This window comes from Cibotium barometz, chromosome 17, assembly GCF_041138505.1.
Source record: "Cibotium barometz isolate CiBa-2024 chromosome 17, ASM4113850v1, whole genome shotgun sequence".
NCBI classification, from domain to species: Eukaryota; Viridiplantae; Streptophyta; class Polypodiopsida; order Cyatheales; family Cibotiaceae; genus Cibotium; species Cibotium barometz.
The window spans coordinates 34,703,222-34,753,819 of NC_141062.1; the positions used below are offsets into that span (position 1 = coordinate 34,703,222).

Below are 50,598 nucleotides of genomic sequence, written 5' to 3' on the forward strand. Positions count from 1 at the left end.
TACACTAATGCAAAAACACAAAAAACCTATAAAAACTTTGAAATCTCTGTGTGTTGCAAATCCTTCTCTAATTTCAATTTATATCCCAATTTCATCATGTGAGGAGTTGAAATTAGGGTAAAAACTATGCTACGAAGCCAATTCTAAGGTCAATTTAACCAAATCCTTTCCATTATCTACTCATTTGACTTTTTTTCATTTTAGAATTGTAAAAATGCAGAAAACCAAAAAAAAAATACGTAAAACCAGAAATTGAAGAAACAATAGAACGTATAGAAATTGTAGAAATTATAAAAATTGTAATGAAAACAAACACCTTTCACATATTTTAATTCTTTCATTTTTGTCATTCTTGAAAAAAAAAACCTAATAGAAATTAATCACACACATACACATTCAAAATGCAGAGTGCCTATGCAGAGTGCCTATGCGATGGGGCTATTCCCGGGCAAGAGGGCCCTTACACCACACAGGAAAGGTGCAGGGAATGACCAAATGTCATGGGACTTTGCCCAATCGCACTCGAGAGCACATACAACTCAACCAAGAAGCCAATCTACCATGGCCTACACACAGATTACAAATGAGGGTGTTGAATGCTAGTTGTTGGGATTCTCGTGCTGCCGTTGTTGCAAGAGCACTTGAGAGCTCCACTCCACCACCGCCGCCACACTCCAATGGAAGCTCGACCCTCCTCTCACTCAATCTCTCTCTCTGGCGCATGCATAATGAACATATAGCAACTCTAATTGGATTAGGCAACAAGAAGCGAGAGAATGGAGAAGAAAAGCACTCTATTAGTTACATAATAGTTGGGAACCCGTGCAAAGCATGTCTTAATATAGCAACTCTAATTGGATTAGGCAACAAGAAGCGAGAGAATGGAGAAGAAAAGCACTCTATTAGTTACATACTAGTTGGGAACCCGTGCAAAGCATGTCTTTTGAGGCTTCCAAAATCAAATTCTACCCAAACCTCCTCATCTCCTTCCCGAACCTCCAAATTCTTGCCACATGGTAGCTTTGTGAAACTCTTCCTTAAAATAATATAGAGAAGATATGAATGGTGAGAATACAAATTGACCCTTAGCTTTGCCCCAAGCATTCACACCTTGGTTGGCCATACTTACAATGTAGGTCCATGGCTATCCAAGGCTTCCTAGGCTTGTGCAAACACTTAATCTAAGGATGCAATCTCAATAATTAATCTCGTGGTATGCCTTTCATAGACAAGTGGCGATAGCACACGTAAAATATATAATATTGGCATTTCTAATGCCAATGGCCAAATAAAGTGATGGTTGTCAATGGAAGGCATCGATGCTGGAGAGGTGTGGTTAATAGAATGCATAGATGGAGAGATAACTTTTTGTAAATATTACTTTAGACTACTTGATTCTGATCTACCAATCTCAAGATATAGTCCCCGACAAGTTAGAAGGTTTTTTAAGTCAAACTATATACTCTAGGTAGAGGAGGACACAATTTCCACACCTAGTAAAAAAAGGGGTCTTTTGGTGCCAAGTTAGCTTTTTACCATTCTACGTCAAAAGCTTTTTAGTTTTCCATACATGGTAGGAAAGAAGCACTTTGGATATTAGTTTACTCCATGCATGTACACAACTATTCATGAAGCTGCATTATGCCCTCCCATCAAGATTTCAGCCAGGATAGGTAGGTCAAACATGCCTCGAGAACTCCTCTAGACACTAAAGGCTAGTCAAAGGCCAACTCAGTGGTCTCTCCAGATCTTGGATGCTGCCTTTGGCAAGTAAATGAAATGTAAACCATGAGTCCATCAGATTATAGCACAAGCTAGTCAACTAAAAATTAAAAAGCAGCTAGTTTGGATGCTTTATACCTAGCATTTTTTTGTAACTAAATGATTGCAAACCTTCTACTAATCAGTTTATCAAGCCCATTTACACAAGCCTCAGTTTAGATCTGGTCCACTGTAGTATCAATTTTCAACCCATTCTGAACACTAGAGGTGGACCAAAGCCGAAATTCCTAGTTTTTTGGCAGGTTGTAGACCTAGTATGGCCTTCTAGTTTTTCTCGCCTGATGTAAGGGGGGCCAACAAAGCTTGAAATCAAGTATGTTTGTGCTTACATGTTAATTTTCCACCAGAATCAACTATGGTTGTGCTTACATGTTGATTTTCCAGCGGATTACATGCCTTTCAAAACCCATCCCAATTGAAAACCATTTGCATGGGTTGCTAGCTACCCAAAGTACCCCTCTACCATAGTTTTTCAACCATACACTAAGAAGATTCCCAATTTGTTATTTACAATACACTCAAAGGGTCCCAATTTTCTCCGCCTGGCCAATTTCTCCACTTGCTTTCGAAAAAGCTAATTTGACATATGCTCATATGCGCGCCTAATAGCCTAAACATATGTCATATAAAATTTGAAGATGTTCTAGAGGTTGACTAGCTGAGGTCTAAGCAGATTTCTAACACCTAATTTGTGTAAATGGCCCACCAAAGGCCACACGAGCATACAGTTTTCGACGCCTACTTCAAAATAGTCCATGCCCAGCTAAAAATCATGTTGTTTGGTTACACTCACACGTTCAAAAGTGTCTATACTATTAGAAAATCAAACCCCATCTTATTATGGCATTGTTTGACATTTTTTCAAGAGTCTCGAAGTGGCTTCTCGAGCAAATATTTTACAACCCTGACTGGGAAAATGATAATTTTCTTCACCCGACCTCATGAAAATCTGTTTGACACAAGCTCATACACAAGTCTTCATCTACTATGGGTCACAATTATACCATCTTTTGGCTAAATCAAACTACCCTAGGTTGATCAAACCCAAGCATAATGGAGTTTTGACACTTAATCTTAGATTTTGGCTCACACTGGTCCAAAGTGCTTTCTAGTTTTCCATCCTTGGTTCAAGGAAGCCCTACAACCAATGCACTCCAAGAGACATCCCGAGAAAGAAGCTCCTAAAGCATGCCCTCTTTAGGCTTAGCTATTTGATCAAGCGGCCTTGATAGCCACTTTGTAGGAGAAGCTTTGCTTGCATCTTAATTTTGCTCCTGATTTGAAAGTTTGTTTGCAGATTGTAGCTTTGGTTATTTTACGAGGTCGAAGATAACTTGTGTGCACTGACAGTGGTTATAGCTCTACATTAATCCGTGATCGTGAAACAATATCACATGAGACTCGTCACATCATCGACTTCAATATCATAGGCTAACAAAGTTATTCCTATTTTTCTCTCTTTAGGGTCATTCCGAGGCGGCTCTATCTGTTAGCACAGGGCATAGAGAAGGATTGGGCATTTGAGATAATCAAGGATCATAAGGCTTATTACAATCCCTTTCTTACACATAAGGTCCTTTGTCATGGGAGCTCATGTACTTCTTGAAGAAATTAATCAAAATCACATATACATCAAGGAATAAAGCATAGACTTGAATCAAATTGACAAGACTATTAGGTGTAATCTCCCCCCTCATGCGTGCAGCTCCCACTTCCATGACATGAGTATTTTGAGATTTGTATTTAATATATAGCCCAAGGAGCTAATAATAGTTGTGCGTACAAATTTGGGCTTGCTTTTCCACTTTTACAATAATAACTCAAGCACTAGAGCTTGTTCACACACTAAGTGCAAAAGAACTAAAACTCTTCTAACATATGTGCTAATAATATAGCAACGCCACACATAAATGAGAATAAATAATATGTATAGTCATTTGGCACTTGGCCAACAAAATAATGTGAAATAATAATAATAATCGAAGATTATATAGACAAGATCGTCCATGTGTGATACACGCAATGGAAATCACCTATCTCACAAACGTAAACACATTAGCTATTCCAATTAATTATTATATCCACAATTACTCCCAATATGAAATGTTGATAGGCATAAACACAACATACACTCACCACTTGTTATACTACAATGAGAGTATTATTATACACATCATCTAGCATGGCGTGTATTACCACTTGTTGCACTTCAATTAGCATGGCACATCTAGCATAGTCCACTTGTTTCACTTCGACCACACATAGTCGTCAAGCATGGTTCTACTTGTTACACTTCAACACCATATACCCGTTAAGCATGGTCTCAAGCTATGCCAATAACACTAGGAAACTAGTATTTAATCGGGGTTACCCACGATGCCAATTCACTAGCATGACACACTAGCATCCAGGCACCCCCGTTTAGCTAAAGGGTGGACATTATGTAACATCCTCACATCTAGAGTAAGGAATGTTATTATAGGGACAAGGATACCTATCACACCTTATTCTAAGCATGGAACCCAAACACAAAGTGCAATGGCTAGTGGTAATAAGAGATTAGCCCCTGCACATAACCTCATCTTCTCAAGATAGCACCCCACTAGGCAAGGAGAGGCAAAATCAGGAAAGATAGGTGAAGCGTTAAGCCCTTCATCAAAGGACACTAGGTAGGGAACCCAAGAGTTTTGATTGTTGAAGAAATGGATACAGAGATCTCAATGACTTTATAAGGGAGGATCGATGTCACCCCACCTACATCATCCGAAAGGTTGGCAAAAGACCAAAGTTCATAGATGAGGCTGATGACCCCGAGTTGGATAAAGCACATGGGTAGATTTCTCTCGTGTTTGGCCTTGAAGAGGAAGGTGACTTGGAGACTCAAGAAGGTAAGTTAATGTGACTTTCAAGATCTCTAGTTAAAATGATAGAAACTCTTTACAAGCAGAGATCTACATATTATTATAAAACAACTCATCAAGTAACATGAAGAGAAAGTCAAAAGGTTGGAAACCGAGGTAAAGGTCATAGAGTATTAGGTGGCATCCATAGCTAAACTTATTATTAGCTTGAGAACGAGGAGAAGATGGAGGCAACAAAATGGACGATAGAAGCTCACAAGCTGTAGATATACTCACGGACCCACTTATTCTTTTTGTATGAAGGATAACTCAACTAATGAGAATAGGACTTCCCCTTGTATGAGATACAGAGCTCTTGTCCACAAACTCTTGTCCACAAACTCTTCTCTTCTTCTTATTCTTTTCTCTAGAGTGTGGATGGGAGAGAATGGTAGTGTGTGGCTCGTAGGTTATCTTCTCCACCACCATAGCTACATGCTATGAGTGAGTGAGCCCTTGAAGAGAATCAAAAAACCACAATGATAGTGGCGGGAGCTACATAACAGAGGCTAGCTGCAAAGTTGAAGGAGCTCAGGGTGGGAGTTACAAACAGAGGCTAGTTGCAAAGTTGATGAATCTCAAGGTGAAGCTTTCATTTGTTCTGTACATCAAATCTCTAATGATAAGAGTAAGTCTTTCTCACCATTTTTTTTCCAGTTCTAAACTGACGGTTTGTGTGGGTACAACACTCTCATGTGTCTCCCTTGAGACATTGGTTTGAGCTTAACAAAGACTCAACAATGGAAGAGAGTAGAAGACTTTATATATTGGGGCTTAATAAGTTATCAAGTTCAACTAAGCTTCTGATAACATGTGGGCATCATCTTCAAGCTTAATGGTAGGGTCAAGGTTGGCATTATGATTATAACCTTTACTTGATTTGCATAAATGCCTTATGAGACCAACTCATGAGCATGCAACAATTGATGCCATTAAGAGCCCACCTTATGAGTATGCAACAATTAATGCCATTAGACCATCCCTATACTAATCTCAAGAAACAATATCATATGTGATATAAAGTCTCTCTCTATTATGTAGTTGGTAGCTATGGGGAGAGCTTTACCTCCAAGACCATCCACCGTATAGCGAGGGTGGCAAGCGACCTGGGGTTCAGGGGAGAGGGTGCCCGGGCATAGTCTCACGGGCGGTCGGATATGTGTGGGTAGGAAGGCCACTATATATGTTCGATGGTGAGGATCCCTATTCTCATTCCCTCTATAGCTTGGTGGTGAACAAGAGCTCCTATCCTCTGTGCTTGACATGTCATACGAAGGCTATTCAACCAATTAAATTGTAAACTTTTTTTTATCACCTTATCCATACTGCAATGAGGATCTATAGGCTTTAGCGCACAACAGCTCAAGCCTCCAAACAAAAATAGTCGCACGTATGCGTAACAGAGCTGGCAGTCTCTCTCTCTCTCTCTCTCTCTCTCTCTCTCTCTCTCTCTCTCTCTCTCTCTCTCTCTCTCTCTCTCTCTCTCTCTCTCTCTCTCCAACATAGACATCATTGCATCACTCCCTTTCTCTTGCATGTGCAACAGTAAGAAACCATTGCATCTAACGCTTGGAGGGGCTGGCAAGCGTGTGATGTGTAGGAAGCAAGCAAGCGTATAATGTGCAAATAGTAAGGGCAAGGGCACCTTAGCAAAAGCGAATCAACAGGCCAAGCTCACAGTCACCTCATGCATAAATGTGGGGTTGGATCAAAACAACAAAGCACACTTTAGCTCTCTCTTGCTCTCATTTCGTGAGCCAATAAGTAGCCAACTGAAGCTCCCTCTCTCTCCCTCTCTCTCTCTCTCTCTCTAGTCAAAAGATAATTTTATTGGCCTAGTTTGTTTAAGGACATCCAAGACTTTGTGCTAAAATGCAAGAAGTGTCAAGTTAATAAACACAAGCGCCTCGAGGTAGGAGGTTTGATGCATCCATTGGATATTCCCAAAGGAAAATGAGAAAGTATTTCCATGGATTTCATCACTGGTTTACGTAGAACAAATTGAGGGAATGATTCAGTTTGGGTAGTGGTTAACCGATTGACCAAGATGGTAAGGTTTATACCTACTAAAAAGACAATGAAGACACTTGAGTTAGCTAGGTTATTCATCAAACATCTCTACAAACTATATGGCTTGCTCGCCCGTAGATATAGTCTCTGATAGAGATAAGACGTTTAATATAGCCACTTTTGGAGGGAAGTCTTCAAAAAGTTGGACACTACTCTGAGTATGAGTACGGCTGATCGTCCCGCAGTTTGATGGTCAGACATAAAGAGTCAAACAAGTGTTAGAAGATATGCTTTGTGCATATGTCAACAAAAAGCAATTCAATTTGGAGGAGTATCTGCTGCATTTGGAATTTGCTTATAATAGTTAAAAACATTCTGTGATTGGATTTAGTCCATTTGTGTGTTAATGTATGGCTTCGAGCTAAGATCTCCTATAGCCGTAGGGTTAGAGGAGAAGTTGGAGTTTGTCCATGAGTTCCTTGAAGACATGCAAGATATGCTACAGGTAGCAAAAGATAGCATACGTAGTGCACAAGATCATGCGAAGACGTATGTAAACAAGGGTTGCAAAGAAGTAGCCTTTGAAGAAGGTACTTCGTGTACTTGAAAGTCCCTCTACGAAGTCCAAGACTTTAAAGATGGGAAAGTGTGAAAAGCTTTCACTAAATACTTTGTGAGGGCAAAAGGATGAAAGGACTAGATGTACGAGAGATCAGAGCAAAACAACACAGCATGAAATGGGTGAGTGAGTGTATATATGATGGTGGAGTGAAAATATGTACAAGAGGTCCTCTAATGTGAGGAGACTCTCAGTAGAAGACCAATGTAGAAGCAAAGATGATGTTGGAGCTGAAGCACGATCGATGAGACGAAGGCTCCGTGAGGTGGTCGGTGTCAAAGGCTCACATCAATGGATGCAAAGGGACTCCAAGGTGGTAGTGGGTAGTGGAAGGTGAAGCGTTGTTGCAGACTCTGGTGACAAGGGTGGTGCGATACTTGAAGGGTGATAAGAGCAGAGAGGGTTGCCATAGTGGTGTCGGCTCTAGTGGCGAGGGTGTTGTAATATCTGAGTGGTGATGCCGGCTCTAGTGGCGAGGGTGTTGTAATACCTGAGTGGTGATAAGGAGCAGAGAGGGCTACCGTCCAAGTGTGTAGTGGTGCGCAAGCTCTAATGACAAGGGTGCTGCAATACCTGAGTGTGGTGGTGAGGAGCAGAGAGGGCTGCCGTTGAGAGTGGTGTCAATGAAGATAAGCAAAGAGGAGGGTTGTTGTCCCAATGATCTGAGATGGTAAGCAAAGAGACATGTTGTGCCGAGGGTGAACTGTAGAAGAAGAACGCAGATGTGTTGTAGAAGAGAGTGGGCTGTTGTCCCAAGATACGAACTGATGACAAAACGCTCGTGTTGTACTAGCAGAGAGTGGGTTGCTGTCCCAAGGTGTGAGCTGATGTAAAGCAATGATGTGCTCTATTGTAGCATAGTGGGATGCTGTCCCCCATGAACTGATGTAAAACGCTGATGTGCTCTACTGTAGCAGAGAGGGCTATTGTTCCATGAGCTAATGTAGTAGAGAGTGAGCTGCTGTCCCAAAGGTATGCTGCAGAAGAAAACGCTGGAGTGTAGAGAGTGGGATGTTATCCCAAGGTAAGATCTGTGTAACAGAAGAAAACGTTGGAGCTAACCTGACAACGATGATGATATGTTGATGTAGAGTAGAGTAGACGCTGCAAACAGCAGGCAGCATATGATGAAGTGGTACACTTGATATGGTCAATGATGTGGTATAGATGCTGAATGATAAGGCTATGCTATATATAATGGTGTGTGTTACTGGTCAAACCAGTAAAGGGGCTATCGGGCGGCGAGCAACAAGACCCAATGAAAAACAAATAAATCGAATAAAACTCGAAAAAATCCCCTTTTAGGGCTGGAAAAAAATGCCATTTTTCACACACCCCCTCTCAAGGCCAAAAAGGGGACCATGAGAGAAGATGAGAAAAAATGGAGGATACCAAGGTCCAATATTGACACTCTGGCAAAAGGAATGTATCCCCCTCTGGAAGCAAAGTCTAATAAGATTAGAGAGGGAGATTGTGATGGCAAAGGTGGTGAAGATGAGTAGATGTACATGGGTTGATCGTCTCCCAAAGTAAGATCTTGAATGGGGCTCTCCTCTGAGTAAGAATTCCCATTCCTTGTGGTCCAGATCAAAGTTTGCATAATTAACTTCTCGTGAGAAAAATTGGTCCTCCGGGAGTGCAGGTATAGAGGATCCATGATGTGTGCTCTCGAGGTATTCAATCCCTTTGCTCACGATAGCTCTAATACCATGTGAGGGCAAAATGATGAAAGGACCAAATGTATGAGAGATCAGAGCAAAACAACACAGCATGAAATGGGTGAGTGAGTGTATATATGATGGTGAGTGAACATATGTACAAGAGGTCCTCTAATGTGAGGAGACTCTGAGTGAAAGACCATTGTGCAGAAGCAAAGATAATGTCAAAGCTGAAGCACGGTCGACGACGAAGGCTCGCGTCGATGCGAGGCAAAGGCACTCCGTGAGGTGGTCGGTGTCGAAGGCTCGCCTTAGTGGGGGATGCAGAGGACTCTAAGGTGGTAGTGAGCAGTGGAAGGTGAATTGCAGACTCTGCTGTGACAAGGGTGCTGCGGTACCTGAAGGGTGATAAAGGGCAAAGAGGGCTGCCGTTCTCGAGTGGTGCAGGCTTTGGTGAGAAGGGTGCTGCAATACCTGAGTGGTGATGAGGAGTAGAGAGGGTTGCTGTCCCAAGTGGTGCAATGGTGCAAGCTCTGGTGACAAGGGTGCTGCAATACATGAGTGGTGGTGAGGAGCAGAGAGTCTTGCCCTCCCGAGTGGTGTCGATAAAGATAAGCAAAGAGGGATGCCATCCCGAGTAGTATCGATAAAGATAAGCAGAGAGGGTTGCCATCTCGATGATGTGAGATGGTGAACTATAGAAGAAAAACACAGATGTGTTGTAGAAGAGAGTGGGCGGCTATCCCAAGATATGAACTGATGACAAAACGTTGATGTGATGTACTGTAGCGGAGAGTGGTCCCTTTGCTCACGATAGCTTTGATACCATGTGAGGGCAAAAGGGTGAAAGGACTAGATGTACGAGAAGTCAGAGCAAAACAACATAGCATGAAATGGGTGAGTGAGTGTGTTGAGAGATATAATCGTTGTGTTATGTGTATGTGGGAAAGCACCCTAGAGGTGCAAGATATTGTGGTGAGGTGGAATGCCACATGTAATATTGTATGGTGTGTGAGTGTTGACTAAAAGAGTGGAAAAGGAGTTGCCACATGGATGATGACATGTAAAGTGGGATAAGGCTAGAAAGCCTATATCATTGTATGGTTCATTGTGATATGCAATACAAGAGAATAGTATTGAGTGTGCAATCTCCCTCTCTCTCTCATGGAGTTTTTAGTGTGGTTTAATCCACCTTAATCTTATGCTTAATCTATGTCCTTCACCATGACCAATCCCATTTCTAGAATCTTAACATGGTATCAGAGCCAAATGGGCTCTTGGTTATGGTGATTATTATGTATATTAGTTTGTGTGTTTCTTTGATTAAGCATTATTTTCAGTTATTATAAGAAAAAATTATGCACACTCATATTATCATTTGGATTTGCATTTGTGAGGATTTAAGAGGAGATTTGCAACAAGGAGGTTGCATAGAAGCTGCCCAAGAGAGTTGCAAATGGAGTTTTGCAACATAGAGAGCTTGATCATCATCAAAGAAGCTGAAAATGAAGATTTCAGCATTATGAAGGCTATGGAGTCTTCATCATCATCAAGGAAAAGCTGCCAAGAGAAGATATGCTGCTGATTATGCCTCAAGAAGGTTGGTTTTGTGAAGTTTTGCCTCAAAGTTTTGTGTTTGAGCATGGAAGAATGTTCATATTTGAGAAGGGTTGCTATGTGTGGGATTTGTGGATCCCATGGTTCTTTGCACTTGGCCAAAGAGTGTAAGAGGTGCAATGCTTGTCTAAGAAGGGACAAGCGGTTATGGGCTTGGAAGAAGTCCATGGTTGAGCACATTGGAAAGAGTGATGCTCATGTTTTTGCTCATAGAAGATGGGCAATGTTTGGTGGAAGCTTTTGGAGTTTTCACATTGGTTTGCACCTATGGTTTCATTTGAGAGACCATGTGAAGAAGCACCCTTGAAGTTTGTATGCAAGAAAAAGTATAGAGAGTGCAAGTTCATTTGGGAACTTGCTTGGCCATGTTGATGGCTATGGGAGAAACCTCAATGAGAGAGGTTTAGAAGAGGCAAAGAGATTGAAACAAGAAGGAGATGCATGTTAGAGCTCAAATTGGGGAGCTCTTGAAGGCCATTTGGATGGCTGTGTGTAAGCCTCAAATGGGAGGTTTGTTGAGGCAAATTAAAGATATGATTGTAGCATGGAGAGCTGCATCTTTCAAAAGTGGAGATTATTGAGCAACAGTACACCTAGAAGGAAGAAGTAGATGCTAGGAGCAATGGAAGAGCGAATGAAGGGAGAGTACAGATGGAAAAAGAAAGGGCACAGCATGAGTCTGAAGTGAACTCTCTAAAAGAGGAAGCTTCTCTCGCATCTCTGCAAAGGCATTAGCCGTATAAGAGCATTTGCAAAGCAGCAACTCTAGCGCTGATTCTGTCAGAGTGCAGATAGAAGAAGAGATAAGCAAGCATGAACTCGAAATGAACTCTATGATAGAGACGACTTCCTGCATGGCTTCTGAGCGAGAGACAAGCGAGCAGCTTGCAAGGGTGCGAGCAACGACAACCCAACTCATGAAGGCGCCCAAAGGAGTTGGATTATGCACGAGCTGACAAAGGAGCTGGCTCCACAAAGAGAAAGCAGAGACGAAGGCATAACAGTGTTCTGCATAAGAGTACTAAGCAAGCGCATCTTACAGTAGCTATGTCGGTGGCAAAGAACAGAGTGGGGCTGGTACTCTTGATCGTCAGATTGGGAGAAAGGGGGTTGCCTCGATCACCCCCCCAAATTTCCAGAGCTCAGCATGTGCAGAACAAAAGGAGCTTACTGTTGAATTTGATGGCGTAACCGCAGGCAGCAAGCAAGCTATTGCGATGGAAAAAGAAGCCAGCTGGCGCGCAAGCAGTCTCGAGATAGGAAAGAGAAGAAGACAGCCCACTAATGTCAGGGGTCAGGGAATCCGAGAATGGCGCTGAAAATTTAAAAAAAAAATGAACGTGACGCGTGGGAGTAGCCTGCAACGCAAGCGACAAACATCCCGGTTTTTTAAATTTTTGAGAGAAAATAATTCAACTTTCAAAAAAAATAAAGGTCCATTCACACAAGGATTCTAACTTTCTTCAAAGATATGTTCACACATCGAGAACACCTACCCGGTTGCAACTAAAATAGATTGTATAATTTTCATTTTTTCACCCAAACATGATGATGGATAAATCGTCCACGAGCATGCGTGTTCAAAAACAACAAAATTTTGTAAATCATCCATGGTATGAGGGTCGTCATGCCCGAGCTCACCTAGAAGCTCAAAATGGTTGTTGTGTGATGTGTGCAAGAGCGATGCACGTGTGAGGTGCATGCGCATGGGTTGGATCCCTCCCGAACTTCCATGTTCAAATCGGACTCAGTGGTTCCGCTGTGAGCGATGAGTCGACTCAAAATGGACTAGGTGTCTAAGATAAGTGACACGCGCACACATATTTGGATGATAGACACTCCAATGTATCATTGAGGGGGAGTGTTGAGAGGTAGCGATTGCGGTTGTGCAATGCTACATTGATATGGGTGATGGATGATGGGTGAATTGTGGAACACCTCGATTAAGAGGGGGTGTTGAGAGATATAATCGTTGTGTTATGTGTATGTGGGAAAGCACCCTAGAGGTGCAAGATATTGTGGTGAGGTGGAATGCCACATGTAATATTGTATGGTGTGTGAGTGTTGACTAAAAGAGTGGAAAAGGAGTTGCCACATGGATGATGACATGTAAAGTGGGATAAGGCTAGAAAGCCTATATCATTGTATGGTTCATTGTGATATGCAATACAAGAGAATAGTATTGAGTGTGCAATCTCCCTCTCTCTCTCATGGAGTTTTTAGTGTGGTTTAATCCACCTTAATCTTATGCTTAATCTATGTCCTTCACCATGACCAATCCCATTTCTAGAATCTTAACAGAGTGTATATATGATGGTGGGTGAAAATATGTATAAGAGGTCCTCTGATGTTGGGAGACTATGAGTAGAAGATTGGTGTAGACGCAAAGATGATGTTAGAGCTGAAGAACGGTTGATGAGATGAAGGCTCACGTCGATGTGAGGCAAAGGAACTCCGTGAGGTGGTCAGTGTCAAAGGCTCGCCTCAGTGGATGCAGATGCAATCCAAGGTGGTAGTGGGCAGCGGAAGGCAAAGTGATGTAAACTTTGGTGACAAGGGTGCTATGGTACTTGAAGGGTGATGAAGAGCAAAGAGGGTTGCCGTTTTGAGTGGTGTAGGCTCTGGTGACAAGGGTGTTGCAAAACCTGAGTGGTGATGAGGAGTAGAGAGGGCTGCCGTCCCAAGTGGTGTAGTGGTGCAAGCTCTGGTGACAAGGGTGTTGTAATATCTGTGTGGTGGTGAGGAGTAAAGAGGGCTGCCATCCCGAGTGGTGTCGATAAAGATAAGCAGAGAGGGCTACTGTCTCGAGTGGTATCGATAAAGATAAGCAGAGAGGGCTGCCATCCAGATAATGTGAGATGGTGAGCAGGCATGACTGCTATCCCGATGTGAACTGTAGAAGAAAAATGCAGATGTGCGGTAGCAGAGAGTGGGCTGATGTCCCAAGATATGAACTGAACAATGTTGATGTGTTGTACTGTAGGAGAGAGTGGTCCCTTTGCTCACAATAGCTCTGATCCCATGTGAGGGAAAAAGGATGAAAGGACCAGATGTCCCAAGATATGAACTGAACAATGTTGATGTGTTGTACTGTAGGAGAGAGTGGTCCCTTTGCTCACAATAGCTCTGATCCCATGTGAGGGAAAAAGGATGAAAGGACCAGATGTACGAGAGATCAGAGCAAAACAACACAGCATGAAACGGGTGAGTGTATATATGATGGTGACTAAAACATGTACAAGAGGTCCTATGATGCACGGAGACGCTGAGTAGAAGACGAGTGCAGAAGCAAAGATGATGTCAGAGCTGAAGCACGGTCGATGACGAAGGCTCGCGTTGATGTGAGACAAAGGTACTTTGTGAGGTGGTTGGTGTCGAAGGCTCGCATTACTGGATACAAAGGCACTCCGAGGTGGTAGTGGGCAGCAGAAGGTGAAGTGATGCAGACTCTTGTGACAAGGTGCTGCAGTACCTGAAGGGTGATAAAGAGGAGAGAGGGCTGTCGTCCCGAGGGGTGCAGGCTTTGGTGACAAGGTGCTGCAATATCTGAGTGGTGATGACGAGTAGAGAGGGCTACCATCCTAAGTGGTGTAGTGGTGCAAGCTTTGGTGACAAGGGTGCTACAATACCTGAATGGTGGTGAGGAGCAGAGAGGACTGTCGTCCAGAGTGGTGCCGATAAAGATAAGTAGAGAGGGCTGCCATCCCGAGTGGTATCGATAAAAATAAGCAGAGAGGGGTGCCGTCCCCATGATGTGAGATGGTGAGCAGGCAGGGCTACTATCCCAATGTGAAATGTAGAAGAAAAACGCAAATGTACTATAGAGAGTGGTCCCTTTGCTCACAATAACTCTGATACCATGTGAGGGCAAAAGGATGAGAGGACCAGATGTATGAGAGATCAGAGCAGAACAGCACAGCATGAAATGGGTGAGTGAAAATATATATAAGAGGTCCTCTGATGTGAGGAGACTCTGAGTAGAATACCGGTGCAGAAGCAAAGATGATGTTAGAGTTGAAGCATGATCGATGACGAGAAGGCTTGCGTCAATGTGAGGCAAAGGCACTTCTTGAGGTGGTCGGTGTTGAAGGCTCACGTCAGTGGATGCAGAGGCACTTCGAGGTGGTAGTGCGCAACGGAAGGTGAAGTGATGCAGACTCTAGTGAGACAAGAGTGCTGCGGTACACCTGAAGGGTGACGAATAGCAGAGAGGGTTGCCCTCCCGAGTGGTGCAGGCTCTGGTGACAAGGGTGCTACAATGCCTGAGTGGTGGTGATGAGGAGTAGAGAGGGTTGCTGTCCCAAGTGGTGTAGTGGTGCAAGCTTTAGTGCAAGGGTGCCGTCCCAAGTGGTGTAGTGGTGCAAGCTCTAGTGCAAGGGTACTGCAATACTTGAGTGGTGGTGAGGAGTAGAGAGGGCTGCCGTCTCAAGTGATGTCGATGAAGATAAGCAGAGAGGGCTTTCATCCCCGATGATGTGAGATCGTGTGAGTAGAGAGGGCTGCTATCCCGAGGTGAATTGTAGAAGAAAAACGCAAATGTGCTGTAGTTGAGAGTGGGCTGTTGTCTCAAGATATGAATTGATGACAAAACATTGGTGTGCTATACTGTAGTAGAGAGTGGGCTGCTGTCCCAAGGTGTGAGTTGATGTAAAATGCTAATGTGCTCTACTGTAGCAGAGACGGTTGCTGTCCCATGAGCTGATGTAAAACACTAATGTGCTCTACTATACAGAGGGGGCTGCTGCCCCATGAGCTGATGTAGCAGAGAGTGGACTACTGTCCCAAGGGTATGCTGTATAAGAAAATGCTGAAGTGCAAAGAGTGGGCTGCTGTCCCAAGGTAAGATCTACAAACAGAAGAAAATGCTAGAGCTGAATTGACAACGATGATGATATGCAGTAGCAAGTAGTAGATGATGAAGGGGTGCCTGATGTGGTCAATGATGTGGTCGAGATGGTGAATGATGAGGCTATGCTATATATAGTGGTGGTGTGCTATTGGTCGGCCCAGTAAAGGGGCTGTTGGACAGCAACAAAACCCAATAAAAACCAAATAAATCCAATTAAACCCAAAAAATCCCCTTTTTAGGGATGGGAAAAATGCCCTTTTCACACACTTTGGTCCTTTTAAAATCCTTAAGAAGGTTTGTGTATTTGTTACAGGTATATATTTTATCATATTTGTGATGAATTAATAATTATACAAAATATGTTTGATTTAATTTGTGCAAGATTTAGCTTAATGGAATGTGCAAGTGGGCACGAGATAAATGTATAGGTGTAAATGTGCACATAGTCATTTTATGTAACAAGGCCCACTAGCAATTTTATTTGGGCAAACGTTTTTATATGTATAAACCTTAGGAGACTTCATATGGTTAAACATGTATAAAGCAATACCCCAAAAGTAGGAAAAGGAAGCCCAATTTGTACGCTCACCTATGCTTAGCTCCTTGGGCTTTTTTTATAAAATAAAATTATCTAAATACTCATGTTGTGGAAGTGGAGCTACACGGCACGGGGAGGGAGATTGCACCTAATCGTCTTGATGGTGATGTTATTTTCTTTCCTTTGCTTTTGTGTTATGCTATGTTAATTAATTTCAAGTGTTTGTTTTAATCTAAAAAAAAGCTTGTTAACCTAAAGCTTCCAAAAAAATTTATTGTGGTTAGCTACTGCAGACTTCTAGTAGCCCATAGGGCATTTTTTTTAAATTATATAAGGAAAATAAAGGCTCATATATACACACACACACACACACACATGCACACACACACACACACACACAAAGCTTTAATTAGCCTTTTATTAAAGGCTCCAGTCCAAGTTAGAGAAAGTACCACCAGCGCTGCGCTCACGAATTTTGAGACGTCCACGAATTGGCGCCCGTGTGATAAAAGAGATTGAGAAAAATTCAACTGTGCGCTGCGCTGTCCGTGAAGGAGGGTGGGTAGAGCGAAAAAAAATATATTTATATTTATATTTTCTAGCTTACCCACACAAGCTTGGGTAGAGAGATTTTCACCCAGCGCGCTGAATTAAGGAGGATAAAAATAAATCCCAAAAGTAATTTTAAAAAATAAATTCTCTAAATAATTCTCTAAATCCCAGCTTACTCACACAAGCTTGGGTAGAGAGATTTTCGCCCAGCACGCTGAATTAAGGAGGATAAAAATAAATCCCAAAAGCAATTTTGAAAAATAAATTCTCTAAATAATTCTCATCCCTCCACGATGGAATTCTTGATGTTGCAGCAGTTTAGCAATCTGGCTATGGCTCTCCATGCTCCTCTTTGCTAATTCAATCCGTACGGACGGATTATGAAGAGGATTAGTGTTGAAGAAGGTGGTTTTGTGGTTTTAGGAAACCCACTAATGGTTTTAGGAAACCCACTAATGGTTTTTTACCTAGTTTTACCCTTTGGACAATAGATTGATGGAGATTGGTTACCCAATGGTCAAAAACAAGCTTTCTTTCAACCATTCATAAACATAAATCCATAAACTTGTTCTTCTTCAATTTAAATTCAAAAAATTTTCAAAATCACCTATGTTTTTGTCTCTTTCACCTCTTTGTCCACAAGTTTTTAACTACCTTCAAGAAGATTAAATTAAACCAAAGCTCTAATACCACTGTCACGGGACCCTTTAATATTCTAGAAGAAATACTTAAATACTCACAAAATACATAAAAAAAAGAGAGCAAACACTTGAATTAAATTGAAATTAATTAACATAGCATAACACAAAAGCAAAGGAAAGAAAATAACATCACCATCAAGACAAGATTGGGTGCAATCTCCCCCCCTGCATGTCGTGTAGCTCCACTTTGACGACATGAGTATTTATAGAATTTTATTTCATAAAAATAGCCCAAGGAGCTAAGAATAGATGAGTGTACAAATTGGGCTTTCTTTTCCCACTTTTGGGGTATTTCTTTACACATTTTTAACCATATGAAGTCTCCTAAGGTTTATACATATAAAAACCTTTGCCCAAATAAAATTGCTAGTGGGCCTTGTTACATAAAATGACTATGTGCACATTTACACCTATACATTTATCTCGTGCCCACTTGCGCATTCCACTAAGCTAAATCCCGCACAAGTTAAATTAAACATATTTTGTATAATTATTAATTCATCACAAATATGATTTTCAATTACGCAATTGAGGACAATTGCGTAAAAGAAAATTCAGTCCTCTCGTTTAAGGAAGCAATTGTCCTCAATTGCGTAAAAGAAAATTACACAGTCCTCTCGTTTAAGGAAGCAATTGTCCTCAATTGCGTAAAAGAAAATCATATTTGTGATGAAAAAATAATTGTACAAAATATGTTTAATTTAATGTGCAGGATTTAGCTTAATGGAATGTGAAAGCGGGCAGGAGAAAAATGTGTAGGTGTAAATGTGCACATTCCTCCGTGTGCATGGGGGTGTTATTGTTGTTCTTTCAAATTTCCAATTTTTTGTGTGGTGATTTTCAAGAGAATATCTTTAAATTTCATAAAATATTAAAAAATTACGTGGGAAAGTTTGGTATATATATATATTTTCTATCGCTGACATTGGGGGGTAGATTAAGAGAGAAAAGTCACAAATCAGGATCAGTCTGGCGCGCGCTTAGAAACAGGCTGGTTTTGAATAGGCATCGAAGTACTCTCCTGGAGCGGTCTCGAGTGGCCATGTCTTTGCTCTGATCCCTCAGCCGCCCCCTGCAGTTACACTTTTTCTCCCGTGACTCGTATCCCCAAACCTCTCGCTGCGCCATAGCCGAAACCCTACCTGTGCAGAAGTGCCATAGCCATCCGAAACCCTACCTGCCAGCTTGAGCTGTGCTAACCAAGGGCACACCATCCAGAGAAAGCAAAACCCTACGCAGTCGGCTCAGTAGCGCTGGCTAATAAGTCTCGTTCTGTGGCAGCAAAGCGTTCTTGCTGCAAGGTAAGCCATGGCGAAAGTTTCTGCTACATGCTTGTACAGCCTTTTTAGTTCAGAGCGAGGTGAAAGAAGCGGCACCAGGGCCAGCAGAAGCTAGCATGGCAAAAGGCTATGCTGAGGAGAAAGCCCTCGGATCTGTTGCAGAGATCAGAGCCGGGGTTTTTACACTAGCAGACTTCTCCCCTCCATAATGGCCTCGGTAATGCCTCCAATTGCTCAGTTCAAAGCCCTGGCTCCATAGCTATTCCTTCCCGTACAATACATACTGATATCTTATTAGTATCTGATCTTACGAGCAGCGACTGCTTCATCTGCAAAAGTGTGTGGCAGTTATGATTGAATTCCGAGGTAGCCTGGTTGCTGCATGTATCTAGCTGGACATTCTCCAGGGGGTGGGGGGCTACACCTTCCTCTCCATCGATCTCCGGGGTGCTGCATTTTCCCCTTTATCAAGTCTGTCTTGACTTGTGAAGCCCAAGGAAATTTGACAGCCTGAGGCCTTTGGAGACAGAGGGAAACGCATACAAAATGCATCGACACACTTCTGTCCAGCTCTGTAGGAAGAGAGTCAGAGCAGGAGGCTTTTGGTTTCGGTTGTTATGGATTATTGGCTTTCTTGGTGTGACAATGGCAGCATTGTTCTCCATGTTGCTTTTCCCTGCTCTCCTGTCCATATTCAGATCTCATACCATCCACTCTGATCCATATAAACTTCAAAAGGTAATACACACATTGTGAATGATGCATTGAATGCTAAGAATACTTGACCAACTCGTTATTTGCAGAATGGCATTTAGCTAAGTAGCTTTTTCTTCTTGCACAGCAAGGGGAAATTACTAGAGTCGATGGCCTCACCTGGACTCAAGAGACGTCACCACATCTGTCCAGGACTGTGCAGTCTAGAGATAGAAAAGAGTCGTCAAACTTCAAGAAGGTGAGTGCTCTGATTTGTAATGAATCATGCAGTCTATCTTCCACTTGGTTTTCATATTTGTTTGTTTGTGTGTGTGTGTTTTCTACTTGCTGTCTGCGGTTTACTCCAGACTCCAGAGAAGTGATAGGAATCTAGCATGGTGGTTTATGTAGGAATTTGAATCCATGGGCTCATGAGTGCCATAGAAATATTCCATGCTTTGCATGAATGATGTGTAAAGGTGACACCTCTTAGGGACACTTGGCATTATGCTTTGACATGTGGCATGTGTGGTGGCAACATATGCACACACCTTGTAAAGGGGGTGTCTCCTATGAAAAGGACCAAATATGCTTTCCACGAGCCTTGTGTTGTTACCCTTAATCATGTGTTTAATGTGCTGATTATCTTGATGGTCAACATTACTGTCTCTCTCCCCTCGTAATACAAATATGTGTTCTACGATTGTCGGTTCTTACCCTTTATCCCGAGTTAATCCCATGTTTAATGTGCGGATTATCTTGTTGGTCAACATTAGTGTCTCTCTTTCCTCTCAATTGTGCTCTTGCTCTCTTTGCATTGGACCAACTCTTGCCCTCTGGAGAGCAAGGTGCACACCATGGGTGCAATCACATCCCATATGCAACCACTATCATCTCCAACACTGCCTCGCTTATCACCTCACTCCCAATCTTCCTCTTATTTGGGAGTGTCTCATGTGGTGCAAAGGATGCTTGGCCTCCGGTAAGGTGGCATGAAGATGGGGAATGTGTTGGAATTATCAGTCTCTTAGTTGTGTGAAAGGTTGTTTCTAGTTTATTTAGTGTGAACACCCTTTTAGGTGTGAACGCTCCTTATAAAGGTCTAGGTCAAAAGATAAGGCCCTTGTGCCTATAAAAGCATTTATTTGGGTGGATTCATTATCACAGTTAATATCATTTGAGTTTTACAAACTTTCTCTCTTGGCTATCACATCTCTCTCTCTCTCTCTCTCTCTTCTCTCTCACAACACCATCTCCATGGCTTGAACCTCCACCTCTCCTTGCACTTGCTTCTCTCCCACAAGCAAACCATGGATACCTTCAAATCTCCATAGCTAGCATGAGGTTTGATCTTGTGATATCCAATATGGTATCAGAGCCATATTGGGCACGTTCTTGGATTCATCTAGGTATATATATATTAGAGCCATGTAGGACTTCTATGTGTTTTGTTTCTTTTCATTACTGCCTTGGAGCTTGCCTTTTTCTTTTCTTCCCTTCATAAACTATGAACTTGTCCGTTGATGACCACCACTTCTCTCGAGATGCCCGCCTGTGCCACCTTGTTCTCGCCGCCCTGCTTAGCCACTCGCACCGCTCGTTCCACCACAAGTTGGCGGCACTAGTGAATAGGGTCCGTCGATGTCCATCTAGATTGAGGACGTTGCCTCTTGTGCCCCTTGACTGGTGCCGTGAGTGCGTAGACCCTTGCCAAATACGAGAGTTTTGGGTTAGTGGAACCTTGGCTAAATCATCCCAGACTAGGCTTGCATGGGACTAGGTCTTACACCTTCTTGTTTAGATATGTCGACGTGGCATCCAAGTGCAGGATGCACATGGCATTCCCTTCTGCTAAACTTGACGGAAGCTGCGTAGTCTCCAAATAGTCCGTCAATAAAGCGAGATAGTCTTTGAAGAATTCTTTGTTAGGCCATATCACTTCGTGAGTCCCTCGATCTTGAAACTTCATGAGAAATTGTCTTTGTTTGCGGCTTGAGCCATGCTTGAAGCAGTGCAAAAGGATCTGTTTTGGAACCATCACTTTAGCTCCATCAACTATATTTGGTTCCACTTCGTCTTTTACTTTTGAAGGGATTGGACTTGCATATGGTTTTAGCCAATTGACATGGAACACATCGTGCATAGTTGAACTCGGAGATAGCTTCAACTTCATTGAAACCTTGTTGATCTTTCTTTGGATAGAAAACGGTCTGAAGCTCCTGAACGATAACTTTGGGCATTGCTTGCCCACTTGTTTTAGTCTTTGCTTCATAATCCGAAGATAAATCCAATCTCCTTTTGAGAGCTTCACAACTCTTCGGTCTTTGTTGGTTTGTCGAGTGTAGGGCTTTGCGCTTTAGCCACCCTGTCTTTAACTGATTCCAAAATCTCCTGGGAAGACTCCGTCATTCTGTTTGCTTCAGGTACTAAAGATGAGGTTTTGGTCAATAACAACTGGAATGGTCTTCCAAACACTGCTTCATATAGAGTCCTTCCAATAGCTGAAGAAAATGAATCATTCAAAAGTGCTTGAATTAAAGGCAAATATGATTCCCACTTATCTTGTTGATCGTGGATATAATCGAATATGCAGAAGCTTCGGGGGAGATCGGTAACTTCAATTCTCAGAAATCAGTATACTTATCGCTACGAAAATAATGCACAAAATTGAATGTAGATGTGCAAAAAAATAGAGAGAGAGAGAGAGAGAGAGAGAGAGAGAGAGAGAGAGAGAGAGAGGACAAAGTATTGGGTCCCGAATACCCTCTGTAGGGCCTCCACCATGAATGGTATATTTGCTTTTATTAGAATGATGCAAATTTAAAAATAAAAGACTGACTGAACCTGTTTTGGCTGAGATAGATCTTTGTCCTTGACCTTCAAACCTTCGGGGACTAGTGGGGCAACACAGGCAATAGGCAGCCGACAGTTAAAAGAGGACTTGGCCGATATTTGCAAGTAAGTCCTATCCCAAATACTGGAGCAGCAGAGAAGACCAGGCTCGGCTACTACCACCACTCTGAACTTGCAGCTAGAATGTGCACAATCAGATATCTCTACAACTAGATCTGCAAACTTTCTAGATTCCATCGACACACGGAGTGGGTACAGGGATCCCTTAACTACCTCCAATGCTGCATGATTGATGGTATGAAGGAGATGACTAAGCTGCAGTTAGTCTCATCCACGAGAAGGATGCTGCCATCCAGTTGGTGAGAGGCCAATATAGGAACCCCTACAAGAGGAGCTGCGTAGGAGAAGGATGGAAGATGGACAACTGGATGAGATGAAGAAGCAAATCTAGGAGATCCAGAAGACCAACAAAGAAACGATAAAGTATATTGATCTTGGGAGAATCAAGTACATAGTGTCATGGGCATTTCTGACCAAATTTCCATACCAATGCATATAATACAATATCGCAAACAAGTGGTTGTCAATGAAGACTTGCAATCCACATTATCCTCTCAAGTGTCCATGTTCCCTACCATCTGCTCTCTATTGTTCCACCAACACATTGTAGCAACAATCTGCAAGAGAGCACGTAGGACAAGAGAACACTACATAGGGTATGTGATCTTGTAATCCGGTTCCTCTCTCCTACTACTTGCTCCCATATGTAAGCATAAAAGCTTACCGATAGCAAGCAGAGTCGATGACAGCAGAAGTCTTCACGATGGAAGTCCTTGGAGTGTTGAGATCTTCGATTTGTCGTATTTCTTCGCGACAAAAGTCTTCAAGAGGATGAAGGGAACCTTGGGAAAGCTTCCCCTATGGTTCAACTTGAGAAAGGAGGACTGAAATTAGGGTTTTCAGTAAAAGGACTAGAAATTACAGCAATAAAGAGAGTTGTTTTGCTGAATTTCAATAATTGGGAGTGTGTAGGAGAGTGATTAGCATCCGGAATCACTCTTGGAAGCTTGAGAAACACCTTAGCAAGCTTGGAAATGGAGTTAGGAAGGAGAATGTGCAGAAAACGCAGCCCAACAGCCTTCATAAAGGAGGCGCCAATCTCTAGAGAGAGGAGTAGTAGTGAGGTGCTGAGTTGTCCAGTGTAGGTGGCAGACAGGTGCTTTGTGGAGCAAGCTAGAGTGGACACATGGCTGGTTACTCCCTTTGTACAAAGGGGATAAGGTCTAGGCAGTGGACATTGGGTTATATCCACCTCGAGACATTAGTGTGTGTGAACACCGGGCTGGTCATAATTTATAAGTGAGTTTTGGTCGCCCAAAACTTAATGAAGTGTGTACACACTCACATATAAATTATTGCTAACTCCTTAGGCTAGGTTCATGACCAATACTTACTACCCGTCACATGCCACATAACCATGTCAGCAGACAGTTTCACACATGGTTCGCGGGTGGGCGTCCCCTTACCCGGAACTACACATTGGTCAAGCAAGCATGAAAACAGCATTGCAATTTCAATTGCAAGCAAGCACGTAAAGATGCTGTGCAATGCAGCATTGGTATGGACAATCCCCGTTCATGAGACTATACCAAAATAGACGTGCTCCAGGCAAGTACACGAGGTACCAGACCCAATGGAACACCAATCCACCAAGCATTTTCGGGCATGTACACAGAGGCACAAGTCCTAACGGAAAGCCAAGTCCACAATATCACATGAGTGGCATCAATCCCCGGCATATACAACTGCCATGGACACCAGTCCAATGTACATACATGATGAGAAAGCACGGGTGGACCAATTGGGTGGCCAAATGGTGACAGAATTGGTGGATCTTGGTATGAACAGGCAGTGGTTTTGAGGAGTACTCTATGGTTTTGATTCTGTCATGTCAAAGAGTGCATTGAATCTGGTATCCAAGGGCTTGTGATCCATATGAGCAGATGTGCTAGTTTTTTTGTAATTTGGAAATTTGTCCGAGAGAACTGGGACCCACTTGCATTTGGAGCACCAAATACATGCACCTATGCATATAGAGAATGCAAGGAAGGTAGTTGACCCACCAACCCAATTGCTTGGATGACCCATGAGCATAGCACAATTAGACAGTTAGATACTATTGTGGCCACTTTGCAATCACAAGTTGTAATGCCTTTGGGCGGGAAGACCAAGCCACATTCGGGTGTGTACCTCTTTGTGGCTACAGAAGGATCTACTCAAGGCGAAAAAAAACTTGTAAAGTTACATATTAAATGTAGCGTACATAATGTCCTTAAACCACTATGGCTCCAGCTGTTCTACTCGGTTTTCTCTAAGAACAACCTGAAACAATGACTACATGTATCTATACTGCCGCTCAACATTTGATTGGATTTTCTCCTTTATGCTGGCTTTTATCATGCCTAAGTCTGTTCTTCACTGCTGGAGGCTTTGATGGTGGTTAACGCATAGAGGTTTAAATGCTAAGGGTGGATATATGACCTAGCTGCAGTGGAATGGGTACATACTACAACATGCAGTTACGACACTTAAGAATATCGAAGCTGATGGTTTGACAACTTTTGAGTGGGCTCTCGTGAAGCAAATAGCTGGCATGCTAAGTTTGGGAATTTGCCTCAACTTTCAAGTTTTTAATTAATTTTAATGCTGAGGCTTTAGTAATACAGAAATACGAAGCTCTCATGTGAAGCCAAGTAGGTGTGTGTGTGTGGTAGCTGCATATATGTTTTGCTAAGTTCTGTACTGTTCTATAGAGTTCAAGCACCGCATTCTGCAAATTTTTCTTAGGCCATCTAGTGGATGTTCTTCTCAGTGCGTCTCCTCAAGTCCTTGTGAAAACACACAAGACATTTGACACTTGGGATTTTCATGAAAGTTGTGATGTTTTGGAATAGACTGCATCTCAGAGATTCTGCATTCGGATGTCTGCATTGCACTAGACTTGACAGTTTGGATTATTTGGTGAATGGCGGGAATTTAAGAAGCTTTGGAAGCCTCCACCGAATCGAGGATTTGAACCATGTGTTTCTCCAGGCAAATCTTATCGGGGTACCTCTCTCTCTCTCTCTCTCTCTCTCTCTCTACACACACACACACACACACACACACACACATACATAAATATAAATTTATCTATCTATCTCTACCTCTCCCTCGTTTATGCCATTTTTATTCAAGTAACATCCTTGTTATTGATTCATCTTCTTTTCTACTGTGGGATGTCTCATACATATATGTGTATATATATATATATGTATATATATATATATATGTATATATATATATATGTATATATATATATATATCTCTATCTCTCCCTTGTTTATTCCGTTTTTACTCAAGTAACATCCTTGTTATTGATTCCTCTTCTTTTCTACTGTGAGATGTCTCAACTTTTGCAATCATTCTACTCCTTTTTGTCCATCTGTGTGTGTGTGTGTGCCCTTCGCCCCCCCCCTCTTTTCTCTCTAAAATTCTTGTAACTTCTATCCTGAGTGTGCAGGACTCAAAATTTCAAGGGGTTATTTGGTTGTGCATGCCAATGGAGGCTTGAATCAGATGAGAGCAGGAGTAAGATTGTGCACTTTTGGTTCAACGCTCGAGTTAGTTAATTTTCCTGCATCCTGCAGCTCTGTTAGAAGTTGAATCTCAGGAATACTGTTGAAGACCTTTCAGTGATTGGTGCTCTGTGTGCATTTGGTCTCATGCATGTGTGGTCATTTTTGTTGGTCTAAGCATGCTTCAATAGGTGTTAATGAGGTGAAGATTTTGCAGATTTGTGACATGGTGGCTGTGGCACGAATCATTAATGCGACACTTGTCATTCCGGAGCTAGATAAACGATCGTTCTGGCAAGATTCCAGGTAAGACAGATTGCATGTGCATTTGAAGTGTTTGAGAGTACTCCAGGCTTGCCTGGATCAATGCAGTTATTTGCTGCAGCATCAATGTATACCCGTGGCTACAAATGGAATAGTTTCTCCTGCTTCCTCCTTATTTTGTGTTTCCACTAGGGCTCATGCAATTAGCCACCTAATGTTGCTTATGATTGCAGCAAATTTTCGGACGTGTTTGATGAAGAGTATTTTATTAAGGCATTAAAAAATGATGTGCCTATTGTAAAAAAGCTTCCAAAAGAACTTCTATCGGCCCCAAAGGCCCACAAGCAATTCAGAAGCTGGTCAGGTGCGAAGTATTATCAAGAAGAGATAGTCCCGCTCTGGGAGGATTACAAGGTGATTATTTCTTGTAGCTTGGTAACGTGTTGTGTTAGGATGTGAATTGTATGTTTAAGTATTATATGGGAAAGAAAGAGCAAACACAGGTTGTAGGCAAAAGCACAAACTGTAGAAGGCTGTGAACAATTGATTATTGCTGAAAATGAGCACGAGGGAAGCCCGTAGGTGCTTACAAGCATACGAGACTGTTGCAACAGCCAATGACCTCCAGCAAATATGCAAGAATGAGATGAAATATGAGGAGAAGGGTGTGCTCCCTTATATATCCCTCGTATGAATTGGTTCTGACCCTGGCTCGAAAAACAAAAAACAAAAAACAAATGAATTGGTCGGCCAGCTGTAGCAGGCCGACAGTAGTCGTGTAGCATAAATATGCTATAAAAAGCCCAAAAAAGACTCATGAATTGTAGAAAAATCCTACATGATGTCTACAATGCAGGGCCTCATAGAAATGACCAGTACAAGCATGCTAAGGTACATGTAGACCCTCTGGAGATGATATATATTCCAACAATATGTCACTGATTTTGGGTCCTCTTTTGCAGATTATTCGTGCAGCAAAGTCAGATTCACGGCTTGCAAACAATGATTTACCCCCCAACATACAAAAGTTACGGTGTCGTGTGCATTATGATGCTCTCCGCTTTGCTCCTGCAATTGAGGCCTTAGGCAAGGCAAGTAGTGTCAGCATGTTTTTTGGGAGGTCAAAATTTGAACCAGTGAAGTGAAACCCTTGAGATAGTCTTAACATAGATGTCAGACCATACAGAAACTTTTGGAAAGGATGAGATCAAATGGGCCTTTCATTGCCCTCCATCTGCGTTACGAGAAGGACATGTTGGCTTTTAGTGGGTGCACGTATGGCCTTTCAGATTCAGAAATTGAAGAGCTGACTACGATCAGGTATCTCTATTGTGATGTTAATGTTTTGTATCTACAATCAGGGGGCTTGAATTTGCATCTTTTTTTCCAGGGAAAACACCCCTCACTGGAAGGTGAAACTGATAAACTCCACTGAGCAGAGAATGAAAGGGCTCTGCCCGCTTACACCCAAGGAGGTTGGGATTTTGTTGAAAGCTCTTGGCTATCCATCGACTACAAGAATATATATTGCAGCAGGAGAGATTTATGGTGGTAATGGCAGCATGGCAGAACTTCGAGCTCGTTTTCCAAACTTGATGCGCAAGGTGTGTTGCTCATTTAATTGTATCCTGGTTAACTTGTTTTTGGGTGTGGGTACATTGTTAATATTCTGGTTACTGACTTGGCTCATTTTCTTTTGAAATCAGGAAATAATAGCAACTCGACCGGAGCTTGCACCCTTCAGTTACCATGCCTCACAACTGGCAGCGCTTGATTATATTGTTTCGGTGGAGAGTGATGTGTTTGTTCCATCTTACTCAGGAAACATGGCCCGTGCCGTGGAGGGACATCGTCGGTTCCTAGGTCATCGGAAGACAGTCAGTCCAGACAGGTACCCTAGTCTGAACATATATATGCCAGAGTTCAAGCTGTATCTCCAAGGTTAGCTCTAACCCAGGCAGGGGTATTGACAGGAGACAGCTGGTTGGCTTATTTGACCAACTGGACGAAGGTGTTCTACAGGAAGGTGGCGAGTTCTCATCGATTGTCATTGAGATGCACAGTAAACGGTATTTCTCTTGCTCGATGAGATCTGAAAACAAAAGCAGAGATTTCCAAAGCTGAATAGCTCATTTCGGCATAAGTAGGAAGAACGCTTCTCCTTCTGTGTCACGCTTGTCGATCTGTTTAAGCTCTGGTTATTTATCTGAATCTGTACAGGCAAGGAGCACCCAGGAAGAGAAAAGGTCCGCTTCCAGGTAGCAAGGGCCGGGAGCGATTCAGAACTGAGGAAGCTTTCTATACAAATCCGCTGCCAGATTGCTTGTGTCAGAAACGGAGTTCAACTCTGGATGCAAAAAAGCTTGCACGTCAACGAGCAAGTGAAAATGCCTCCATCTTTAGCAGCGGCAGTCATATGGGAAAGCCTTATATCTTGGAAGGAATTCAGTAGGAATCCAGATGTGATTGCATATGTCAAGTGGCGGTAGAGACTGGTTTTGTAGGGTTAACACGACCTGGCACTATTCAAAGCAAGAGATTAGGAAGAGGTTCAACATATCTCTGGGTAGTGATAATTATTCACCCTAGGCCATATCTCATTCATTCATTCTTTATAGCACGGATGTAAAAGTAACGTTTTAGTATGTATAAATTATAATTATACGCAAAGCTTCACAGATTGGGCTTGGAGCTTTCTGACTTCTTCTTGGTTGTGCTTTCAGTAGCTGCGATGGAATGTTGTGTGCAAGAAATGCTGCCCTTGTTTGAAATTAGTTGGGCAGAATAACGGCTGCCCTATTGATGTGATGCACAGGCTACAGCGAACTGCCTAGACTGAAGTCCAGCTTGCGTGACATTGAGGTGTTTCCTTATAAGGGTAGGAACATTTTTTCATTTTTGTTAATGAGTTAATTGGGTTTCAGTTTACCTTTCGTGTCAGGGCCACTGTCACTTTTGTATGTAGCTGATAGGTTGGTCACACACGGCACCCTTTAAGGACTAAGTTGGTTATACACAAGAGAGACATTATATCATAGCCAAGTATGTGTGTGTGTGTGTGTGAGAGAGAGAGAGAGAGAGAGAGAGAGAGAGAGAGATAGAGAGAGGATTTAGCCCCCTTGCAGACTAAGAGAGGATATATGAGGATCGATGTCCCATAAGTATAATGAATAGAGTGGAATTGAAAAACGTGTACTAAAAGAACAGGAGATCCTCAAAGCTTTTCCTCTATTTGCTGCTTGTCACTTGTTCTGCATTATTTGCTCGAGCCCATCATGCTAATGCACATGCTGTGGCATGCTATTTTCTGCATGAAACAAGGTTGGAAAGACCATTCAGTAGATTACCGTGTCAGGTGAATTTTTGCATGCTGTACAATAACTCCTTAGATTTCATTGTGAGCATGCTAAAGCAAGAGCAAGGCACACATCATATCTATTTGCTTCACAGTACTGGATGTGCGTGGGATTGATTCCCATTTGCTGTCTTCCCATGTGACTTGTTTGAGCCGTTGGTGCTTTCTGTGAGATGAACGTTTGTCATTGTATTTGGGTGATGGCAATTTTGTTTCGTTACTGACAACCATAGAGTTATATGATAATAGTAACTTCTTGATTTTATGACGTGATGATACCTCCAGCCTATGATAAGTGCCCTGTGTGAAAGTGAATATACACGACTGTTGCTGAAGAAGTTCTTGTGAGCTAGGCATTGATACTGCTGCTAGGAGAGGTGCAAGTGGGATATAGAGTGTGATGAAGGTATAGGAGTGGTCTTGTTTTGGAGTACCTTGTTCCGTGGTACTGGTAAGCAACTTGTTGAGCCAATTTGTCTTGGTCTTGCTCAGCTGATCATGAAGTCTATGTTCCTCTCTCAATGTTGCTAAGTGCAAGGGCTCAGTTAATGCCTCTCTCTTGGGCTATAGCCCAGTGTTAGTGCCCATGCTTCCCAGGAGTTATTGGGTTCGAATCTGCCTACCTGTCCCCACCTGCCCTTTAGGAGATATTGACATCTACTTTCAGCACCTCACACCTTGAAAAAGCAAAAAGAGTTGACCGTGAGTATCTGTGGAGTGGCTTTGGAATATGGGAGCTGGCTTGGATGTTGAAGAATCTCTCTACAGAGATTCCATAGCTTTTAAATTGGGGGCACCCAAAGTGTGTAAACCTGCTAAGAATCTTCTTCCACTTCCTCAAGTACTTACTTATACTTCAGTGGATAATGCACTAATTCAATTAGGTCTCACAAGTAGAATGGTTAGATGAAATACTTACTTGCTTGAACTAGCCCATTGTAAACACAATCAATTAGGTCTGACAAATAGAATGGTTAATTGAAATACTTACTGACTTATTGAACTAGCCTACTGTGAACACAATCAATTTGGTCTCAAAAGTAGAATGGTTCTAACCGATGTACAACTAAAGTTGTCCTCTTCTAGCATTTAAGGGATGACTTAACACTTTTTATTTAGGCCATCAAATCATGTCTTGGTTGGCCATCAAACTTGTAGATGCACATGATGCATGCTCAGCATATTTGATTATTGAACACGGATGTATTTGTATACATAATCATAGTATATTTGCATGAAGACCATGATGCGTTGCATCACACCATGTATGTCATCCATCTGTTTTCATGTATTGATGCCATGATAATGCATGCAAAATGTATGCATGTCTTAAATGTAGAATCGTCAAAGATCAAGTTGTGCACATGGGTGAAATACTTTTTAAATAATACACCATGTGACATACATGGGATGATGTACACTATAAGCCATGTTATCATCTCATGTGTGTACCCTCATCCATTTAAATTTTGGATATGGTAGATTTTAAAATAGTTTATAAAAATTTCTAGATTGGGAATCCTTGAATATGTCATCCATGCATTTTTATGTACTGATGCCATGATAATACATGCAAACAATATAGAATTGTCAAGCAACTAGATAATACCACCAAGATAGGGTTGCACATGGGTAAAGTACTTTTTAAATGATCAATACACATCATGTGACATATGCGGGCTGATGTACAGTATATGTTCTATTAAGCCATGAGATCAACTCATGTGTACCGTTATATAGTCAAATCCAAATTGGCCTTTGAATGTGGTAGATTTAAAATTAGTTTATAAAAATTTCTAGGTTGGCAATTCTTGAATATCCAAGGACTAACACCGTGAATAAAGTGGTAGTCTCTAAAATTCAAATCTTGCTAGCTATGGGGGATTCCCACATTTTGCAAATGCCAAGGCCAAGAAATCCACTACCCTTGCTACTAGGATAGTCTTGCACTATTGGATGATTAACGTGTACATAGAGTTTTCTTTATTAAACCTAGACTTTTTCCTTTGAAGGAGGTATCTCTTATTTTGGCCTCCTTAGAGCAAGCATTTAGTATCGTTTGTGGATAGAAGCTCAGGTAGCTAGACGTGCACTACGCACCATATACACCGGGACATGCAAGTAGCTAAGTCATACACTAAATTCAAGTAGCTAGTCAACATATACACCTAACGTTGACCTTGGCATCTCAAGACTCTTGTGCGATCCAATGGCCAAGTTATTAAGACCATGGATGCCACTACACTCCAAACCCCAACCACACATATTGCAAGAATGCTATCCCCAACCACACATGCAAGGATCCTAGCTCGCGATGGAAAAACTGAGGTGCTCGCTAGTACTAAAGACTTTTGTTAATCTTTGATTTTGGGTTAAAAGCAAAAGAGGCTAGCTCACGGATGATTTTCTAATTTGTGATTCTTAGTTTTTGAACCTTGATAGTTGGTGGTTATAGTAATAAGAGGGCATTATGTAAAATGAGAAGAGTGTGTAGTTCTTAAATCTTGATAGTTGGTGGTTATAGTAAGAAAAGGGCACACACATATACACTTCCATGCTTTGATGTTGATTGTGGATGTAACCAACCAAGTGAACTACGAATACTAAAACTTTAAGTGATCAAGTACTTTTGTCCCTAAATCCCCTTGCATGCCCTAGTGCCCAAGAAGAACTTACCTTCTCTCTCTCTCTCTCTCTCTCTATGGTGCACACACATATACACTTCCATGCTTTGATGTTGATTGTGGATGTAACTAACCAAGTGAACTATGAATACTAAAACTTTAAGTGATCAAGTTCTTTTGTCCCTAAATCCCCTTGCATGTCCTAGTGCCCAAGAAGAGCTTACCTTCTCTCTCTCTCTCTCTCTCTCTCTCTATGGTGCACACACATATACACTTCCATGCTTTGATGTTGATTGTGGATGTAACCAACCAAGTGAACTATGAATACTAAAACTTTAAGTGATCAAGTTCTTTTGTCCCTAAATCCCCTTGCATGTCCTAGTGCCCAAGAAGAGCTTACCTTCTCTCTCTCTCTCTCTCTCTCTCTCTCTCTCTCTCTCTCTCTCTCTCTCTCTTGACACACACACACACACACACACACACTTCCATGCTTTGATGTTGAGTGTGGATGCAACTAACCAAGCGAACCATAAATCCTAAAACTTTAAGTGATCATGAGACGAGAATTTTAGCATGAAAATGAGTTTTTTTTTAAAATATATGAGAAATAGAGAAATTTTAATTTATGGAAAGTAGAGATTTTTTTCTACTTATAATTCTTTCCTTGTTTTTATAATGGGTCTTAGTGTACATCTAATAAGATCAATGATTGGGACTCTTTTTTGTAATATTTGCTTAGCTTTCTAGTATTATCAAATTCTTCATAGCTAAGTGGCTTCCTCAACCCTTTATTATAAAAGTGGTTTGAGGGGATCACCCAAAAAATGATGACGACACCAGAATTCATTAGATCTTTTTTAATTCAATTTTACATTTGCAAGAGGTGTCATATTTATTAGTTGAAGGTGTATTTGACTTACAATAGGGGCACAAAAAATCATTGGAAAAGATATATATTTTTAGTGCCCTTTACATGCACGCCATATGGAGGTTTTCTTAAGTTTGAGGCCCACAACATGAACTTGGATGAGATAGAATCAAGGATCCAAACAAGGAGAGGATAAAAAAGTAGATAATAAAAGAGGTTGGGAGATAATTCTCTACTTGGACTGTTTAAGAGGAGAATCTTCATGTGTATGTAAAACTTCTTGTTCTTTTTCTTTTTGGCTTTTTATGGCTTTTATATCCTCTTTTTGAGGAATTTTGAGTACCGTAGTGTAGAATGGATTATCTCATTAGCGTTATCCATTTGAATGGTGAAAATGTGAAGTTATTTAAACATTTTTTAGCAACCAATATGTCACGAGAATCTACAAGAACAAGTACACAACCATTTAATAAAAGTGTGTGCTCCTCTGTTTAGTTATTGGTGTTGCATTAGTTGCTAAAGATGATAACATTCAAAATTTTTGCGTGAGTTCTTTAGGACATGTTGTACCTTGACTTCTTTCAGTGGTTAATGTCTTCAAATTGCTATTGCTTTCTCCTGTGAGTGGCTAAGGACATGTTGTTGTACCTTGACCTCTTTCGGGGGTTGATGTCTTAAGATTGCTGTTGCTTTCTCCTTTGTGTACATGTTGACTACTTTTGGTGTTTGAACTCTTTTGACTAGCTTTTTGATGCCTTGGTTGGAGAGGGAAAATAAGTTGGGAATCCTTGCTTGAGATTAGTTTTTGAGTGGTGAGGATTTAATGATTTAGATTGGTGAAGAGATTATTGGAAGTATGAGCTTGGCCCTACTTATATACTTTGCTATATATTATCAACCTTTGGTGTAGATTGCAAGACTACAAATGAGATGCATGGCACCATGTCACATGTGGGTAAGTTAAAGAAGAAGATGATTAAGGTTGTAACACCCTTGATAAAGCTTTATGCTTTATAGCCACCACTAGATGAGGATACATTTAAAGAACAATTAAATATACAAACACTTTGTCAACCTATTGAACATGTTGGTGGCATTTAAGGAAGCCACTTTGCACAAGGGCCATGGTTAATCAACAGAGTGATTGTTAATGTTCAACATATGATTGTTAATTGTCAATACTATGATTGTTAAGGGTCATGATTGGTCAACACTGTGGTTGTTGATGTTGTTGATCTCGAGACAATTAAAAAGGAGTGAAATAGAGTTTGGGTTCTCCTTCAAGTGGTTTGGGGATTAATTGTCCAACTCAATCATTCATTTTCTTTCCAACTCCTCTACTTTCTTCTTTTCTTTGCTTTCTTCATTCACTTCAGTACTTTTTACTTTCTTGAAATCTTTTTACTTTTACTAATAAAAAGCACAAGTAAACTTGTTATATATAGAGTAACTTGTTGAGTTTTTCCTTATTGTAGGGCCTATGCTATAACACACTTATCTCTCTAGTGTTCATGGGCGCCTCAAGAACTGTGTAGCCATGTAAATGTAGGAGAGACTACCTTTAAGGTCCTCCATTTGGTGTTTAGATAAATGGAGGAGATTTTTATGCTACTTGCATTGCTACCATTTTTGATGTACATGTTGGCTCTTGCGAGGTTGTGGTGGGCAGTAGGCTTGATGGTGAGATTGTAGTGGAGGTTGAAGCATCACCCTCATGCAACAAGAGTTCTTATTGTGCTATACCTTTTTTGTATATAGGTTCTTATGGTTCCACTCGCCTAAGAGAGGGTGAGGTTTTGTTGAAGAGAGGTACTCCACTTTTTAGAGTAGAGGGCTAATTTAACTTTTGTTTGTCCTTCACACACACACACACACACACACACACACACACAAACACGTGTGTGTGTGTGTGTGTGTGTGTGTACACATAGCCCCCCCCCAAACATATCTCTTTCTCCTTCTCTCTCTCTCTCTCTCTCTCTCTCTCTCTCTCTCTCTCTCTCTCTCTCTCTCTCTCTCTACACACACACACACACACACACCACCCCCAACACATCTCTCTCTCTCTCTCTCTCTCTCTCTCTCTCTCTCTCTCTCTCTCTCTCTCTCTCTCTCTATTATGGCTTCCTATGGACCTCTTTAGAACTCTCTTTCATTCACAAGAAAACAAGGACAATGTAGCATGCTATGGGGAACTTACCAATGTGCCACAATGGATGCAATGCTCTCTTTCTTTAGAGAGCTCTATGTCATACTCCTCCCAATCCATTGTCATAATGGCTTTCAGTTATAGTCCACTGGGGTAGCCACACACTCCTCTCTTTGACACCTATGGTAGCTACACAAGCAGAGGAGAGAAGCAAGAGAGAGACTTAATTATATGTACAAATGGAGAGTGTGCTACATTATAAGAGAACCAGACTTAGATACAAGGTCATAAGTGTTCACACACACTTAAGTGTGTTTAGGCACACTTAAGTATGTTTAGGCACACTTAAGTATGTTCAGGCACACTTAAACTATGGCCGATTGAGGGCCCATGGCTCATAAGTAGCCTATTTCTTATACAATGCGTAATCTTATAATAAGAAGGGGCAAGCTTGTGGTTTTGAGATTTGTAAGGTTCCTCCTCATCCCCTAAAAGATGTATAAGTTCTCCTCTCAGTCCCTTGTAATCATCCCCTATTTCAGAATGCAAGAAAACATTGTTTTCCTTTGTTTTGGCCTAGAGAGAGAAAATATTCTAGAGAGAGATAATACAATTTTGAGATATTTTTGGATACAAATTTATCCCTTAAATTTAAGATGAATTCACCTGAAACAAAAATTTAAAAAGAGTTTTCTAATATGCATTAGGAATTATTTGAATATGTGCATTAGACACCTTAGCCTAAGGGTATCCATTTTCAAAAAATTATGGATTAAGGTTCAAAGAGTGTTCTAAAGGGCCAATAGGGTTAATCCAAGTGTTCGAATAAGAAAAATGCAAGGATAAAAGAAAATCCACAAAAAATGAGTAAATTCTCACATAAGATGAAGAGTTGACTAGTATAGGCACTTATTAGTTTAAAAAAAAGAGTTGACTAGTATAGGCACTTATTAGTTTAAAAAAAGGGAATTTTGACACCTCAGGAGGGTGAGTGGAGATCATGAAGGAGGTGCCTAGAATCTCATCATTTCTCCGAAATTCTTAATTAAAAAAATGAGATATTTCATCTCTCCTCTCTCCTCTTTCAAACTAGATCATCAGAAAAGTGGGCCTAACTGGTCCAAAACTTGTCCAAATTGGATCAAACTGAAGCTAGAAGCCTCTAGATCCTAAGTTCACATCAAAGTTCTGCACTACATTCTTCGAAGCAGTGGGAACTTCCTTAGATCTCAGTATTTCTTATCACACGAGACAAATGGCCAAACAAAAAGAGTGAACCAAGTAATAGAAGATATTCTTCGGTCATGCTGTGGTAGAGAACCCAAGAAGTGGTTAAGCTACTTACATCTAGTCGAGTTTGCTTATAATGCCTCTTATCACCGAAGTATCAGGATGAGCCCTTTCAAAGCTCTGTAAAAACGGACAATATAGTGCCTCACACCATTAACTTGGTACGACCCATTGATCAAGGTCGAGATGTCCAGACAGATGCTTGATAATATGGAGCAGCAAATGCAGGCAATTCGCAAAGATATTAAGGCTGCCCACCAGGATAGACAAAAGCAGTATGGTGATAAGAAGAGAACGGAGAAAGTGTTTGAAGAATCAGATATAGTCTTCATTCGTGTATGACCCAAGAGAAGTTCTTTATCTCTAGGAAAGTACAAAAAGCTGTCTCCTAGATACTGTGGACCATACGCCGTTATACAAAGAAAATAGGAGATCTAGTCTATGAACTTCTTCTATCTCCCCATCGCAAGGTACATAATGTGTTCCATGTTAGTTTACTTAAAAAGTATATACCCAGCCAGAGTCATGTGCTGGATGATAAACAGTTGACTTCTCCGACTCAAGGCCAGATATAACTCCAACCTGAAGAAATCCTAGATGTTTGAGAGAAGGATCTCAGGAACAGAGTCCTTAGAGAGTTTTTGGTCAAGTGGAAGTTCTACCCTTTAGAGGACGCCACTTGGGAAAAAGAGAAGATCAATTGATAAAGGTCTACCTCCACTTTGCGAGATGAGGACATCTCGCGTTCTTCAAGTGGGAGAAGATATAAGGTTCCTCCTTGACCCCTAAAAGATGTAAGTTGTCCTATCAATCCCCTGTAATCATCCCCTATTTCAGAGTGCAAGAAAACATTATTTTCCTTTGTTTTTGGCTTAGAGAGAGTAAATATTCTAGAGAGAGGTAATACAGTTTTGAGATATTTTTGGATACAAAGTGATCCCTTAAATTTAAGATGAATTCCCCTAAAACAAAAGTTTAAAAAGAGTTTTTTAATATGCATTAGGAATTAATTGAATATGTGCATTAGATACCTAAGCCTAAGGGTACCCATTTTCAAAAAATTATGGATTAAGGTCCAAAGAGTGTTCTAAAGGGCCAATAGGGTTAATCCAATTGTTGAAATAAGAAAAATGCAAGAATAAAAGAAAATCCACCAAAAATGAGTAAATTCTCACATAAGATGAAGAGTTGACTAGTACACATGCACTTAATAGTAAAAAATGGAGATTTATTAGTAAAAAATAGAATATTGACACCTCAGGAGAGTGAGTGGAGCTCATGAAGGAGGTGCCTAGAATCTCATTATTTCTCCTAATTTTTTAATCAGAAAAGTGAGATATTTCATTTCTCCTCTCTCCTCTTTCAAACTAGATCAGAAAAGTGAGCCTAACTAGTCCAAAACTTATCCAAATTGGATCAAACTGAAGCAAGAAGCCTCTAGATCCCAGTTGGACTTGGTTGGTGGCCTCCCTTACCTATAAATAGAACCCCATTATTTTGTATTTTTATCTTAGTGTATTTACATGCTAATGTAATTTTTAATTTAGTGTAATTCCATTATCCCTCTACCTTGCCTCTCCATTGTGAACCTTTGAAGCTTCACTAACCCTCATCTTCTCTTGGAGATTACCCTCTTCTTCTTGGCCAAGATTCTTCTTTGAGGGCTACACATCTCCATAAAGAATCAAGCCAGAAACCAAGGGTAAGCCTAAAAAACAATGATGTTTTACTCTCTTCTTGAATGGTAATCTTCTTCCCAACCTCTCTACATACTTGGGAAGCTTTTTAATCCATGGTTTCTTCTTTAAAACCATACCCTTATTGATTTATGTTGTTTAAATGCATTAATGTTAATCTCATATACTTAAATGCATTGTTTTTTATTTGTAATCTCTCTTTTTGTAAGAATACTCACCTTTATGGTTAAATCCTTCTTGGAAGGATGGATCTTAGTTCTAATCTCATTTTCTTACCCAAAACACTAGGCCTAACAAGCTAGAGATGGAGATTAAACATTTTTATGATTTTCATCTACTTAAAAATGAGGTTAATTTATTAATGATTTTCATCTACTTAAAAATGAGGTTAATTTATTTAAGCTTATTTTTATGTTAAGATAATTCATATTTATTCATTTTAAGATGAAAGAGAGCTTAGGATAACATTCATGTATTTATTTTCATGTGAAAGATTTAATTGGATATTTTTCTAAATAAACAAGATGCTTTGATGCAATTATGCTTATATTTATGCTTTGATGTGATTATGCTTATATTTATGCTTAGGTTTAGGCATAACGAATTTTTACGTTAAAAGAGGAAGTCCCACCATATTTTTATGTAATTATGTTTATGCATAAATTTGATAATGCAAAAAGAGGAATTTTCATCATATTCTATGCATAAACATTTTAATGCTAAAAGAAGGATTTTTGTTACATTTTGAATATAAATTCATAGTATGTGCATGCATAAAAATCTAGATGTCAAAAAGAGGATTTTTGATATATTTTAAATAGGTATATTCATGGTATGTATATACATGAATATTTTTATTTATCAAAAGAGGAATTTTCATCGTATCTTTAAATAGGAATATGCATAATTAATTTTGGTATTAAAAAGAGAATGTTTCATCATATTTCTATGAAGATAATTATGGCATGTTGATGCCTAGGTTCAAAGGAAGAAAAGAATATTTAAGAATATTTCTATGTGAATATTTTAATAAAATGATGTACGCATATGTATAAAAGGATCATTTAGAAAAAGAAATATCCTTGTTAAATTACATTATTCATGACTAGAATTTATTTATAGTTCTATTATGTCCAAGGAAGAAAGAATTTTCATATTTTTGGATATTTACCCTTACGATTAGAAATCACAGTTATTTTATGAGATAAATGGAGAAAAAACTTTAGGAAATAAATCCAAGAATAAATTCAAGCAATTCTGTGCTAGACCATGACCACGTGAGAAAGGTGGGCCAGTAAGATGTCTGCCTATCTTTTGAATCGTAAATTAAGTCAATGAATTGTGACCATTCCCATTTCTTCAGTACGAAGAATGGATAACTGTCTGATTTACAAACTTTTTCCTAAGACCCGAAATTGTCTAAAAATTAGGAATTGGTTTAATTGTAACTAAAGATGGATCAACCGAGATACGAGATTTGTGATTTTCATTGAGGAAGTCTGGGTGTTTTGAAAAAAGGGTCTTGTGAAAATAACATTAGAATGTTTCTTGTGAAATAGGTTTTTGTGAGAGGAAATCAAACTCAATGGAAAAATCTTACTTGCATACAAACTCTATTTTTGTAAAGGACTATCTTACGCCAGAATGCTCGAGGAAGCATTTGGCTTAATGTTTAATCTAAGGAGAGCTTACATTGCAACAGCTGGCAGGGAGTCATCGAAGGATGTCTCTCGCGGCTTGCCAAGGTCTTGACCAGCCTCGGTAGTACGGTTAAAAATGGTGCGCTTCTGGTACGATGGGCGAGGGCCGACGAAGCGGTCACTGAGTGAAGTGCTAGGACACCTAAGGAGGATCCTAGAGGATTCTGAATAGGTGATGCACGGGCTTGCAGTAGCGGCTGCTAGGACACCCATGCGTATGTCGAGGGAGATCTTCATGGATTGGCGAGAAATTATTTAAGTGAACTGGAAACTATGAAATTGAATCTCGTTGTTGGTTGACTAGCTGGTCTTCAACAGAGAGTCTGGATGACATTGATTGTAAAAACAAAGGAACTGGAATATTGAGGATTATGTTGGAAACACTGTGGTTTTATTCCAATTATGTCTTGAAAATACATGAATCTGAGAAAAGGCAATTTCATATTGGGTGTGTAAGTGGTGTGTCTATTTTATATTTTTGCACGAGTGCCGACTAGGGGGCCTGGGAACTCTTTTCCTCCCTGGTACCCGGGACAAAACACAATTAATTTTTATAAAGAGGAATCCCACCAATACAATGGTTGGGTGGTTGGCTCTGGTTGGGGTTAGGCTGGATCGGTGGATTCCTACAATAAATTTCAGTTATGTTCAAGTTACGATAGTTAAAGTAAGTAATAGGGAGATTCTTGTTATACGGAAAAGAATCAACGGGGACTGTGTCTCACTTGAGGGGAAAAAAGCGATGATCTCTATGAACCAAGTGCAAGTCCCTTCCTTAATTCGGCCATGTGACCTACGAGTTCGGTCGGAATAGAAAGAATAGTTAAGGCCCTTGACCCCATTAGATAAATTTTTCATTAGAATATTTTCCTAGAGGAATCGCCCATGCATTCTGGGCAAGGAAAGTTTTTTCGGTCTTGGATTCGGAAGAACCGCCAGACTAGTCCCTTGCCGGGACATCCGTGGGCGAGGCCCCGAGTGGGAAGCTCTGTCGTGCACAAGAGGTTGCTACTTCCGCTGCTAGCACTTCAGAGTTTGATGCGCAGAGAGGGCAGGGGTCTCACAGTTAGTATCAGAGCTTTGTTGAAAGCTTAAGAATCAAAGATGAATTTTGTCAGAAATTTATAAAAGGTGCATTCATATGTTGTAATTTCATTCAGATTAAGCTTCATTGATGAAGACTTATAATTGATAAATCGGATTTTATAAATGGACACCCCGTACTTATCTGGTATCCCTGACCTTACCCAAAATCAGGATATGATTGCCTTTGCTTTTGAGCGTATCCTCTCCTCCATGCCAGGACTCGATTGAGAAAAGGCAATCATTTCTAGGAGCTATATTTTCTAGATCCAGTGGAGAGACGACAACATATGTGGTTCTCAGCGCAATATGTCCATGCTTGTTGTTTGCAATCAGCGAGACAAAGGCTGAGGCAGAACATCTCTTTAGCTATGGTTCTGTTAAGGATAGGGGTAGTTTGTGGTGTTATACTTTTTCACCCCTCACCTCGAGATTTTAGAATCACTTGTCATATTTTCAGGCTTCTCAACCATTTTATTCTGAGGAGTAGGATTGTAGCACCAATGGCGGTAAGGGCACAATTGCATCGCGGCATGTCCACAGCGCAGTATCACCACTTCATGCGCATGCAATTGAGGCATTGACTTTTTGGAGCCTTCTATGTATATATTACAAACCTTATGTAAATAAGAATGTTTTGTGAAAATTCCACTTGTCTAAATGATTATGAACACCAGATATTGAGTTTAAAGGAATAAGTTCTGTTTTCTCAGGACATATGTCGTGGATCTATAGTAGAACGATCACCTTGTTGAATGAATTAATTTTGAACTTCTTAAGTCTTAGAATCTCGAAACGAAGTCGAATAGAAAATTTAACAATGTAGTATCGTTTTGGCAGAATCATAAGATGTGCGAATCGTGGTAGATAGCCAGATCCTCACAGGATGAGGATGAGCTCTACACAGGTCTCAGCCAGGTCCCTTCAAGGGCAAAGGGGAACACTTAGGTGAGGCTATAGAAAAGTGGATCGAAGCTATGGAGGAGTACTTCAATGTCACAGGCTGAAGATCGTAGAAACAGCTAGAGTAGCATGGAGGAACCATTGCGAGACAAATCGCTTGGATCGGAACACCCATATGTGTGATGATCTCAAAGCATACCTTAGAAAGAGATTATGTCCTCCAGGCTTCTCTTGGAGATAAAGATGAACGAATTCCTGGAGCTAACCAAGGAAGTCGAACCACGGAGGAATATCACCAGGCATTATCTCTGCTCCTCAAATACTCGCCACCGCTGGATGAAGATAGCTGATGGCTAGGTTCATTCGGAGAATGAATGAACCTTTGGATATCCTGGTTAAGAATGCTAAGCCAGTTTCTATGGCTAAAGCAGTGCGGATGGCAAAGGATTTCACCAAGGCCGTTGTTGTCAAGGTCCTGTCGAAGCCAGCTTCCTCGTCTTTTCAAAAGATTCCAAACCCCAGGAAGTACTTCCAGCTTTCCACCTCCTAAGAGATAGCAAGGTCCTAATCAAAACCAGGAGACGGGAAGTTTCAAGATGGAAGGAAGGCCTTTTCCTTGGAATACATTTTTTGGAACTCCGGCTCTTTCCAGGATGTAGAAGGAAGAGCTTCGAAGTGAGAACATGTGTTTTGGTTGTCAAGGTTTTGGGCACTAGCTCAAGGACTGCCTAACTCCTTCTATGTCAATGGGCCAGGGAAGCCAAGGTCCTAGAATGCTGAGACCGACTCCTTTGTATCAACCTAATCAAGGTCCCTCTCGCCAAAATCAGGGCAACCCTAGAAGAATGACAGCTCAGCCTCCTGCAGCCTCAGAGTAGTCTCAGATCCCCCTCCCAGAATTGGGAAAGCTAGAGAGAGAGTTCCACCCCAGACAGCAGAGTAGCCAAAGCCGCAGCAGAGCTAATGTAGTGGAGGAAGAAAGAGGACAGATTTATGCCACCATTGAACATTAAGGGTAGAATCGTTAGTTCTCAGTCCTTCAGACTCCAGCAGAGTACAAGGGTAAGCACTTTAAGCTTTTGATTGATTCAGGCAGTACACATTCTTTTATTTTCCCAGGATGTTTGCGTAAGTTAGTCCTAGATCAGAAAACATGGAAACCTATGCAAGTAGAATTGGTTAGTGGGAAGATTCTTTTCACACACCATGAGAGACAGATCGTATTCAGTTTAATCTAGATGTGAATGTAACAAATTGCCAGTTCAAAGTCTTACCCTTAGGAATCTAGACGGAATACTTGGAATGGATTGGCTCCATAAGAATCAGGCTGACATTCATTGTCACAATGGAACCATCTCTTTCCTCGACCTTCACGGGAATCAAGTTCAAGGAACTGGAATTTCCGGATCCCCAATTCTGCACTTAGTAAAAGCTTCTAAATTGTTGAAGGGACTCAGAAAGAAGCAAGATGTCTATGTCATTAAAATGAATCCAATAGAAAGAAAATCCAAGGCTAAGGAACCAGTGAGTATGCTGATGTATTCCTAGAAGAATTGCCTGAGATGCCTCCGACTTGTGAAGTAGATCATGAGATAGAGCTAACCCCCAGAGCTCAGCCCCACCGATAGCCCAGCGTGCATACAAGATGCTGGTCCTAGAAGCCATAGAACTTAAGGAGCAGTTATTAAGACAACTGCTAGAGCAAGGATTCATAAGACCCAGTGTTTCACCTTGGGGTGCGCCCATTCTCTTTCAGAAAAAGAAAGATGGAACGTTAAGACTCTATATTGATTATAGAGGATTAAATCAGTTGATAGTCAAGATTAAATATCCTATCCCTATGATTGATGAACTTTTGGATCGGTTAAGTGGAACCCAAATGTTCACAAAGATAGATCTCAAATCTAGATATTACCAGATCATAATTAAGGATCAAGATATCCCCAAGATAGCCATCAATACTCGCTATGGGCATTATGAATTTACAGTCATGGCGTTCGGACTAAAAAATACCCCACCAACATTTAATCGCCTCATGTAGGACATTCTCAGAGAATACTTGGATGAATTTGTTCTTGTCTTCTTCAATGACATCCTGGTATACTCTAAGAATGCAAAAGATCATGTGTGTAAAGTCCTGGAAATCCTAAGGAAGCACCAACTCTTTGCAAAAAAGAGCAAGTGTACTTTCTCTGCTAACCATGTCGAATACTTAGGATTTATAGTATCTAAGGATGGGATTTCTCCTAACCCCGCTAAAATCCAAGTAGTCGTAGATTGGCCAGAGCCCAAGACAGTGAAAGAAGTTAGAGGATTCTTAGCATTAACCGGGTGGTACCGAATCTTTATACCCAGGTATGCTCAAATAGCATCCCTCTTGACTAACCTTCTCTCAAGAAGAGTACCCTATTTTATTAGACCGCTATGTGTTAGAGTGCTTTTGATAGGCTGAAGACAGTCTTAGTAACCAACCATGTTCTAAAATTGCCAGATTTTTCTATACCCTTTGAAATAGTGACAAATGCCAGTGGCTTTGCCCTAGAAGGTGCACTTATGCAGGAAGGTTTTGCCCTAGGAGGTGCACTTATGCAGGAAGGTCATGCAGTAGCATATGAATCTAGAAAACTCAGAACACATGAGAGAAATTATGTTGTCCATGACTTGGAGTTACTCTTAGTAGTTTATGCTCTAAAGTTGTGGAGACATTATCTCTTGGGATAGAGATTCACCTTGATGACAGATCATCAAAGTCTGAAGTGGATCTTCACCCAAAAGGATCTCAATATGCGTCAAAGAAGGTGGATGTAGACCCTGCATGAATTTGATTTTCAGATTAAGTACCGGCCAGGGAAAGAAAATGTGGTAGGCCCATGATAGCCCGATATAGCTGGAGATCCAGGGTTCATAAAAACATACATGTCTGTAAATAAGAGCTTCTTCTGGCAAGGACTTTATGTGGAGCATATAAGCATTTGTACCTTTCAAGTGCTTGCATTGGGTACTCTTTTATTGTTTTTACCCATGCACATGCATTGCAGTAGGCACTCTTTTATTGTTTTCACCCATGCACATGCAATGCACTAGGCACTTTTTTATTGTTTTTACCCATGCACATGCAATGCACTAGGCACTTTTTTTTACCTTTCAAGTGCTTGCATTGGGTACTCTTTTATTGTTTTTACCCATGCACATGCATTGTAGTAGGCACTCTTTTATTGTTTTCACCCATGCACATGCAATGCACTAGGCACTTTTTTATTGTTTTCACCCATGCCCATACATTACACTTGTACCTTGTGAGTAAAATTGTGAGTAAAAGCCAATTCTTAAAATAATAACACCTAGGTAGTTGACTATTAAAATGCAGCATATATGGTTGCATTCATGGTTCGTAAATGCTTCATTGACATTGGTGAACTACATCTATAGGTCTCTAGCTTAAGTTGTAGACAAAGTGTTCGAGTTCGAAGAAGTATAAAATTTTGTGCTTTGTAATAATGTTTGGTCAAGGCAAAAGCTAGCCACTTAATGGTGGTAAATGTAGCAAATGGTTTCGATGCACTCCATCGACACATTTTTAGCAAAGCCAAAATCATTATGAGTGATATGTATCAACAAATCTATTCATTTGGGTCACTTTATAATTTTGGCTGCCCGAGAAATTTTTAGCACTTCATGTAAATCTTTTATTTTTTCACTCTAATGCACTCATAATGATGTAATCAAGGGATGAACGAGCTAAGTGGAATACTGCCTTCAAAGCCATGAACACTAGTTAACCTAGGACACACATGTGTAGTTTTAGACTAAGGTCAGTCGGCTAAGTTTGGGTGCCCAAGCACTTTGTAAGTTGTATAAAAGATAACTTCTCTAATGAGAATGGACACTTCCCTTGTATGAGATTAAGAGAACTAGATTCTCTACTCTAGATTATCTCTTAAGTGTGTAGTGAGAGAGAGTGTGAGAGCTTGTAGGTTTATTGTCTCTCATACCCCATAGCTTCTTGCTCTGTGAGGGGTTTGTTCTCTTAAGTGTGTAGTGAGAGAGAGTGTGAGAGCTTGTAGGTTTATTGTCTCTCATACCCCATAGCTTCTTGCTCTGTGAGGGGTTTGTTCTTAGAGAGCTACAACAACACCGTAGGTGACAATGGTGGAGGTTGTAGCACAAGCTAGCTACTTTAACAAAAGTGGTTGGAAGCCTCCCTTGGGAAGCTCTAATTCGGTAGCCAATCTCATATCCATGATAAAAATCAGTAAGTACTCTCATTGGTTTTGATTTACTGTTTTGGCTCACCCTAACTCCCCTTGAAACACATCCAATAAGAGATTACCTGGTGAACCGCAACTGTCGTAAAGGATCTTTCTAATGGCCGAGCTCGTAACCCTTGAGGTCTCCAAGCTCTATAACTCCTTGAGAAGCAATTCCACCGCGCCTCCCCCTCGAGCGTTGTTACACCGTTACGATACACTATAGGTACTCGTCCCTCCTCACATCACTCACACACACTCACTAGCATGCATTAGAGAGAGATTAGCAAGAGGATTAGCAAGAGCAAGACTCAATTACACAATGGGAGAGTATATTGTATTATGAGAGAAATTCACTTATATACATGGCCATAAATGTTCACACTCACTTAAACTGTGGATGGGCACTTTAGGCTCATAAGAGGCCTAATGCTATTACAATGACTACTCTCATAATATATCCATGAAGTACATCACTTGGGACTTCATCCTACATGCTACCACACGCGTTTGAAGCAAGAATCACCATAAATACTCCGTCACACCATTTACAGGTGCCGGTCCAAATTGTAGATTTAGACACCATTGCTTCATATCTTGAATGTATGATCCTTTGGTGTATCTACCTTGACTCCTTGATGTAAGATAATGGTGGTATTTCTTTTTAATCCTAGGAATGGGTTCACATTCGCCCCTTCCTGATGGCGATTGCATCCTTGTGATCGCGTTAAAGACTTTTATGTGGGGAGAATTGATAAGCTTGATGTTGAGTGATGTTCAATGGTCCTTGTACTACCGGAAGGAATGAGAAGGGTTAGTTAGTGAATGAAAAGGTTAGTGGTTTATTGGGAATTCCTAACAAGGTGTGGGCATGGGGTTTTTTGCGAGTGGTTGCATTTTTATATTTCTGTAATTTTTTTAATTTTTTTTTCTCACTTTGTTTTTAGCAATCATAAGCAAGGTTACATGTGATTTGTGTTAGTGGGAATGCTAAGAGATGTTAATAATGGGAGAGAAGAGAGGGAAGGATCTGGAGGAACGTAGACATAATCATTAGAACGAGATATCTTCACTAAAGATTGAAGATCATTGATTTGTGAAGATGGTAGCTTCATTTGGAGAGGTTTGTAATTAGAAGGAAAATTCCAAGCGATGGGTTGTACCATTGACCAGGCATTCGTCCACCATGGCCCCCCCATCCACCAGAGATGTACATGGAAGTTATCGATGGTGAGGCTTTGGTGCAAATGTTCTCCAGTGCATGAGTATGGATATGTACTCATGGAGAGCAGCTGCTACATTAACATAGCCAAAAGATTAGTAAGTGATAAGCTTAACAAGATATAATGGCTATTGAAGATCCTTCGGAGTTGCTTGTGATATTTTCCTACTTCTAGGTAAGCCATATGTGTGACTCCCTTGTGTTTGTGTGTTTTGTTTTTTGACTACCACCCTGCAAGGAACAAGTTCTTGTGGCTACTCTCCTTTTTGATGGCCGAAGCAGTTCGGCGGATGGCGAAGGATTTTGCCAAAGCCTTTGATGTCAAAGTCCCACCAAAGCCAGCACCATCACCTTTCAGAAGGTTTTTATTCCCAGAAGATGATTCCAACCTTCCTCCGCCTAAGAGAAACCATGGTCAAACCCAGGATATGGGAAGTTCCAGAATGAAAGAAATGTCCTTTTCCCGAAACTCAATCCCCTGGATTTCAACTTCAGAAGTTCCACCCTTGAACAACAGAGTGAAATGCTATAACTGTCAAGGATTTGGACATCGCAATATGGATTGCCCAACTCCTTTTGGATCAAGGTTTTCAGGGCAGGGAAATCAGGGATCAAGAGTCCAGACTCCAGACTCCAGCCCCTTCCTTTACAGAGTAATCAGGGTTCTATTGGAACATCAGGGACATCCTAGAGGTAGACCCTCTATCCAACCTGCAGTTTCAATCCAAAGTAATGCAAGACCTCCATCTCAGAATAGGGGAAGTCAAAGAGAGTTGTTCCCAAATCGGCCGTCCACTTTCAAGGCAATAATTGAAGAAGAAGAAGAAGACGAAAGAGATGATACTCCACCTGCGAGATGAGGACATCTCGCGTTTTTTAAGTGGGGTAGAATGTAAGATTCCTCCCCAGCCTCTCAGAATGTCTAGTATCTTCCCCTGTAGTCAAATCCCTATTCAGAAATATAAAAGATCTTGTTTATACCTGTTTTGGTCTAGAGAGAGAAAATATTCTAGAGAGAGGTTATTTAGATTTTGGATATTTTTGGATGAAAAAATCTCTTCATATTTAAATAAGTTTCCCTAAAACAGAAGTTCAAAAAGATTTTCAGAAGGTGCATTCGAAATAAATTATAATCTAATCAAAAGGCCTTACCATGGGGGTCCAGATTTTTTAAAAATTTTAAATTAAGGTTTTGAAGGGCCAATCAGATTCATCCAAATGTGTGGAGGAGATAAATGGAAGAAATAAAGAAAATCCCCCCAAAAATGAGTAAATACTCACATAAGATGAAGAGTAAGGACAAGGTAAATAGTTAAAAAAGAGAGATATTTAGAAGAAATGATGCATTTTTGACACCTCAATATGGGGAAATTTCCCTCATGAAGGAGGTGCCTATTTCACATGTGTGGGAGAGTTTTAAACTCCCAAATAATGAGATATTTTTATCTCTCCTCTCTCCTGTTTCAACTAGATCCAAAAAGTGAGCTAAACTGACCTAAAAATGGTCAAAAATTGACCAAACTGATCTGGAAAATTCTAGAATCAGTTTGCTTGGCTAGAGGCTCACTTTTTCCTATAAATAGAAGCCTCCCCCTTTGTTGAAGCTTAATAGTGATTTTTGCACTGTTACCCTGCTTCTCCCAAGAGCCAAAAACTATGAATTTACTCATAATTCATTAGTTTTTGACCTTTCCCTCTTCTAAAGATTGGTAGCCACTCCTGTTTCAAACAAGAGTAGATTCCTCAAACCATCAAGCCAAAGGAAAGCTCTCAAATTCCCCTTGTAAGTTGGAGATTCTTCTCTTTTCTATTTCATTTTATGGTTTTTATGATTTTTGTCTTCTCTAAAATGATTATGATGTTATGCCTCATTGAAAAAAGGCATTCCCCTCTCTTCTTTAGTAAATCCAACCATTCTTTATCCTATATGAATAATTATTGGATAAAATCAAGTTTTCATAATGTTTCTCTTAAATAAGTAGAAAATGTTTACATTAGAATGATTTAAATACTCTTGGTGAAATTCTAATTAATTTTAGAGAGTTAAAATTTGAAAAATGGTCAGCCATACAAAGGAGGTTATGGCAAAATTTTCTAAAATTGTGTAAAATAAGTTTTACTTTTTTTTTAATTCAAAAAGAGTAATTCCCATCGTATATGTATTCTTAAAGTGTTATTTTTCATCTAGGTATAGACAAATGCATACTAAAAATATTTTATTAAAAAAGTGTTACTTTCTTTAGAATTAAATTCTATGTATAGAAGGGAGCATATTGAAATTGTTATTTTGATTATAAAAGTGTTATTTTCATCATAAATGATTTTTATGCATAAATGGATGCATAAAAGAAATTCTTTTATATTAAAAGAGTGATTTTCATCATAAATAATTTGTATGCATAAACATATGCATAAAAGATTTTTATAGAGGCAACTCCAAAGCAATTTGTTATACACCATTGCCACCAAGCCTTGTTAGAAGAGTAAAACAACCTAAACCCTCCTTTTTGTTTATGATGTCCTCATCAAATGTTAGCATTGAAGTTGTTGCTATGCGTATCAAGAGGGAGGCCACCTATGTGGAGATCAACGCAGAAGACCATAGATGGTACACAAGCATGGAAAGGTCTCACGTCCTTTCCACTTTCTAGAAATGATGAAAAATTTTATCAAGTTAAGGATAAAGTGGTGGGCTTAATTGCAATTTGGCAAGTCCATGGTTTTATCAATGAATCGTATGAGCGTGTCTTGCTAGAGGAAGTACAAAAGGGTATGAACTATGCATACAAATCATTTATGATGAAAATCACTCTTTTAATATAAAAGAATTTCTTTTTTATGCATAAAAACCATTTATGATGAAAATCACACTTTTAATATAAAAAAATCTCTTATGCATATGTTTATGTATACAAATCATTTATGATGAAAATCACTCTTTTAATATAAAAGAATTTCTTTTAAGCATCCTTTTATGCATAAAAATCATTTATGAATGAAAATCACAGTCTTTCCACAAGAAGAAGTATATCAAAGTGGGATCCCCAAGCAACAAAACTTTACCTAACTTAAGCCCTATTAGATCCCCACCACCAAGTTTTTGAGCTGCTCCTTGCTACCCTACATAGCCACCTGAGAGTGCCCAATCATAGCAGTGTTACCTCACCTCCCCCCCTAGCCTAGCCCTTAGATCTACTTTCAACCCATATGCACCCACTCGCAACCCCTCACACAATAAGGAGAAGAATAAAGGAAGGAGAAAGGAAAGGAGGTGGAAAGGAAAGAAGAGGAGGAAAAGAAAGAAGAGGAGATGAAGATGATAAAGATATGGGGAGAGGAAGAAGAGGGAAACAAAGCATCTGATGCAGGAATCTTTTTAATCCATTGCCAAACTTAAGGTCACCCACTAAAGAAGACTTGTATAAAAAAGCATCTGATGCGGGAATCTTTTTAATCCATTGCCAAACTTAAGGTCACCCACTAAAGAAGACTTGTATATAAAAATTCATGCTCACTAGACATAACTA

General features: G+C 40.5%; 1 protein-coding gene across 4 annotated transcripts; it reads left to right on the plus strand.

Moving 5' to 3' along the window:
- Positions 1 to 18,146: 18,146 nt before the first annotated feature.
- LOC147629920 (O-fucosyltransferase 38-like) lies at positions 18,147 to 28,858 on the plus strand. 4 transcript variants are annotated; one of them, XR_015267768.1, is made up of 13 exons: positions 18,149 to 19,244; positions 19,348 to 19,458; positions 25,094 to 25,160; positions 25,615 to 25,682; positions 25,887 to 25,975; positions 26,167 to 26,347; positions 26,896 to 27,024; positions 27,120 to 27,253; positions 27,324 to 27,537; positions 27,640 to 27,824; positions 27,907 to 28,002; positions 28,154 to 28,499; positions 28,657 to 28,858. XR_015267768.1 is itself a non-coding variant. In XM_086811428.1 (12 exons), the coding sequence occupies exons 1-12, from the start codon at positions 19,053 to 19,055 to the stop codon at positions 28,383 to 28,385; spliced, it is 1,698 nt and encodes a 565-aa protein (XP_086667554.1). In that variant the 5' UTR covers positions 18,147 to 19,052; the 3' UTR covers positions 28,386 to 28,603. The 4 variants fall into 4 exon arrangements, 2 of the variants coding, with proteins under 2 accessions (XP_086667554.1, XP_086667555.1); XR_015267769.1 differs by having other exon boundaries at positions 18,196 to 19,244; positions 25,097 to 25,160; XM_086811428.1 differs by lacking the exon at positions 28,657 to 28,858 and having other exon boundaries at positions 18,147 to 19,244; positions 28,154 to 28,603.
- The last annotated feature ends 21,740 nt before the right edge of the window (positions 28,859 to 50,598 follow it).

Excerpts from the sequence above, each read along its gene's own strand:
- LOC147629920 (XM_086811428.1), top strand. The coding sequence starts at position 19,053 with ATGCATCGACACACTTCTGTCCAGCTCTGTAGGAAGAGAGTCAGAGCA. Across the intron at positions 25,976-26,166 it reads TCGTTCTGGCAAGATTCCAG|CAAATTTTCGGACGTGTTTG; the intron begins GTAAGACAGATT and ends TTATGATTGCAG. Across the intron at positions 27,254-27,323 it reads GAAGAGCTGACTACGATCAG|GGAAAACACCCCTCACTGGA; the intron begins GTATCTCTATTG and ends CTTTTTTTCCAG.